The 72,089-nt window shown below is 39.6% G+C and overlaps 1 protein-coding gene across 3 annotated transcripts; it reads left to right on the plus strand.

The window, feature by feature from the left end:
* Nucleotides 1-19,452: 19,452 nt before the first annotated feature.
* On the plus strand, nucleotides 19,453-47,370 carry KCNA6 (potassium voltage-gated channel subfamily A member 6). Of its 3 annotated transcripts, XM_020994378.2 has the most exons (5): nucleotides 19,453-24,307; nucleotides 33,776-33,823; nucleotides 36,308-36,379; nucleotides 42,687-42,866; nucleotides 44,191-47,370. In XM_020994378.2, exon 1 carries the CDS (start codon nucleotides 19,453-19,455, stop codon nucleotides 21,079-21,081), a length of 1,629 nt encoding a protein of 542 aa, XP_020850037.1. In that variant the 3' UTR covers nucleotides 21,082-24,307; nucleotides 33,776-33,823; nucleotides 36,308-36,379; nucleotides 42,687-42,866; nucleotides 44,191-47,370. The 3 variants fall into 3 exon arrangements, with proteins under 3 accessions (XP_020850037.1, XP_020850038.1, XP_020850039.1); XM_020994379.2 differs by lacking the exon at nucleotides 33,776-33,823; XM_020994380.2 differs by lacking the exons at nucleotides 33,776-33,823; nucleotides 36,308-36,379.
* The last annotated feature ends 24,719 nt before the right edge of the window (nucleotides 47,371-72,089 follow it).

Here is a 72,089-nt window from a genome sequence, read left to right on the forward strand (position 1 = left end):
TATGCAGTACTGAACAAACCCCCTATTTACTGAACTAATATGATGTGTTAGGGTTTGGCAGCTGGTCTAGGAGTTATGAATTTAGACAGAAATTCAGGCTGTGGACAAACTTAACAGCATCTTTTTTCTTTTCTTCTTAACACTGTATTCTCTAAGTCTTGAAGCTCCTCAGTTAATGAGCAATTCTTATCTCTGTAGAGGGGTGAACCCCTGGGCTTTGGGAAATGAAAAGAAAAACGTGTTGTATAGTTTAGCCAAGGCCATGAGAAAAGTCACAACAACTTTGCAAAGTCAGACATAGGGAAAGCTAAGAAATAATTTTTGGGGCTTCAGCCTCCATGAGTCCTTTGGGTCACCCCCACAAGGTGTTCTCATACTTCGGGCTGCTGCCCACTTGGCTAGTGGATATCCATCTTCATGTGCAGACTGTAAGACTTGCAGTATCCTCCATCCTGAGGCCTCCTGAGACGTTGTTCATCTGTAAACAATATTATCAATAAACAGCATTTAGGATATGGAATTTTAGTATAACTTGTCATTTCCTCTCTAGCCTGCTGTTTACACAAAAATCACTTATTTAGAAAAGCATATACTGATGAATGGTAGTACATTAAACAGATAGGAGAGATTGATCAATTTTCCCCATTTAATGAAAAATCTTAAGAACTCAGAATAGAAATAGTTCAAATGTTAAAAGGGTAAAAAAGCTATAGCTCCTTTGAAAAGATAAGGGAGAGATTAATTTTTTTCATTTAACAAAAAATCTCAAGAACCCAGAATGGAAGCAATTTAGATAACAGGAGAAAAAAAGGTATAGCTCCTTGAAGAAGCAAGTTTGGGAGAAGCTAAGGTTTTCTAATTTGGCAAATTTGTAATATATAGTATCCAAAAATTACAGGATCTTAGAGTGAGATGGGACCAAGGAGGCCATATAATCCAACCCATATATAAGAATCTCTCTCTTCAACACTTTGTTACACCTGGAAGCTCTGTCTAGTGACTGAACTTGTAGAAACTTTTCTAGTTTTCTTGGTGGAGATCCTCACACTCTGGTACCAATCCCAGGCACTTATAACTATCAAAAAAGATTGTTGAGGGGAGGGAGGCCTCCTGTTCACTCCTTGCTACACTCACTGGAGAACAGGGATAAGGACCCACAATCCTGACAAACAGGAATTTGTTTAAGGCTGAAGAGATCTATCCTATCTCTTCCCAACTCTCCCCGATAACATACAACCCTTTCTCCCATTCTGCAGCCTCCATACTCCAAACTGTCTGCCTTGCTACTCAAAAAGTAATCAAATTTGTTGAAAATGAAAGGCAATTTAGAATCATGTGGTTAAGGCATTGTTAATTTCCTGATATAATACCCATTCCCACTCAGGTGAGGTAAGAGAGGGATAGCTCTGTTTTGTGTGCTCCATATACAGAAGGAGCCATGACTCCTGTCTGAGAGAATGCCAAATATGACACTGTGTACCTATGAAGGGGACCTGAACTGATTTTAGAGAGATTCTAGGAGAGGATTGGAGGAAGGTGAGGCATGAGCTTTTAAATGGTAGACTAGAGCCCTGAAGCTCCAGCGGATGCAGATCCATTATTAAGACCCTTGACTTCCCAGCACTTGGAATTCTGGACACTGTTGAGTGGGCCTCGCAATGGTGAGATTTCCCTTTTGGTTTGCACTAAGGTGTTTTATATTGATCCCAGAAGTAGTTTTTTTTTTGTTTTTTTACTATCACATCTTTTTGCTAACATCCTTGACTTCTGCTAAATGGTTTTTGTTGTTGTTGTTTGTTTTGTTTTGTTTTTTGGCCAGGCATTTGGGATTAAGTGACTTACCCAGAGTCACACAGCTAGTAAGTGTTATGTGTGTGAGGCAGCATTTGAACTCAGGTCCTTCTGACTCCAGGGTCGGTGCTCTATCCACTGTGCCACCTAGCTGCCCGTCTGCTAACTGTATTGCTTGAATAAATGTTTTACTTGCTGTTCAATCTTCATGATGGTCTTTTGTGTAATGAGCGTTTGCTGGGAAAGGGCCAAAGGGGCTAAGTTGGTAGATATAAACTCATGGCTACCTTTTTCTTTTTGACAGTGGGCAGGAAAACAACTTTCCTTCTGAACCCCTTAATTGTATCCTTAAATTAGAGATATTTCTAGCAAGTGGAAATAATTGTAGCCCAGTATACATCCTGGAGACTAGAACAGAGATTGTCCAGTCTTTGTCATCCTGCTTCTAAGCTGCACCTCCTTAGTTAGGCAGTTGGAGAAGTCTAACCCTTCTATTATTCCCCCTAAAAGCAGAAAGACAGTGCCCTTGGAGATAGGCAAGACAAGATAGGATCTCAGATTGTATATATATATTTAAATTGCCTCACATACATATTTATCTTATACTGGCTGACATTGCCACCTATGCCAGCAATGGGCAGAAATATCAGTCTTCAGCTTTCCTGGGGACTTGCAACCCTCCCATTCTGTACACAGAAGGAAGTGTGGGTTCATGCGCAGGCCAGAGACCGCTTAATCTGAGAGACATACACAGAAACTCTCAAGCGATCTGCCAAGGTGATCAGAGGCATTTTGTGTTAAATTAACATTCCTCATTTGGCAACGCCACTTCCCAGTTACTGTTTCCAAAACGTGTTCAATGATAAAGAGTTGCTTCCCCATACACTATAGAAAACTAGACACAGGTTCTTTTCTCCTATTCCTGACTGTCTACAAGCATCTTTATATTATTTTTGACTCTGCAGAATCAAAGGCTCTCACTGTTCACTGCTAGGTTGGCACTGGCAAGCTCAGAAAGGAGAGTTGCAACAATATTTTCATTATTTGCTCTTGGATTCAGACTTGTGGACATTTGGCATTGCATACTCATTCCAGGCAGAGGATTGGCGCAGACGACATAACTGAGGAAGAAATTTTTTTTTTCCTGAAGCCAAATGTTGGGGGGAAAAATCCATTTGACTATTTCTTTCCCTGAAATAGTAGGAACAAGAGAGGAAAAAAAAATACCCCAAACCAAAGACCTTGTAAAGAAATGAGGTTTCTTTTAATTAAAAAAAAATATATATGTTTTGGCTTTAAATTATATCATATCACTAAGGTTTTTGTTAATATAAATTAATTTGTAGGCTAGATGTGTATATGGATTCTAAAGCTATAATCAGAGATTTCCTGAAGCAATTTATAAAGAGTAAAGATCTAATTAAATACATGATTCAGATATACTACGGGCCACAGTAGATATTCTGGAGCCTGTCTCAAGGGACAAGCTGGGAAAAGAATCGTTGGTTTACACTGTGGATTTGTATTTGCCTTCGAGACTTGGTGTGGGGGAGGGCACGTAGTACTCTATTTTTGCCTGTTGGATGCCCACATAGCAAATGCATCCTGAGTTCCCCTCAGGCACACATTCTCATGGCAACCCAAACACAGAGATTCAAGAGAGCTCCTCTGGAATGAATGATAACAAAAACAATAATAAAGATGACATTTAAAGATTGCTAAATGTTCTATACACAGTATCTTATTTAAGCCTCACAAGAACTCTGTGAGGGAGGTAACTAGAGTTATTATTCTTCCCATTTTATGCATAAGGAAACTGAAGCTTAGATAGGTACTGACCTGCCCATAGACATAAAGCTAAGTGTCAGAGGTGATTTTAAGTATGTATGTATGTATATGTATATAAGCATATATACACCTCTATGTCTATACACATATAGATATATGTATGTGTGTATACACACACTAATCACCTCTCTCTTCCCACATATGTATATATACATATATATATACACATACATATATATATACATATGTATACACACACACACACACACACACATATATATACAGACAGCTGTATCAAATTTCTCATGTCACTTTTCCTTCTCTCCATCCTTCATCCCATTCTCACCATCACTGTAGTTCACAGTGTCTTGGCTGCTTCTTATGGCATCCATATTCTCTTATAATCTGACAAGTAAAAAATATGTAAAGTTGAGATGTAGGACTGGGAGGAAGAAGGAAAATGGAATTTTAAAAAGTGCCGTTCTGGATGTGTGTGTGTGTGTGTGTGTGTGTGTGTGTGTGTGTGTGTGTGTTGGAGGGGGAATGGGTGTTGAAGTCCCAGGTACTAAAAATGAATTCTACAATTTTCCTAGGAGTTGAGGTCAACCTCACTGGCCTAAAGTTTACAAACTCTATTCTTTTCATGTTTTAAAAAAATTGGAATGTTTATCTTTTTCTAATTCTGTGGCACCTGGGATATGGCAGCGGAGTGCCCTAGAGACAAGTGAAGTCCTCTACCACTGTTATATCATGCCTCTATGACAGGCTTGTGATGTCTCTTCAAACTCTTCATTTCTTCTTTTTTTTCTTTCTAGGCCATTTGCAGCACAGGCATACCTCTTTTTACTATGCTTCACTTTATGGCACTTCACAGATGCTGCAATTTTTACGCATCAAAGGTTTGTATGAAGCATGTCTTACGGACACCATTTTCCCTTTCTTTTTCTATTTTTTTAGCTGGGCAATGCAGTTAAGTGACTTGCCCAGGGTCACACAGCTAGTAAGTGTTACTATATGTCTGAGGCCGGATTTGAACTCAGGTCCTCCTGAATCCAGGGCCAGTTCTCTATGCACTGTGTCACCTAGCTGCCCCGACTATTTATTGTTTATTGACTGTACCATGGAGCCTCTTTTAAAATGGATGAATGGATTAAAAAGGCATTCAGGACTCATTATGTGCAAAACACAATATTAAGTTCTAGGGATCCAAATGGGAATGTAGAGACAGTTCCCTGCTTTTGTTTTTGGTCTTTTTTTTTTGCTAGGCAATGGGGTTAAGTGACTTGCCCAGGGTCACACAGCCAGCAAGTGTTATGTGTCTGAGGTCGGATTTGAACTCAGGTCCTCCTGAATCCAGGGTCAGTGCTCTATCCACTATGCCGTCTAGCTGCCCCAGACAGTTCCCTGTTTTTAAGGGACTCATGTACTCATGGAGGAGATGACATATATGAGATTCCACCTGCAAATCTGATGGTTCTTAGGGTACAGCAACAAATGAGATGCTAAGGTATCTTCTTTAATGTTATTTCCTTTGATAAAACCATGTACTTTTAAAAATGTTAAACCATTTGACAATGCCAAGGACTTTGGTTCATATATTTAGAACTAGAAGGGACTTAGAGGTCAGCTAGTTGAGAGAGAGGGAGGGAGGGAGGAGAGAGAGAGAGAGAGAGAGAGAGAGAGAGAGAGAGAGAGAGAGAGAGAGAGAGAGAGAGAGAGAGTGGGAGAGGGAGAGGGAGAGGGAGAGGAAGAGGGAGAGAGTCTTGAAAGAAGCCAGGGATTCAAACAAGTGGAGATCAGCTGGGAAAGCCTCCTAGGCAGCAGGGACAATAAGTATAAAGACAAGAAATTGGAGGTGTGACTACCACGTATGATAAACAATAAATAGGCCAGTATGAATGGAATAAAACTTGTATGGAAAAGGAATAAAGTATAAGAAGACTGGATAGGGAGGAAGGGGCTAGGTTTTTGAAGAGCTTTAAGTGGCAAACACTGGACTTTATATCTGATCTTGGAAGTGATACAGAGCCACTGGAGTTATTGAGAGGGAGAAGGCACTAACACAAACTGATGTGCTTTAGGAAAAATTGCTTTGGCAGCTACGTGGAGGATGGATTGTAATGGGGGAAAACTTGAACCAGGGAGAACAATTAGGATAAGGCTATTGCAGTAATCTGGGAAAGAGGCAATGAGGGCTTAAACTAGGGTTATGATTGTGTGGAGTGCAAAAGAGGGAATATTCATATGGAAATTATGAATGTAGAAATGACAGAATTTGGCAAGACACTGGATCTGTGGGGTGTGAGAGAGAGAGGAGTCAAGTGTAATGCCAAGGTTTCAAGCCAGGGTAACTGGCAGAATGGTGGTGTTCTTAACATTAATGAGGAAGTTTGAAAGAGTAGAGGTTTGAGGGGAGGGAAGATAAAGAATTCTATTTTTGACAGGCTGAGTTTGAGATGCTTATATTCAAGATGTTCAAAAGATAGTTGGTGCTGTGGGGCTCAGAAGAAAGACCAGAACTGCATGTATGTATATGTACATGTGTGCGTGTATAAAGTGTATATGCATATATATATATAATATATGCATGTGCATTTATAGTGTACAAGTACATGTATATATGCATATGTGTATGTATATGTGTATACATATGATTTGGGAATATGATGCATAAAGATAATAATTGAAGCCAATTTTTTTATCCCATTGGATGAGATCACTAAGTGAGATAGTATAGAAAGAGAAGAAAGCCCAGAATACAGCCTTCTGGGACCACCATGGTTAGGGGATTTGACATGGATAAAGATCCAGTAAAGGATATTGAAGAGGAATGATCAGACAGGTGGAAGGAGAGAGCAGTTCTATGAAAACCTAGAGAAGAGAGTACTCAGGAGGAGATCGATAGTGTCAAATGCTGTAAAGTAGACAAGAAGAATGGAGATTGAGAAAAGAATGTTGGATCTGGCAATTAAGTCACCATTAGTAACTTTAAAGAGGATAGTCTCAGTTGAAGGATAAAAAGGACAGTTTCAGTTGAAGATGGAAGGTTCCAGAATTTGATACCTACATTTCTGGATGAAATTAACTTGGGATTCTTCCACATTAGCTTCTTCTATGTGTGCATAATCTTCTCTCTGTCTTCTGTTTTCAATGTCTACAGGTAAATTTATTGTATAATTTCCTGAAATATGACACCCAGCCTATTTATTATATTTGACTCAGAGACAAATAGTTACCAGGTTGTTAGTTGAAGCCCTGGCCTCTAGCCATGTTACTTTCATTTGCAAGGCTGCCAAATATTCTAGTTTTTATTCTTTGGTTTTGATTATTTTAGCCATCTTTGCTTTCCTTTGATCAAGACCATTCTATTGTCTATACATTTTACCTCTTAAAAAAGAAACTCCTGTGAATTTTCCGGATTCTTGTTCATCTTTAATCTCTTGTTTTTGCTTTTTTTTCTTTCACTGAGTTTATTTTTTCTCTTTGTAGTTAGGTCTTTCCTAATTTTTTTTTTTACCATTGAGCAAGTCTAAATAGTCTTATATTGCATCCTTTATGGCATATTATTTTTAGGATTTTAAAAAACCCACAACAATTTATCTTTTTTGTTGACTACATTTTTTGTTTATTCATTTGTTTGGTCAATCTTTTTTTTCTGTGTGGATTTTCTTTCTATGGTTTTAAAAAAAATTTCTTGTATCGTTTTTGGCACATTTATTATTCTTTGTAAAGTGGCATAGAGGTTTTTGGATTAACAAACAACCATTCACGTTGTCACATTGTGTGACCCCAGAAAAGTCATTTAACCTCTGTTTACCTCAGTTTCTTAATTTACAAAATTTAGATAATAATAGTACTTACCTTTCAGGGTTGTTGTAAGAATTAAATGAGATCATATTTATAAAAAACACTTAGCACAGTGCCTCAAGCATAGTAGGCTCTTTATAAAGGCTGATTCACTTCCCCATATTGTCCCTCCTTTGTAAAGTACTTCGTAAATTTTAAAATGCTACAAAACATCAGTTATTATAATGAGTAGTAAAGCAACAGAAATATTAGAAGCTATAGCAGCAGCAGTAAGTAGGAGTAGTATTTAGGAGTATAGCACCATAAAATGAAGTATTGAAAATCAAACCACTTTGTTTCTAGGATTAAAGGCCAGGTATGGGAATAAGCCAGGACACATTGGTAGCATCTGCCACTACTTGCTGACCCTTCCCAAAAGACAGAAAATACATAAAGCATGCCCTTCATTCACACATCTCTAGTCAGTAAGTTACTGGGAACTGTTTGATGGAAAATCAACACACTCTTCAGCTAGTTAGATTAGTTGATCCTAATCATGCTTTTTGTATGTAATATTAATATAAATCTTAGCAGAACTAAAGAAGTTTCTTAAGTAATTTTTTAAAAAAGGCAATGATATCTTTTTGGGCAGTTTTGGTCTAGGGCTCAAGGATTCCTAAATATGCTGATTGCCTGGATAATACAAATTATTCAGACTAGAATATTCTGGAAAAAAAAAGAGTTTCTATTAGTTTCTGCTTGGAAAGTTCTTTTTATAAATCCAGTATATATATTCATTGCCAATGTGAACCAACATTGGTTGTTGGTACCAAAACAACCACCACCAAAACCTTGTGGTTCCACTCAATGATTACTGGATTGAAGTCAGAATATGGCATAATGAAAATAAACACTGGATTGGAGTTAAAGATCTGAATGCAAATCCTGGATCTTCTACCAGTTACCTATGTGTTCTTTGCTTTCTTGGGCCTCAATTTTTTTCCCCAACTGTAAGGTGAGGGGATTGGAACAAATGATACCTAATTTACCTTTCATTTCTAAATCCTATTATCATTTTCCTGAGCCTCCATATTCCATCTCCTAGGAATGACATCTTCCACCTGCCTTATTTTCTCCCAGAGGGAAAACTCCGGACAGCATCCAAGAATGCCAATATGCGTATATAGGTGATTAAATTTTAGAAGACAGAAAACACACCTAATAGGGACTAATTAGAATTCCAAGCCAAAAAATAAGATACATTTTACCTATAAAGAGGAAACCAGATAAATTTTAATTTCCTTTTGTCTCATAGTCAGAGACTCTTTTCCCTCATGGCCTATGCCAGACTGTAGTAAGCTGTCACACAATTGGATCAAAAAACCTTAATACTGAAACTGGTATTTTTCATTTAAGTTATGACCTCACTGTCCTTTGTCTCTTAGTTTTGGGGAAAACCATAAATTACCTTAGGAAGAAGAGCATCAGTTTGAGAGCTGAATGGAAGGGTAATTTCCTCCACCCAATAGAATAGGTGGAGCTCTTTAGGAATCATATTCCTGGCCCTGAGATTGAGACCTGAATACCTGCCCCCACCTCTTTCCCTTTAAGCAGTATTCAAGCCCTAGCCAATATGGGCTCAGTTTCTTCATTTTCCCTCATACTTCAAGTTTTGCCAGTGGTGATAAGCTTTTAAGCTCAGAATAGGACCTTTCATTCAATTATCATTCAACACACATTTATTGAGCACTCCTTATCAGTAAAACACTGTAGTAAGACTCTATCTTATTCTACATCACATTCCTTGGTGTTCAGGAGAAAGATAGTCATGAAATCCTACGATATCAGATCATTTTGCATGGGAGCAGAAATACTAAAGCTGGTCATTACCAGCATTTTTCACCACTTTGACTGGGCTAGTTCTTTTCCTTTGAAGGTATTGTAATTATCCTAAGTCGTGATTGGCTCAGGGGACTAAGGATGGGGCCACTGATGTAGCTTCCCGGTCATCTGAGTATAAAAAAGCCACAAGGAACTCCATCTCAGCCTTGAAGCTTTGGCTGTCAGACTTAGTAGCATAACTAGTGCTAGGAAGCTGTGCTCTACTGAATCAACCCAGTGTTCTGGATGAAGGTTCTTGTTGAGTATCTTTTCTTTCTTATGGCTAAATCAGTTGTCTTTTGTTGACTGCTAAATGTCCCACAATTGTCACTTCTTTCCAATCTTAACCTCAGCTACCAGGAGTAAGCCATGCCTTTCCTACAAATGTATCTGGGTGCCCTTGCATAAATTGAGTTTAAAACAGTGAGAACTAGAGCATAGGCTTCAGAGGAATAGGAGGGCCAATGAAACCAAGACTAATGGATTTGTTGTTGTTCAGTTATTATAGTCCTGTCTGACTCTTGGTGACCCCTTTTAGGGTTTTCTTGGCAAAGATACTGAGGTGGTTTGTTATTTCCTTCTCCAGCTCATTTTACACATGAGGAACTGAGGCAAATGGGTTAAGTGACTTGCACAGGGTCACACAGTTAATAAGTGTCTGAGGCCATATTTGAACTCAGAAAGATGAGTCTTCTTGACTCTAGGCCCAACACTCCATCCATTGTGCCACCTAGCTGCCCTAGTGGGTTTACTCTATGATGATTATCATTGTCTCCCTACTCCCCTTCTAATTATCTTCGCTTTTTATGGGCTATCATAATCCTCCAACTTCCTGTTGCCCAGCTTTTCTTGATAGTCTCATAGATATGGATGTCATAAAGCCATCACCTAGATGTTAATGGAGAGAAGAGGAAGACAGCATGATTTAAATAAAAGACACTGCATTTGGAAAAAAGAGTTTCAGTCATATCTGACCACATTTGGACTTTTCTTGGTCAAGAAACTGGTTTGCCAGTATACTTGGCCAAGATAGTGGCTTGCCATTTCCTTCTCCAGCTCATTTTACGGATGAGGAACTGAGGCAAACAGGGTTAAGTGACTTGCCCAGGGTCACATAGCCAGTAAGTATCTGAGGCCAGATTTGAACTCAGGAAGGCGAGTCTTCTTGACTCCAGGCTCAGAGCTCTATGTACTATGGCACCACTTCTGCTGCTGGGATAAGGAAGCAAGAGGTTCAAATCTCACTTTTTCTATTTACAAACTGTATAGCCTTAGAATCACTCCAACTCTCTGGGCTTCAGTTTCCTCATCTGTAAAATGTAGAAGTTGAATTAGATGATGTCTAAGGATCCTTCCTGCTTTGAATGCTATGGCTGTTCTAGAAGGCTATTCTAGAATGGTTTTCACTCATTAAGAAGTTGAAGTTTTACAGTGAAATCCAAGCTCTCCAAAGAAGAAATAGAACACTATTTTCTCCTACTCTCTTTCCTTCACCCCATCACCATGTCTTGGATTGATTTGGCCCAGTTCACAGCAAGTCAGAGAGAGAAAGAGAGAAGAGAAGAGAAGAAAAAAAGAAGAGAAAGTCAGAGACAGAAACAATAGACAGAAAAAGAGAGACATACATGGGCAGATGCAGAGATAGAGAGATAGAGACAGAAATAGAGAGACAGAGACAGGGAGAGAGATACAGACAGAGATGTAAAGAAAGGCACAGAAAGAGACAGAGAGTCTGAACAGATACTGGAATTCTAACCCCTAGCTTTATGCTCTCAGCACTCCCCCCTCCCCCTTTCGAGGTGTCCAATTTGCCTCTGTCAATTATGCCTGGGAGGAAATGAGCATCCACTCAGGCATTTCTTGCCTTCCTGAATTACTTAGGGAGTAGTGAGAAGTGGGCATGAATATTTTATTTAAAAAGCCATAAGAAATCCCACATTTTGCTCCTTTGTGTAAATTAGAAACTGTAGTTAAAAAAAGAAAGAGCTGTTACCATCATTGGGCCAGAGCACTCATGCTATTTAGGCCTCACTAGTTAGTTTTATCAGTAAAGCAAGAGAATCAGAACCTTAAATCACAGCTGTTACTCCACAGGGCAGGAAACATCAGCTCAGAGGCAGAGCTATATCTGTCTTTGCTGCACTCCGTGTAGAAACATTTGGCTTTTTGCTCAGAGGTTGTCTATGGGAGGATGGCCTGCATCTTCCCTTTGTGGCATGTGGAAACCTTTTTCCTTCCCAATGCCATCTTGCAGTTTCTCCCACACTTACATCCCAGGCCTGCTCCCTTTCTCCTGAGGGTTCCCTATCAATCATAGGTGTCTCAGGGAGTGCTCCTGGAGGTTTCCTCTTTCTCCTTCCTATATTCTGAGCACACCCTTCCCTTCCACTACTCACACCTTACCCCTGGGCCCTCCCTTGGCTGTTCTCCCTTTCTTGACTCCCTTACCAGATTTCACAGTGGAGTGGCCTAGGGAATTTTTCACAAAAGTCTCTTGATTGAGGTATCTGTCAAGTGACCTTTTCCTTCAGCATAGTAAGAACATTTTCAGGATTCTATCACGTGAGGATCATGCCTTGATGAGAACATGTTAGAGCTCTTCAGTGTCTACAGTAGAGATCTGCCTAAAATGCAGTGGCTAGAGTGTTGGACCTGAAGCCAAGAAGACCTGGGTTCCAATCCTTCTCAAATACTTTCTAGTTGTGTGACTCTGGGCACAAAGTTGCTTAACTTCTTTACATTCTTCATCTGCAAAATGGGAATAATAATAGTACCAACTTCAGAGGCTTGTGTGAGGATCATATAAGAAGGTAACTGTAGAAAGCTTTGTAAATTACAAAGAGCTAAATGCTAGCTGTGATTATTTAAAAGGCTTGTTACATGGAATAGAGATTGGACTTCCTCTGTTTGACCCCAAAAGGCAGATACCAGGAATAATGGGTAACAAATATAATCTAGATGTCAGGAAAAACATATGTATAATCTATATCTGATTGCTTACTGTCCCAGAGAGGGGAGAGGGGAGGGAAGGAAAGATACAATTTGGAACTCAAAACTTAAAAAAACCCCAAATGTTAAAAATTGTTTTTCATGTAATTGGGGGTGGGGGGAATGAAATATTATATATTAGATGTCAGGAAAAATTTCCTAACAATTAGAGTGCTCCCAAAGTGGAATGGGCTGCCTTGAAGGGTGGTAAATTTCCCTTCACTAAAGGTCTTCAAGCAAAGGCTTGTGGACCAGTTTCTGTATTTCTGTTTGAGTGCCAAATGGATCAGATGGCAACAGAGGTCTCTTTTCACATGGAGATTCTACTGTAGGAGGGCTTGGTTTGGAGTGAGGGGATGGACCTGTGTGAGTCATCTAGGAAGCTTAGAGTGAGGCCTCCTGGCAACTTCCTGGAACACACATGCACAATACTGAAAGACTTGGGGCTTGGGATGCTGGAGTCCTCCCTTTTATCCACCAGAAAGCAGAAGAGGGAAGAGGATACCTTAAAACAGAATTGACTACTGAGCCACAAAGTGCCACTCACTTAGCAATCTTTAAAGGAGAGACAGTTTTTGTTCCTCTCTCTGGGATATATGGTGTGGGACACTCTTTCTGGAACTTACTGTGTTTAGGGGTAAAGTTGGAGAATGGAATAAGCATTTATTAAGCACTCACTATATGTTAAATACTTTATAGATATTATCTCATTTGATTCTCCCAACAGCTCTGTGAAGCATGTGCTATTATTATCTCCATTTTACAGTTGAGGAAACTGAGGCAGACTGAGGTTAAGTGGCTTGCTCAGGGTCATATAACTAGGTAGGAAGTGTGTGAGGCTGAATTTGAAATCATGTCTCCAGGCTCCCTATTCACCTAACAGCTTGTTCCTTGCCCCCCAGAATTTATAGTAGCTATTCACATAAGAAGATAAGAACATACATTGATTCAGTGATCCTCAGCCTGGGCCTTAGAACTCTTGATACATCTTCTGCTTTGTATTTCTTTTTCTGAACACAGGGGACTGAATAGTGGTCATGAGAGATGAACTTTTCAAGAGTTGGAGTTAGGAGATGAGGAATTTCTGGGTTCTGCTGGCTAGGACGTAGGAAGCTACTCCAAATTCTTCCCACAGGAGAAGACCCACTGATCAAAGAATGGCTTCTCGGAAGACCTGGACCTTGAAGGAGTCATTTGGACAGTGCAGAGGTGAGGTGAAGGTAAAATGCTGATTCAATAGTCCCACTAATGAATAAATAAGTGAGTGATAAAGCACTTACTAAATGTTTACAGAGGCAGCTAGGTATGCCATGGATAGAGTGCTGGGTCTGGAGTCAGGAAGATCTGAGTTCAAGTCTGGCCTCACACATTTACTAGCTCTATGACCCTGGGGAAGTCTCTTAACTTTGTTTGCCTCAGTTTCCTCATCTGTAAAATGAGCTGGAGAAGGAAATGGCAAACCACTCCAGTATCTTTGCCAAGAAAACCCCAAATGGAGTTGCAAAGAGTTGGCCACCACTAAAAAAGACTGACCAACAACAATAAATGGGTAATATGTGCCAACCACTGTGTTAAGTGTTAGGGATACAAAGATGAAAGTAAAGATAGTCCCTTGCCCTCAAGCTACTTACATTCTAATAAATAATGATAGCTCAAAGAGTAAGGGAGTCATCACCAGGAACTCCTTTCAGATGGCTTTAAACTCTTCTGAAAAATAAACAAACAAATTCTACTTGGAGTTAAGAAGCAAAAGAAGCTGCAAGGAGGGGTGCTGATGCTGCTGAGATGGTTCACTGGGTGAAGCAGGACAAAAAGGACATTTGTTCATGGGTAAATGGGTTAAGATTCTTTAATATCAGTATATGCATTATCTTGATTTATGCATAAAGTGTCTGTATGCACATGTGTACCTCCATATTTATGTGTGCATGTGAAAGGCAGCATGGCGTAGTAGACAGAGAGCTGGCCTCTGAATCAGAAAGGCTTCCCTTCAAGTCTTGACTCTGACACATACTGATTGTATGACCCTGGGCAAGTCACCAACTCAGCATCCTAGGCAACTCTCTAAAAGTATATGTTGCTGAACAGTTGTAGATCCTAATTTGAAGGCTAGAATACGAGAGGGAGAATTGTAAAAAAAAAAAAATCAGTCTGGAAAAATAAGTTGAGAGCAGGGTGAAAAAAATTTTCAATTCCAAAATGAAGAGTTTGTAATTTCTTTTAGACGCAATAGGAAGCCACCATTTTCTTGAGCAGGTGAGTGATATGGTCAGACTTGCTTTAGGAATACTATGTTGACTCCTGTGTAGAGGCTAGGTTGGAGAGGGGAGAGACTGGAGGCAAAGAGACCAAACAGGAGGTTATTTCAGTAGTCCAGATGAAGGGTGAGGGGATGAGAGCCTGAATTAGCGTGTATCAGATCAGGCTCAACTTGGAATATCCTGAAGACAGATTTCAAGCTTAGACCCAGCCACAGGCATCATTATCATCTCAGTATTTGTTATCCTTATTTCTATCATCATCTTCATCTTTTTTTCCCCTAGAAACACTGTCTCAGTTCCAAACTAGTAAAAGCAATGGTGGGAGGATAGCCCAGGAGAATGAATCTCCAGAGAGAGCCAAGAATAAGTCTCTACAAATCTGTTAAACCACAATGTTATTGTCTGGACATAGTTGTGTCCGGACCAGAGTCTTTATACTATCAGAATTGGGAGATGTATTGTGAAGATAGATCAGGGTACTGAAAGAGAGAGAAGAATTGAAGATAACCTTAAGGTTATCATCTTGGGTGATTGGAAAGATTGTAGTACTTTAGACTGAAATGTGGAAGTTAGGAAGAGAACTGAGTTTGGAGTGGGGAGAGGATATGAATTATGCTTTAGGCACGTTGAATTCATAATACCTGTTGGGTAACCAGGCAGAGATATCCAGCAGGCAGCTGGCAATGGAGTACTGGAGCTTCAGGAAGAGATACTAGCTGGACATGTGGATTTAGGAGTCATCTGCATAAAGATGATAGTTGAATCTATGGGAGTTGATGAGAAGAGAGGAGGAGAGAGAAGGGATGGGAAGGGGAAGGGGAGAGGAGAGAGGATAAAAGAAAAGAAGGGAAGACAAAGTCCTAGAATTAAAGGCTAGAATATGAGTGATTATGGGAAGGAGCAACCAGACAAATAGAAGAACTAGCAGAAAACAGTATCATGAATACCCAGAAGAGAATACTTGTGAGGAGGTATTGGTCAACAGTAACAAATGCTGCAGACAGGCAAAAGAAATGGGTGAAGTCAGAGAAAAGGCCATCGTGTTTAGCTTAAGAGATCAATGTTAACCCTGGTGAGAGAGATTTCAGTTGAATTGTGGGATTGGAAGCCAGATTTTGAATTGGAACATTGCTCAACTTTTCCTCTTCTTTCTCTTCTTCCTCTGTATGCTTTTCTTCCTCCTCCTTTGTAGTAATATACACTTTTTCTTCCTTTCACTGAGGTGCTAAAAAAGAACTTGGGGGAGGTGGGAAGGAGAGGTAATCTCTTCAACCCTTAACACATCCTTAGGAATGATGACAAAGACTTGGCTCTGTCACTTACACCCTCTGCTATCCAAAGGCAATCATTTCACCTCTCCATATCTCTGTTTTACTCATCTGTGAAATGAGGAGTTTGAAATTAGAAGAGAGCCTGTGTGGTGTCATAGATGGCATATGAGATCTGGAATCAAGAGAACCTGGATTCATATCTTGCCTTCCTCACTCACTAGCTGGGTCATCATAAGCAAGTCATTTAAACTTTTTGAACTTAAATTTCTTCATCTGTAAAATGAGAATAATAGTTATAGTACCTATGACCAAAAATTGTAGTGAAGATCAAATGATATAATATATGTAAAGCATTTTGCACAACTTAAAGTGCTATGTAAATGTCAGTAATTTTATTATCTCCAAATCTAAAAAAATGCTGCATGTGTAACACACAAATAGTAGGTATTATATTTTCTCTTCTAGGAGAACTGTTTACCCCATGGCTTCCAAATACTGCTTTTAAAGAATTCCTGAACAGTGAGTGAGCAGTCTTATGAATAAAACATAATACTGATTTTTAAAAAATGGATACATAAATGAATAATTTATTATGAGTTGTGGAAAAAAATGAATACTGGCCAAACAAATTTGCCAGCCAAGGGATGCTTCCTTATCTTTGTGCATCAATAGAGAAGGTGACCATGGATGCAAAGAGTATGTTCTTTGTTCCCTTTTTTATTTACAGTAATATTGTTTTAAGAACAACTTTGAATGAATAAGTCATTTTGTCTATTATAAATGCTCAAATTAACTACAAAGGACCTATGAAGGAAGACACATCCACAGAAAGAACTGATAAATAGAAGTACGTATAGAATGATTTTATATATATATATTTGTGTCTAATGGTAGCCATCTCTAGGTTGGGTGGGGAGGGAAGAAGAAAAGAAAAAAAGAAATTTACATGATAACTTTATTATATATTTAAAAGGAATAGCAAGTTGTACATAATAGATTTCATGTGTGTCTTTTTAATTATATTACAAAAATGCTTGTTTTATTCCATAAATTAAAAATAAAAAAAGGGAAATGGATCTGCTTCAGGACTTTCTTATGTGAAATCTCTATTGTTTAATTAGTCACATATGGAGGAAAATGACCAATAAATTTGGCATCTATTCTTTACTGAGACATACAAAGTAAAGGGATTAGAAAACGTATGGGGAGTGAAAAGGGAAGAAATGATGGGCTGGTGTAGTAATGCAGTCTTGGTGAGAGACAAGTTGGTTGTGGTTATTATGAGTTCTAATCTTACTTCCTTCCTATGTCCAATTAACACCTAATCTAATTTCCCTGTCATTTCCTGTCATTCAGCTCCTCTCAACTCTTTGGTAGGAAGGAGCACAGAGGTATGTTGCTAAGAACTCCTTTGCTTTTAAAACACTTTGCCAACACATAGGGCTCTTATATGTAATTGATGGTTACAAAACACCTTTCTTCGTTATTAGCAATCATAAATGTTGAACATTCAAAATGCACCAGACAAATTCACTGTTTGGCACTTTATAGACATTAACTTATCAACAGCCCAAGAGGCCACACTGAAGCACCAGGAAGTGAAGACCACTTGACCACCCAAAGAGAGAGCCAGCAGAAGCCAGATATCCTGAAAAATGTTCCAAATAAGTACAGCAAAGCACTTTACATATTTTATCTCATTTCATCCCCCAAATAACTGTAGGTACAATGGGTTATTATTTATAAGTTAGGAAAATGAAGTTAAGTGACTTGGCCAAGGTTACACAGCTACTGTAGCAAATGACAGGGGCAGGACTCAAGGCCAGGTTCTCTTTACTCCAATTGCAGAACTTGCTTCCATTTCATTCTTGTGACAAAAGACAACAGGCATGCAATCCTTTTCAGAAAGTTTTGGAAGACAGTTCCTACCTCCTCCCTGCCAGTCTGAGGAAGGTACAACAGGTCTTTGTCATTGTTCAGTTGTGTCTGACTCTTCCTGACCCAATCTGAGGTTTTCTTGGCAAAGGTAATGGAGCAGTTTGCCATTTCCTTCTAATCCTTGTTAACAACAGGTAACTCATTGCAAATTTATACTGCTTTTAAAGAACCTCAGTACAGCTAGGTGGTGCAGTGAATAGGACACTGAACCAGGAGTCAGGAGCACCTGAATCCATTTACTAACCATGTGACCTGGGCAAGTTACTTAACCCTCTTTGCCTCAGTTTCCTCATCTGTAAAATGAACTGGAGAAGGAAATGGCAAACCACTCCAATATCTTTGCCAAGAAAACTCCAAATGGGGTTAGGAAGAGTCGTACACGACTGAAAAAAAAATGACTACAGAAACTTAAAGGAGCGTTGCCTACAAACAAATTGCATCTTTGTCCTGCTTGCCAAGCTTCCCCACCTGGCTTGGCTCTCCCTTCAGGCGGTGAGTCCAGTTGTTACTTCAGAAGTATTCCAAATCAGAGTGCATTACGAAACAGGTGTTTATTTTCCAGGATCTATTCTATCTTTGGAGAGAGAGTGGGAAATCATTATTGGCTGTTTTTTTTTTCCTTCACAGGAGCAGCTACCCATATGTGGGTGACAATTTCTAAGCCTTCTCAGAACTGATTCAAGGCAAACCTTTGGTGGAAGATGTCCCATCTCCATCTATTCTTCTGAGCAAACTGCCTGTAGCTTAGGCCCTCCCTGCCCAGCAGTGGGGTATTCAGATGCCCCTGCCGTCTTTTTCAATGCTGCCATTTCGGATTCTACGAATCACGCTGGGGTGATTTTGTAAAGAAGGAAAAAAGAGGTTGTAGATTGAGGGGTAGAGAGGTGTGATATTGGGTGTTTATCTGAAGAGTAAGGAGAAGGGGGCGTGTCAGGTTACGTGAGAATATTGGCTCAGGAAGGAGGTGTGTCTGTATGTCCTTGTGTCCTTCTACTCAGCCCTAACTAGTGGGCAGTCCTTGGCTGGTTTAGGGGTGTGCTGTGGGAGTGGGATGGGAGGGGGCAGAAGGCGGGGCCTAACGCGTCACTTCGGGAGTGTAGTGAGAGAGGAACGGCAGAGCCATGCTGCAGCAGCTGCAGTGACAGCAGAGGAAGCTAGAGCATTGGGGAGTACGGTCCCGGAGATCCGAAGCTCCAGAGAAGGGTTTTTCGCTTCGGACAGACTGGTCCATTCGGAGCCCATGGGAAGAGCGCAAAGAGAGGCTACGTCGTTAGCAGCGACCTCAGCCAGACGCGAGTCGTGCTCTAGGCTACGGGCGGAGGCAGAAGCCACAGCAGCTGGAGAGGGAGGCGCATCTTGCGCTTCTGGACCGAGCATCAGTGTGGATCCTGGAGCAACGCCCATTGGGCGCTGGGAGGTGTTAAATCAACCCGAGAGAGAGACCCAAGAGTCCTACCGCCCAGATCTAAGAAATCCTAAAACGCGAAGCCAGGTATTTGATCTGGGCATCCAATTCCAGACATCGCGGGGTGTGGATCCAGGTACCTCTACTAGTGCATCCCCACATATGCTTCCCATCTTACAGGAACTGAAGCGCATAGACAGCTAGGTCAAGATCAAAGAGAAAGGGGATCAGGGGCCGCACCCCTAGGAAGAAGCAGGGAGCTCCACTCAACCACATCTGGTAAGCCAAACCCACATACGGGCGGTGGGCGCCCTGTGGAAGGGCGCACAACGTAGTAGGCGGTATGCGGGAGGAGACAACCTTGGCGCAGGCGGCTCACGGGGAGGTCCGGGGACCCGAGGAAGAGCAACAGGGTGGGGGAGACTTCCCCGGGGCTGCTGGAGGTGGCGGTGGCTGCTGCAGCAGTGAGCGCCTGGTGATCAACATCTCGGGGCTGCGATTTGAGACACAATTGCGCACCCTGTCTCTGTTTCCTGACACACTTTTGGGAGACCCCGGTCGCCGCGTCCGCTTCTTTGACCCCTTGCGCAACGAATACTTCTTTGATCGCAACCAGCCCAGCTTCGACGCCATCCTGTACTACTACCAGTCTGGGGGCCGGCTGCGGAGGCCCGTCAATGTGCCTCTGGATATCTTCCTGGAGGAAATCCGCTTCTACCAGCTGGGTGAGGAGGCCCTGGAGGCTTTCCGGGAGGATGAGGGCTGCCTTCCAGAGGGTGGTGAGCACCAGAAGCCCTTGCCTTCTCAGCCCTTCAAACGTCAGGTGTGGCTCCTCTTTGAATATCCTGAGAGCTCAGGCCCAGCTAGAGGCATCGCCATTGTCTCCGTACTGGTCATTCTCATCTCTATAGTCATCTTTTGCCTGGAAACCCTGCCCCAGTTCCGGCCAGACCCCAGAAGTAGAAGTGATGGTGGGAGGGTAAATTCAGGTGGCCCAGCCCCCAGAGGGAGTCAGGAAGAAGACGAGGGAGACCACTCAGTATACAAGCTGTTAAATCCCAGTGTCATTGTCCAGGGAGGAGTTGTATCAGGACCTGGACCATCATCCCAACTGATCCCACTTGGGGGTCCTCCAGTGTCTGGCTCTTTCTTCACAGACCCCTTTTTTCTGGTAGAGACTCTCTGCATAGTGTGGTTCACCTTTGAGCTGCTGGTTCGTTTCTCTGCCTGCCCTAGCAAGCCAGCCTTCTTTCGCAACATCATGAACATCATAGATTTAGTGGCCATCTTCCCCTACTTTATCACCTTGGGCACAGAGTTGGTGCAACAACAGGAACAGCAGCCTGGAAGCACTGGAGGAGGCGGCAGCCAGAATGGGCAGCAGGCGATGTCCCTGGCAATCCTACGAGTCATCCGCCTGGTCCGCGTGTTCCGCATCTTCAAACTGTCCCGACACTCTAAAGGTCTCCAAATCCTGGGCAAGACATTGCAGGCCTCTATGAGGGAGCTTGGGCTCCTCATCTTCTTCCTCTTCATTGGAGTTATCCTCTTCTCCAGTGCTGTCTACTTTGCTGAGGCTGATGATGATGATTCGCTGTTTTCCAGCATCCCTGATGCCTTCTGGTGGGCGGTGGTCACCATGACCACAGTTGGCTATGGGGACATGTACCCCATGACTGTAGGGGGCAAGATTGTGGGATCTCTCTGTGCCATTGCAGGCGTCCTCACCATTGCCCTACCTGTGCCGGTCATTGTCTCCAACTTCAACTATTTTTACCACCGTGAAACAGAGCAAGAGGAACAAGGCCAATATACACATGTCACATGTGGGCAGCCTATACCAGATCTGAAAGGAGTGGGTGGGGGACTTGGCAAACCAGATTTCTCTGAGATTGCTCCAGAACGGAGACCCAGCTACCTTTCCACCCCACACAGGGTTTATGCAGAAAAAAGGATGCTAACAGAAGTTTGATTATTGCGAGGGAGAAGTTGGGGGTTGAGGGGAGCAGAGTAATAACTGAGTAGTTTTATAGTCACCCCCTATCTAGAACCAAGATCTTCATCATTCCCTCTAACTGGAGTGACCAGATGGCTGAACTGTGAAACCCTATTGCCTGGACCTCTGACTCTAGTGACCACAAGGATGTCTCTTGATATTTAAGATACATGATACAGTTCCAGGGGTGTCATCTGATCATTCTTACTTTCCTAACAACTATATGGAATATCTTCTCTCATGATACTACCTGAAGACTGATTTTCCATGCTTTGTCTGTAATCTCAAAAGAACTAGAACTCCTGGGACCACTTTGGCACTCCCAACCTTAGTTTTCATCTGCTGAATATCCATCCAAAGGTGGAGAGTCAGGAACAACTCGCTCAATCTACTATTTTTATATGGTGCCCTTTGTCATCTACCTACTCAGAAGACCCTGCCTTTAGCATCATGGATCTAAAACATTCTAATCATCTCTAAGTTTAGCTAGGATTGACAGATTTCAGGATCTAACCTGACCATTTAGAAGATATATAGGGAAATCTAAAAACAATAGGATGATGTGTGTGTGTGTGTGTGTGTGTGTGTGTGTGTTTTGATACAAACATGAACCTGTCTTTTGTTTATGTTTAGTGCAACCCTTGATCCAGGTTTCTCCACTTCCAGGAGGACTGGTTCTCAAAGCCGAGTATTAGTTATATGCAAGTGCCTTCCCATGCAAAGGGAATGGTGACCAGGGAATCACCAAGTTCAGAGAAGCACCGAAATGGAGTCACATATAACCCTTAGTTCAGTTCTGTTGCCTCTGAAGGGCTGTAATATCTGGGTGCACAGTACAGTTTTCTCTGTTGCCCTCACTGCTACACAGTAGCGGTTTTCACTAGCTAGTCTGGCCTAAAATGCTTCCAAGCCTTCCACAGCTGCCACATAGATTCACATGTTCTCCCTCTAACCTGGACATTTAAACTTGGGGATGCCTCTGATGTTATGCTACAGCAAACATCTGGCTTAAGCCCCTATATTGGCAGATGTAAGCATATTGCAAAGTGGCCCAAGAAAAGATTTCTGAGCCTCAACACTGTTTTCTCTTTTCACGGGCAATAGGAAATACCTATGTTAAGAAATTAGCAATTATTCTTTATGGGCCGTCCTATTGTTAGAATCTTTTTGTTCAGTTAGATGAGCGTTTATGAATCTTGCTCCTCTGAGCTATGTCTTTTATAGAGCTAGATCATGTAGAAAGAGTACTGAATTTGGCATCCGAGATCCTGGATTCAAAACCTCCTGCCACTTAGTACTTAGACGATCTTGGTTAAAACTTTGCTTCAGTTTTCTCATCTATAAAATGAGGCATTGGACTTGATGATTCCTATGGCCCCTTCCTGCTCTAAATCTGTGACTCCGTAGCTGTCATTCATTTCTCTTTTAAGATTATGGTCCTCCATGCATCTGGGAACTCTCTTTTTGTTTTTATATATGGTGAGGTGTTAGTCACATCTGTTCTGTGTGAATTTCAGAATCCTGAAAGAGTATTAGCCAGGTTTTGATTTTTTTTTTTGAGGTTTGAGATTGCTTGGCAGAGACTTCTTTTTCCTCTAGGTGTGTCTAATGATGGACGTCCTTTTAAGGACAATTTTAATGAGTTTCACCCTAGACTAGAAGTTGACAGATTCACATCTTAGTTCTGTTCTAACTTCCTTGGGTGACTTGGGGCAAATCACTTTCCTTCTCTGTACCTCAGTTTCCCCATCTCTTAAATGGGAAGTATAATCCTTCCCTCTCCCTACCTCATGAGACATCTCAATGAACTTTTCTGGTCAGATTGGAGATGATGCTATGCAAGCATATGATTTTATTAGCAGACATTGGCACCTTAATCTTTGCCTTCTCTCTCAATCTTAGCCAAGGAACAATTCCCTCTTCTCCCCTTCCTGTATGAGTCCCTAGATTCAGATCTAAAGCTAAAGGCAAGAAGAATGTCAAAAAGAAGCATATTTGGGTCCTCAAACTTCTTAAATCCCTCCTCAGGAGGAGAAAAAGGGATTATCTGGTCTTAACCAGTATCTTTCAAGGATAAAGGACAGCTATAGCTCCCCTAAGTTTGAACTACAGCTGGGGTAAAGCAGTTTTATGATTCAGGAACATGCCATCTAGATAAGAGTTGTTTTTCTGAAGCCCTTCAGTCACGTCTGCTGGCCAGTTAGAGAGGGGAGCATTAAAGACATGGGGACAAAGGAATAGCCCTGACCATGGATAAATGTGTGAGTGTATGTATATATAATCCTACTCATAATCTATTACAAAACATTTCCTTTTCAAGACAGTGCACATGTGAAGTTAAGGGTTTGTGGAAAACTGCTATTTCAAGGGATTCCTGTTGTCATAACAACCTTTCAGCCTGTTTTCATATCTTCTGACTGGGAGAGCAAAGGGAAACAGCGCAGTCCTGGTTTCCCAAATAGAGAGACTTTGATGTATTCTTTTAGGTGCTACTAGTGGCCAGGGCAGGGCGTATGAGTTGGTCAATCCCTGACGTGGATCGAATGAATCATCAAACTTCCTTTGGTCCTTCTTTCATCCTACTTTGCCTGCCCTGGCCTCCCAGCTTCCTCAGTCACTTCTGCTTACCCTTCACTCACCCGTATGCTTATTACTTGTTTAAGAAACCATTGCTAACATGGACTCCAGGAAAACACAGGAAGGCCCTGGAGGGGAGCCTTACTTGGAAAGGAGAAGCTTTCTGACAGGATGATGTCTCTTTCCACTCAGAAGATGGCTGTTCTCAGGCCTCATAGATAGAAACAAGTAAATGCTCCTTCTCTTCAGAGAACTTCCCAGCTGCTAAAGGGAATTCTTTATAAATATGACACTAAAGAAAAGTTTCATAGACTAAAACCTTTGGAGGCTGTGACTCAAGCCTAGTTTCTGTGAGGTTTATTTCATGTATTTATTCTTCTGAAACTTTTGTCTGCTTCCTGGGCCTTTGTTGCTACAGCTGTTGCTGTGGTAGTTGGACAACTCCATTGGGAAGACTGTGATGCTCAAGCCATCTGGGTCCCTGAGCATGGACCCAGCCAATGCCCCAAAGGAAATTCTGGGGACTTCCAACAAGAGGCATTGAGACATCTCTGCAGAGAGACTTGAGCTCTTCCTGTTTCATCCCACAGGAGAGGAGGGAGTGAGAGCTGCTGTTTCATTTAAGGTAGGTGTTACCATAACAAAAACAATCTGGTTCTTTAGGTAACATTTGAATCCCTGAGGGAGAGAAGGCTGTGCTTAATGTAATTCCATATTCTTGGGCAGCATCTGTCTTTTATAGCTGGGATCAGCTGTAGCATTTCTGCTGAGACACTAGGTTTTCTCTCTTGGGAAATGTGAAGGGGTTTGCTGGGGAATATCCTATGATATACTTCTTATGGTCTAAAGACAGTCAGTATACCATTTTTCTATGTACAAAATTGCCTTCTGGTTATACTAGAATGGTAGACAAGGGGAGAGAGAGAGAGAGAGAGAGAGAGAGAGAGAGAGAGAGAGAGAGAGAGAGAGAGAGAGAGAGAAATGGAGACATTGAAAGACAACACACCAGAGACAGAGACAGAGGAAAAACAAAGAGAGACTGAATTGATCTGTTGCATAAAAGACATTGTGCTAGGTACTATGGAAGAAACATACACGTATTTATATTTCTATATAAAATATATATGCATCTACATAAAACAAATACAATATATATTATATTGTACCTCTCTTGCTCCATCCCCCCAACATTCCTTCAAGCCTTGTTCTTTTGCTTAATCATATTGAACAAAGCCTTGTTATAGGCAGTGCTTTCTGTCCCCCATATCCCTCATATAATTGCTAGGTCAGATTCTCAAGGCTTGATGAGCAGCCTGATGATATATGGTTGAGAGAATGGATGCCCTATCCTCTCACTGATTTGATTTTATGTATTGCTCAGAAGAAGGAAAATGTAGTCCATACCTCCTTTGTGATGGGTAATTTAAAGGAAAGGATGAAACACATTTTATTTTTAAAATCATAGGCTCTCCTTTTTATACCAGATTATTTACCATGACATATCTAGTTAGTGCCAAAGTGAGAACTAGATCCCATATCTGTCAGGTATTTTTCTGGATAAAGCCTAGGGAATTTGGATATTCGGGTCCATTGGCCTAGTCCTAGCTCTATCTACCACTGACACACTATGCATACAATTTCAGGCTTTCCCTCAGATACCTCCTCCCTGCATGACTATCCTCAGAGGATTCTCTGTGTCAGAAAACCTTCAGGTTTTACATTTTAGAGGTGTGGTTGGGGAGGAATAATGGCTCAACTTCACTGAAATGTGACTATAAGTATTCATAGAGCCCATATAGGTTGATCCTTGAAGATTATACACACACACACACACACACACACACATATACATACACATATACACATGGATATATGCACACATATATCCATGTGTATATACACATATATACACGTGTATGTTTATGAAGATATTTATATATGTATATAAACATATATATGTATATTTGTATATATACATATAAAATTATAAGAATAGAGCCAGGTGATGCTACTGTAAGAGCTGGAGAGACCCACTGAGTTTTAGACATGCTGTAAATAAGAGATAAATCAAGGAAGAATAAGATTGCTATCTTGAGTGGATAGGATGATAATAGATGAGAGAACAAAAAGAGAACTACTTTATTTGTGTTTTGCTTCTTATTTCTCTACCAATGACACTCTTTAGATTGGGAAATATAAAATGAAATTAAATAACAAAAACTAAAATCCAAGATGAGTGAGGTAACAGAAAGCCACCTAGCTGTCTTCAAGACAGTCACCAGAACAGAACAAACTACACCCTGAGTACTGAACTAACTTATAAATGGAACAGCTGAGCCACTGTTAGGAATCTTTTATAGAGACTGTTGAGAAGAGTTGAGTTGCTGTTGGACCAGAGATGAGCAAATACCTCTTTTTTCAAAAAATGTCTTTCATAAGATAGATTCTCCAGTCTATGTGTTTTAGCTTGGTTCTATGTAGAATTCGATTGCTAATGAAGTAGTGGAAGACATAATTAAAGGGTTTGTGAGCACTTAGGTGAACAGTGATCACTATGAAAACAATGTGGGTCCATTAAAAAGATAATATCAATCTAATTTACTATTTCAACAGTTATTAGACTGGAAGGCATGCCATAAACATTGTGTTTCCAGATGTCAGCAAGATACTTGACAAAGTATCTCATGATATCTTCACAGACAATATGGAGAGAAGTGGGATGGATAATATGGTCAGGTGGACTTGGAATGTTAAATGGCTGAACCCAAAGAATGATTGTAATGATTAATGACAACTTGTCATATTTGAGGAGGGTAGGCAAAAAGGTCACCATAATTTAATAAGTCAACAAGCGTTTATTAATTTCTTACACTGAGGATAATTACTGCCTGTGTGTTGTCAAGGGTTGAAGATGTAGAGAAATACTATGGAGAACCTGACAAAATCCTCCACACCATTTCAGCATATTTTTTGATACTTGGTGATTTCAATATGAAAGTGGGCATAGGGAAGTCTCAGTTTCTTCATTACTAAAAGGAAGAGTTTGAGCTAGTTAGGATATCTCTAGCTCTGGGTTAATGATCCTAAGTTTCAATAGGATGTTTTCCAGTAAACTATTGCTGCTGAAGAATGGGAAATGACATACGCATTGACCTTAATTATCATTATTTCCTATAAATGTTTAACTAATGTAAGACAAGCACCACATTGAGGGACCCCTCCCCTCTAATAAATAAATATTCCAGCAAATGCTTGATCTCTTTGCTAAGTGGAAGGAGATGCCAGCTAAAGGCAGTACTGCTTTAGAATTCCAACACATTGTGAAACATTACAGAAGAGGACCTCAGAAGATTTTGAGTAGTGAGTTGCCTCATAAGACAGAGAAAAGCATTGTCTACTAAAGGCTTGGAATGACACTCAGATCATTCTAAGAGTACTCAAAGATAAAACTGACAGCGCAACAAATGGAGAGAAAATAGGAAAAAAAATTGTCAAAATTTGGAGGCCAGAAAAACCAGAGCAAAATTTGACCGCATAATAAAAGCAATATGAGCAGAACAAAAGAGGCAGTAGTTCTAGTTCTGCTGACCTCTGTCCTGGTCTGATCACATCTAGAATATTATGTTTAGTTCTGGGCACCAGAAGGAAGGACTTTGTTTAATCTAGAGCACATTAAATGAAAAGATGACCTGAATTGTGAAGTTTCTGGATCCTGTATCATAGAGGGTTTTTTTTTTATTCATAGAGGATGTTTTATAAGAACTGGAAATATTTAGCCTGGAGAAGATAAGACTTAGGGGGAAATAAATAGGTGTATTCAAAAAACTGAAGCATTATCATTGTTGTTGTTCAGTCATCTCCAACTTTTTATGACCCCATTTGGGGTTTTCTTGGCAAAGATACCGAAGTAATTTGCCATTTCCTTCTCCAGCTTATTTTACAGATGGGGAAGCTGATGTAAACAGGGTTAACTGACTTGCCTAGGGTCACACAGCTAGTAAATCCCTAAGGCCAGATTTGAACTCATGAAAAAGAGTCTTACTGACTCCAGGCCTGGCACTCTATCCACTGCACCACCTAGTTGCCCTTTATTATTATGGCATTATTATATGGGATGATTTTTGCACTTGCTTTCCTTGGGCCCATATGTCAGGACTTGGAATAATGGTTGAAAGTTGCAGAGAGGTAGATTTAAACTCTATGTAAGAAGTTTGCCAACAATTAGACCTGCCACTAAATGGAATGAACACATAAGGTGTTGAGTTCTCCATTACTAGAGATTTTCTAGTGAATGCTAGGTGACCACTTCTCAGTGTTATTGTAAAAGGGACTTTTGACCAGATTTGGGTTGGACCAGGTAAACTGTGAAATAAATCTCTTCTAACTTTGAGATTCTATAAGTCTATCTGCCACTGACAGAGGTAGGTATAAAGGACCTACATTTGGGATCTGATCCCCTTTTCTCTGGTATGTTACAACTTTCAGAAGACTCTGGGGTCAGGGAGTAGATGATACCTAAGAGTGATTTCCTAAGGCCTCATCTAGGACAATGGGTGACTGCCATTACAGGCTAAGAGAGAGTAAGGGGAAAGTCACTATCACGGATGTGGTCTGTTCCCTGGAGTAGAGAAGAGCAGGGAGTTTGTTCAGTGAAGTGCTTAGAGGTAAGTAAGACTTTAGTGTGTACCATGGAACACCAGAGTTCCTGTCATCGAAGTAAATGGGTGAACAGTGATTGAACTTTCTCTAGCCTTTAGAGTCAAGGGGACTATCTGTCTTCCCCCATGGTGGACTGATGTGGGTGACTACCACCTTTCTCTGTGTCTAGTGACAGTCTGAACTTTTGCATTGAGCACTTAATTTTTATTTCACCCAACTATGGGAGATGGAAGAATTGAGATGATTGTGATTTCTGAGATACATGTCCATTGATTGCATTTTATTGCCTTTTAATATAATTCAAGTGCTTACTAACATGATCCTTTGTATAGAGATGTGATTGCCCCAGCATGCTATGGAGGGGAAGTGAATTGTAAGTGGGAGGCCATGCTAGTGAGTAAATAAATCATACTCTTAGACTAAATGAGGCCCCAGGTCGTGACACTGCAATGTGGGTTGATTGACAGCCATGTTGTCCTTGGGTCTGATAGAGGACTTCACACACCCAACTGCTGCAATGTGATTGACACCTTTGCCCATGGAGAAGTCAGAAGGAAGAGTTGGTTTTGCAGAAAACATGATTAGCTCTGGTTTGATTATGTTTAATTTGATGTTCTTGTGAGGCACCCAAATGCCATGCAAGAAGTTGAAAATTCAGGTTTGGAACTTGGGAAAGAGGTGAAGACTAGAGATATAAATTTCAGAGTAATATGGCACATTGGGATAAGTGCTGGGCTTCAATTCCAGTCTTGCCTCTTACTTTTTGGTCTTTGGCAAGTCACCCCACACCTTTGGGCTCCGGTTTCCTCATCTTTAAAATGAGAGGACTAGATTAGGTAATTTCTAAAGTTCACCTGTCAGTTATAATACTGTGATCCACATAGAGGTGATAGTTGAGAGGCAGCATGATTTAGTGGGAAGATGACTGTATTTGGACTTAGAGACCATGGATCTGAATCCTGGTCCTGCTATTTGCTGCCTTTTTGATCTTGGACAAATCTGGGTCTCAGTTTCTTCATCTATAGGATGTAGTGGTTGGATTAGATGATTTTAAAAGTTCCTCCCTGGTCTAAATCCCATGAAGTTCATAGGGAAAGAAGATGGAGAGAGAAGAGAAGATGGTTAAGACAGAACTCTAGGAACACACACTTTAAGGGGCCAAGAACAGGAAGAAGAATGATTAAAGGACAGGAGAACTTTTTTGGGGAGACGTAGTTTTGTGCAACTGGAGAGCAATGTGAGAAAATGAAAGATAGAACAGCCACGAAATCAATAAGAGGCAGGAAAATATTAAATTAGCATTAATATGGCACTTTCAGGTTTGCAAAAGTATTAGACATGTCTCTATATAAATATATCCTATTTGTTAATACATTTCATATTAATATTAATATAGCCCACATATTAATATAGTTCATTTTTATATATTCATATATCCCATATATTAATATATTATATATTCATATCGATATGTCTCTATCTATCCCATATGTTCCTTATAACAACCTAGTGAGGTAAATGTTATTATTAATATCCATAGGAGGCAGCTAGGTGGAGAGAAAGTTGGGCCTGGAGTCAGGAAGACTTGTGTTCAAATTCAGCATCAGGCATTTACTAGCTGTGTGGCTCTGGGCAAGTCACTTAACCTTTTTTACCTCAATTTTCTCAACTGTAAAATGAGGATAAATAATAGCACTGGGTTGTTTTGAGGATCAAATGAGATAATACTTGTAAAAAAAAAAGTGCTTAGCAGGGCAGCTAGATGGCTCTGTGGGCACAGCACAGGAAAGCTTGAGTTCAAATGTGACCTCAGATGTTTAACTAGCTGTGTGAACCTGGGCAAGTCACTTAACCCTGATTGCCTCTAAAAAAAAAAGTGCTTGGTACAATACCTGGCACATAATAAGTTCTATATAAATGCTATTCCCTTCCCTTCCTCATTTTATGAATGAGGAAACTAAGACTGAGAGAGATTAAGTGACTTGACCAGTAAGTGAGGCAGAATTCAGTATTCCTGCTCCCAAGTCCTCTACAACCATACCACATAACTCCCTCAATAAAAATAGCTCCTCAGAGGCAGGGCCTGAGAAATTGCTCTTCCTTGACTTGGAGAAATCTAAGGGAAAATTTAACAGTGGCTTGAGAGTCATAAAGGATAATTCTATAGAAGGTGACCTGAACAGCAAATAACTACCTTGGAAGAAATAAAACTATTTTATCTTCATTCAAGAGACTTTTAGCAGGCGTTGCTGCTACTTGAGACAATTTCTATATTGTTTCAAACCTTTTCTAAAAAACCTCTAGTGAAAGAGTTATAATATAAACTCTCTTGATAATCATTTTTTTAGGGCAGCTAGGTGGTGTAATGGATAAAGTGCTGGGCCTAGAGTCAGGATGACTCATCTTCCTGAGTTCAAAATCTGGCCTTAGATACTTATTAGCTGTGTAATCCTGGGCAAGTCACTTAACCCCGTTTGCCTCAGTTTCCTCATCTGTAAAATGATCTGGAAAAGGAAATGCAAACCACTCCAGTATCTCTGCTGAGAAAATCCCAAATGGGCTCATGAAGCAAAAAGACTGAACAATAAACCCTTGCCATCAGGAAATGTTCACATTCTAGATTTTAAATTTAACTGATCATTCTTCTTTCATGAGAAGTTTAGTAATAAGAAGGTGAAGAGCAAAGGAAAGAAGAAAAAGGCCTGTATAGCCTCAAGAAGAAATAATCAATTCCATTGTTGATTTTTTCAGTGAGGTACAGTTAACTCATCATGACTCATTTCTCACCCTATCTGCTGAACGCTCTATAGAAATCACAGTATGTCTCAACACTGAAGTTACACCCCAATACAACTTCCCCAGAGCCGCCAGTTCATTCTCTCCCAAGCTACTGTTTTCCATTACAAATTCTTCTGATCTCCAAACTTTCTCAATTGAACCACACTAAGGATTCTCTCACATATTTCTCCTGACTTGTTCCCTTCTCCCCACATCCTTCTCCTCCCCAACCCCAGTAACTTGAGGCATTCTAAACTATCTTCTGGGAGGACAGATCTGTGCGACCAAAATATCCCCAAGACAATGAGGGTCCAGGTGACATCCCTGAACAGTCTGTCTCATTAATTTTACAACTCTGGCTGTTAGAGGTCTCAGTTTCCTCATCTGTAAAACAAAGAAGTTGGATTAGATAATATATAATATTACTTCTCGCTCTAACTATGGTCCTATGATCCTTTGGACCAGCAAGTGGGGATATCAAGAAGGAGAGAAGGAAACACACAGGGGGTGGGATGGGGGAAGAGACAGAGACAGAGAAAAAGAGAGACAGAGACAAAAAAAGACAAAGAGAGATAGAGATAGACAGAAACAGAGACAAAGAGAGACAGATAAAGATAGAGAGACAGAGACAGAGAAACAGAAAAAGAGAGAGATACAGACAGAGAGGCAGAGACAGAGAAACAGAGACATAGAGAGAGTGCGTAGTTGTTCACAAGACCATTTTCTCACCCCTCCCACCCCAATCCAAGCTAGTTATAATACTCTCTCATCCAAATCCAAGACTTTTTGCTATTGTCCTCCCCACCTCCCACCCCCCACTCCCCTTTTGTACATACCCCTGTTTGCTTGAACAGTCTGTCTTGGACAAAATACCAGTGACTGCAGGTTTGCAGTTTCTGTATGGCAGAATCTTACAGTGGTTCTCATTGCAGATTCTCTGTGCCTGGGGTGATTGGTAGGTAGAGAGGGAGGCGGGGTTTTCCCCAAATAGGCAATACAGGCAGCAGAATTCCACCTTGGGAATAAGACCTTTTAAAAAGGCCTTATGGTGTTCTCTCCATTAGTGGCATTCCCCTCCATTTTCTTCCTCTATTTAGAGGCACTGTGGCAAAGTGGATGGAATGCTGGGCTTCCAGTCAGGAGAACCAGATTTCAAATCTGGCTTCAGGCATGTATGATTTGTATGACCCTGAGTAAGTCACTAAACCTCCCTAAGCCTCAGTATTCTCATTTGTAAAATGGAGATAATAGTAGTACCTACCTCATAAGGTTATTGTGATGATTGAATGGAAAAATAAATATATGTGAAGTATTTTGCTAACCTTAAAAGCATTATATGAATGCCAGTTATTACTTCTTAGTAACTGAGATGATGTAACTTTCTATATTGCTGCAACTGATACACTTTCCTTCTCTCTTGTTGGTATGGTCTGATGTGTAAAATTAAATTTAGCCTGGTATCCTGGGGGACATTCTGACCTGACAGGTTTGACTTGTAGAGAAGGGATGTTCCACAGTAGTAAAACGAACCCTACCATCAGACTTCCACAGTAATTATTTTGCAAAATAAGTCGTTTGGTCTTGCTGTGGGGAATTGATCAAATCTTTCCTTCAAGGTCAAAAGGAATTGTGGTGCTGAAATGCAGAGCAGGCACTGGTAACAGTGAGGTTTCCTATGAACCATTAGGACTTGTGATACAAAAGCTTTCAAAAACAGGGTAGATTTTCATGTGGTTTTTCAACATGATGTGCTCTTTAATATGCTAATAAGTAAGAAAATATATAGATATCACATTTAACCAAAAACAAGACAAGATGAAGTATGTGTATGATCTTGGGCAAACTATTTAACTTTTGGGGGCCTCAGTGTTCTCATCTGTAAAATAAGGAGCTTGGATGATTTGACCTCTAGAGCCACTTTCAGCTTTATAGCATGGAAAATGGAGTCAGGATGTAAAAGATCTTGGAAGGCCACAATGTTGGCCCCAAATAATAAAGATAAATGCAAAATGTTGTGTTCCTACTTTTGTGAATCTGTGACTTTCTCTGGGCCTGGATTGTAAAAAATTGAGGGGTGTAGGAAGGTATAAGGAGATATAGAAAAACAGAGTGTCTCCATGGGGGAGGAGGAAGTACGCCATGTGTACAAATAAAGAAATAATAAAATATATACAATGTAAATACAAAGTAATTGGGCAGGGAACAACACCAATGGCTGAGGAAATCAGGATAGGCCAAGCCTTCTAAAAAGATGGACATGAAGAGAGAACATTTTCCAAGTATACTAGCCAGCCTGTATGAAGTCACAGAGGTGGGAGATAGAATGTCATATATGGGGAAACAGCCAGTAGACCATTTTGACTTGAATGTAGAACAATTTCAGTCATTTTTTTTAGTCGTATCAGACTCTTTGTAACCACATTTGGAGTTTTTTTCTTTTGCCAGAAATAATGGAGTGGTTTGCTGTTTCCTTCTCTAGCTCATTTTACAGATGGGAAAACTGAGGCAGACAGAGTTAAATGACTTGCCCAGCTTCACACAGCTAAGTATTGTAGACCAATTATGTTCCATCAAATACATTACAGGCTACTTTGGTGGATAATTGGACATTTATCTGTGGTCTTTTCAGTAACTTATACTTTTTGCCCTCTTTTAGGACATCTGGGGATAGAGGCCTTCAGCCCTGTGCTGGCTTGATATGATGGTAATTCTGTCAATTAGCTTTGAGGCAATTACTCTTTTTTGGTTGCTTCCTCCATACACTGAATGGCTTCATGTTTGAAGCTATATCGTAGCTGCCATACATAAGCATAAATGAGGGGATTTCCATGGAACTCCCTACTTTCAAGGCCAAGTTCAAATCCTCCCCATTTTTTAGGAATCAGCTGAAGTTCCATGTTTCCCATAAAGCCTTCACCACTGGCACACAGTGATCTATCTCAACTAGAGATGAAACTCACTGGAAGTGAAACTCTCTTCATGAATAGGCAAAAGCTTTTCCTTTTTAAAATACATTTTTACTGATATTAAAAATATTTTTTTTGGAGGTAATCAGGTTTAAGTGACTTGCCAGGGTCACCCAGCTAGTAAATATCTGATGCCAGATTTGAGCTCAGATCCTCTTGACTCTAGGGCCAGTGCTCTATCTACTTGCCACTTAGCGGCCCCAATTGCTTTAGGTTTTATATCATCTAAATTTCCTCCTTTATCTCCCTGTAGCCCCCTCCCCATCCACCCCAGTCATCCCAGGGCATATTTTTCTACCCTTCATTCCTTTCCCTTCCTCTCCCCTCTCTTTTCCTTTCCTTTCTTTTATCAGCAGGGAAGCTTTGATCTGCTATATTTCTAACCTGGGCTGGTTCACTCCCCCTTAGGCAGCCTTCTACTATTTCTACTCTCAATATCTAGGCATCTAGGTGGTACAGTGGATAGAGTGCTACACCTGAAGTCAGGAAAACTTGAGTTCAAATCCTGTCTCAGATATTTGCTAGCTGTCTGACTCTGCACAAATTACCTAACCTCTATCTTGCCTCAGTTTTCTCATCTGTAAAATGGGGATGGTAATAATAATTACTTCCCAGTATTGTTGTAAGGAGAAAATGAGATAACATTTACAAAGCACTTTGGAAACCTTAAAGTGCTACATAAGCTAGCTGTTATCATATTGGTGCCAGATGGTGCAGACATCCCACTGACATTAGCCTATTGCAGCTCAGAACTTCAGAGCTTAAATGATTCACTGCCAAATTACAGGCGTGCACCACTACACCTGATAATACATGCTTTTCCTACACATATTCCATGAATCTCATGAAATTGAGATCTTTTCACTTTGGTGATAATGCATCTTGACATATTGTACCCAACAATTCACAGGTCTTTCTTTAAAACAGGAATGTAGATTTATTAAGCATACAGTATTTTTTTTTTAAAGTGTGCATACATACATACATACATATACAGAGAGAAAGAGAGACAGACAGAAGAACAGACAGAGACAAAGAGACAGAAAAAGAGAGGCAGAGAGAGAGAATATGAGGAAATTTTTAGCTCACATTATTCTTCTAAGTGAGAGCTTAGCTCAAATCAGATAATTTGCATTAAGAAATTAGCTTTAACTTCCAATAGTAAGTCACACACACCACAATCAGAAGAAACATGCATGGAAGGAAAACAGGTGAATGCAGAGAGGGGTAGGATTCATCAGCAGGAAAAGATATGTATGTGAACATAAATGTAGAATTATGGGACAGCAGAGGAGGCTGTGACTTGCAGTCACACACATGTTAGTACTGCTGGAAAAATAGGACAGAGCAATAGAAACTTTTCCCAGGGTCCTTTTGGACCATTCTTACTGTGGTACATTTTGGAACTCTTGTTAGGCAGAAGAAAAAAAAAAGAGTTTCTAAGCCTCTCAGCCCTCAAGGAAAGAACTCTCAATAAAGAGCAAGTACCTTCTGAGCCCTTCTCTAGTCAGAGTAAAGAAAGTAAAAATAAATAAAGCTGCTCTTTCCAAAAAAAGAAGCAGAAATAAGTGAAAATTCGAGAGAAGAGAGGGAAAGGGCTGCTTCTCCTCTCTTCAGTATGCACATATCTCTCTATCTATGAATCATCTACCTATCTACATATTATCTGTCATTTATGTATCATTTATCTATCACCTGTCATTTATCTACTGATGTATCATCCATCCATCTATCATCTCTGTATCTCTGTATCATCTCTGTATCTCTGTACCGTCTATGTGTGTCTATGTATCTATGTACCATCTATGTATCTGTCCATGTATCTGTGTATCTTTTATCATCTATCTGTGTATCTGTCTGTCTTCATCACATCTTTATCATCTATTTATCTTTTCAAATTCAAGATACACAAGATATTTGTGACCTCTTACCATCTTGTAGTTAGAATGCATACAGAACTCTTCCTTTTCTATCTTCCTATCTCTATTTCAGTCTGTCTAGTTTTGCAGACTTTACATGAACGACTCATATAGCTGCACAGAAGATCTTCATGGAACATTTAGTTCTCTTCCTCAAAAAAACAGTCTAATTTACTATGGGATTAGGAGGGAGGGGAACACCTCTGGGAACCCACTGTGAGTTGTATTCTGCTAAGTTCTGGTCTAGGAATTACAGACTAATGTTGCATTGTTTTTCTGGTTCTACTTTCTTTTTATTTCTAGGTAAAATTTGGTTACAGAATGATCAGTTTCTGCTGTCTAAGAAGTCTAATAATTAATCTTGTGGTATACCAGGTAAGGGGCTGCCCCTTTCAAGGAAGGCAAAACAATGGGGGCTTCAGAAAAAGTTCAGCCAACACTTTCCTGGGGCTCTTTTCCAATCCTTCTCTATTACCTTGTGACAGACAGTCAGAAGTATTCATAAGTATTGCTTCAGTATTTCTTTTATGAGCGTAGAATCTCATCTAAGACTACCTCCCTCAACTCATGCCCACAAATTGGATCTCCAGGGGTTCATTACTCCCAGGCTCCATGTACTCTGTAGGTCTACACTACGAAAATGATAACTCTCCAGACACACCAGTGGTTTACCTTTAGAAGTTAGCTAGTAAACACAATTAGCTCAAAGCAAAGGCATTTGCTGTCTTTAGAATGGTAAAGCAACATTCTCCCCTTAAACCTGGGACTCCCTTTCCTACAACTGCACCCAGTGTCAGTAGGAAGGATGGGCACACACTTAGAGGAGACATACACATAGGGAACAAGTTTGGACTAGGCCTCTGGCATGGGAGGGTCCCAGTGTCCTATCCCTTGTCATGGTGTTCTTATGTTGCTCCCCCTGGGAGATCCCTCAGTTGGGTTCCCTGGGCCTGTTAGTCTCTGTAACTCAAATACATTGGCCAAGGTTGGCTTTCTTCTCAACTTGTAAAGCAAACACTACTCAAATACCTTGACTCCGGGGGCCTATTCCTTAGTGGGTGTGGTGTCTCCAACTTGCCATTATGACCAATTAGGTAGTGGTGGTGTGGGGGAGAAATATCTTTTCTTTCCACTTCTCCAAGGTTTGGTTCTTTCCCCTTGGCTATCTTTTTTTTCCACTGTCGCCAGGGGTGGAGCTTCTTGTAGCTCCTGCTTCCTCGACTGCTGTTGCTTAGAGAGTAGATCTTTATTTTTAAAAGGCTACCAGGGATTTGGCCAATCATTAACTAGCCAATGCTAGCTGCCTTCTACTTCCATCAATTTTGATGGAGACCTTTATACCTCCTATAGGGTTAACGAAGTATATGTAACCCCTTCTTTAAACTTCTTACAAGACCTTAATATTTCCTAGGTCTGCTACCTTCCTCTAATCTTTGGTGATTACATCATATGAGCTAGGGGAAATAATTTGATTAGGGGTAGCCTAATCAACCTTACCCTACCCACTACCCTACCCACCTCCAGTAACACTCCAATAAGCAGCCTACAACAGGCACCAGGGCAACCTTAACAGGGTAGACAAGGTAGGCAACTGCATAGGATGCAATGGGCAGGATGAGCTCAACAAAAAACCAGCTTTTCTTATTACTCTAAAAGCACAGATATATTTAATGCCAGAAAACTCCATTTCCATTGCATATAGCTATTTATTTTGTGATATAAGAAGTTATATATTGATAAATACACTACCACTAATAACTGACATCTTACGAAAATTTTTACATTTGTTAAAACAACAAAATCCTCACAATACTCCTGTGGGGTAACACTGCCAGCATTATTATCTCCCTTTTCTAGAGTGAGGAAGTGAGAATGAAAGAGGCTGAGTGGCTTTTTTGGACTCTTGGAGACGTTAAATATCTGAGGCAGAGGATGAATTCTGCTCCTAGTGACTCTACCATCCAGCACTCTATCCGTTACACCATATTGCTTCTACAATTTTCAAGTGTAGGGAGGAGTAGTTTTTAAATCTTGTTTTGGCTGTACAGGAATTATGCATACAGGTCTACAAAATTTCTTTTAGACTTTGAGTCTTACCTATACATAAATGCTTGTCTTTTCTTCCTCTGAGTTCCTAGGATAATTATTTTCTATACTATTTGGTATAGAATATATGCTACCTTGTATTCAAATAAAAAAAAATACTGATTACCTACTATGATCTAGGTGCCAAGTTTAGATACATAGATAATATCATATTGCTCTTTCCTGGCTTTCCTACCCACCTAGGTACTCCTTCTCAGTCTCCTTTGCTGGATCATTATCTGTGTCCCATTTCACATGGGCTTTGCAGTTTTAATAGTTGATAATAGAATCTCTAAGAATGAGCCTCAGACTGGTACCTGAACAGTAATACCCTCTACAGTTTCACCAAATGGTCATTTAGCCTTTTCTTGAAATAAAATAATGGAAATTTCACTATCTCCAGAGGTAATCTACTTCATTTTTGGACAATTCTAATTATTAGAAGGGCAGGTAGGTGAGTGCAGGCTCTGGAGTCAGGAAGACTCATCTTCATGAGTTCAAATCTGGTCTCAGACATTTACTAGCTGGGTAACCCTGGGCAAGTCACTTAACCCTGTTTGCCTCAGTTTCCTTGTTTTTAAAATGAGCTGGAGGAGGAAATGACAAATCATTCCAGTATCTTTGCCAACAAAATCCCAAATGGAGTCACGAAAAGTTAAGCATGGCTGAAATGACCCAACAACAATGATTGTTAGGAAGCTTTCTTGTTAATCTCGTTGAATAAGGTTCAGTATCCCAGAGTGTGGTACAAGGAGTTGGTAGCAATTCGCCTTATGTGCTGCTTATATTGCCATGGGGAAGATCTCAAGGGACATGTGATTCAGGGCAGGGCCCTAGTCATAGTCCCAGACTTTGAGTTCTACCTTGTGAAGTATGGGAGTCTGCCCTAACCAGCTGATTATTCTAAAGAACTGCTATGTCTGGGAGGAGGAGCCTCACAAAAAGGAACGCAGCATAAGAAGAGAGCTAATGGAGAGAAAGTAAACAAGCAGAATAAGGAATTATCAGCTAATTCCATTTTAGATTGTATATATAGAGGCCCAGCATCCAGAAGAAGGAAGATTTTAGTCCCGTTGTACACTTCCATGGCCCCTCCATATCCTGGTATTCATGTCTTCAAAGAGAAGCTCAATGACCATTTACTTGTCAGGAATTTGTAGAGGGAATTTTAATTAAGATAAAAACAGGACTCAATCTTCTTTGAAGTTCTTTCAACTTCGTAGGACATGGAGTGTGAACTTGAAGGGTCCTTGGAGGCAATTGGGTCTATTTCCCTCATTTTATAGGTGAGGGAAGTGAGGAAATACAGGCACAGTGACTTACCTAGGGTTTCATTGTTGATAAGTGTTGAACGCAATTCTTCTTGCCCCCAAATCAAGCACTCTATCCACCATACCACTTAGGTGGCACCTCAAAATATAAGGCACTCATTGTTACCAGGCCATGTCTCATCTAAGTATAGACTGAAGAGAGCCTGAGAGATCAGAAGAGAGCTCCTGAGATCAGATAAAATAGGGCATGGCAGTGGGGTATTGGCAGAGACTGAGATATGTGATTTAGAAAGGGTTTTATGATATAAAAATGCACATGATCATAAATTTAGAGATCAGAAGCCATCAATCCAACACCCTCATTTTACAGAGAAGGGGACTTGCCCAAGGTTAGTTAGGTAGTAAGTGACAAAAGGGGCATTTAAACTCAGGCCCTCTGGTTCCAAATCCAGTTCCATTCTGCTCATCTTAGGGAATTTATAGCCTAAAAACGGGAGAGAACACAAATGCATGAACACTACTATAAATTCATGCAATCAGCTCTCCAGAGAAGCTGGAGTAGTTATGAAATATTTTAAAAAATCAAATGATCCCCAAATCACTTTATTTTTGCTTTGGCATACATCAGATTTGGAGATTCTGGGGAGTAAGTTGTCCTTTCTAAAGATGTTTTCCTAGAGCCAATCCAAACACATAATCATATCAGGCTGGGGATTATGCAGTTACTCAACCCACTGTATGGCTAATGCCTATTGTGTAGGGGATACAAATTATAAGACACAATCTCTATACCCTAGGAGTTTGGTAACCAGCTGAGGAAAGAAAAAATTCTCTCTCTCTCTCCTGCCCCCCTCTTTCTCTCCTTTTCTCTCCCTCTCTCTGTCTCCACTCTCTCTCTCTCTCTCTCTCTCTCTCTCTCTCTCTCTCTCTCTCTCGCCCCCCACCCACAAGATAACAATTAAGTGCTGAAGTGAGCATTACAAATGCAATAGGAATTCAGAGAAGAGAGGGATCAGTGTGAGCAGACAGTTTGAGATGACTTCAGGAGAACGTAGGACTTTTATGTAGGTCCTGAGGGATGGAAGGGGTTTCAGAGGGGAGGGGAGGAAAGGGAAAAGGAGAGGAGAATAAGGAGAATATGGATGAGTAGTAGAAAATAGTATTGAATAGGTAGAATTATGGAATCAGTGGATTATGGAATTATGGATTCAACAGTGTACATTTATTAAGAACTATATTCCAGGCACTGTGCTAGGCACTGGGGATACAAATAAAGACAAAAACATGATCCTTGCCCTCATGGAGCTCACATTCTAGTGCTGGAGGCAACAGGTGAATAATAATGTACATATAAGATTTTTATATGTATATATATATGTATGTATACAAATATATTATATATATGTATACAAATATATTATATATATGTTTGTGTATATATGCACATATATAGACATATATTTCATAAATGAGAGATAATCTTAGAGAGAAGGCACTAGCAATGAGAGGAGGAAGGCAGCCAGAAAAGGTCTCTTGTAGAAAGTAACATTTGAAGGGTCTTAAAGGAGCTCAGGGAGACCAGGAAGTGAAGGAGAGGAGGGAGAGCATTCTGGTTATGGGGGAGGCCCTTGAAAAAGTACAGAGTTGGTAGATGAAATGTGTGAGAAGAACAGCAGGGAGGCTTTGCCAGACCATAAGAACATAGAGTAGAGTAAGGTCTAAAAAGACTGGAATGGTAGGAAGAGACCAAGTCGTGAAGGGCTTTAAATGTCAAATAGACGATTTTATATTTGATCCTGGAGGCAATAAGGAGTACAATGAGTAAGTTGGGTCCAAGAGTTGATCAATGTTATAAGAAGATCACTTTAGCAGCTGAATGGAGGATGAGTTAGAATGAGACAAAGAAGGGGAATGGAATATCTTTATATAGTAGTTGCTATGTGCCAGGCACTGGTCTAAGTGCTTTACAGATATCTCATTTGATCCTCACAGTAATCTTGTTATTAGGTACTTTTATTATCCCCATTTTGCAGTTGAGAAAACTGAAGCAAACAGGTTAAATGATTTGCTCACAGTCCCATAGCTAGAAAGTGTCTGAGGCCAGATTTAAATTCAGGTCTTCCTGATTCCAGACCCAGAGCTCTATGCATTGGGCCCCCTAGACCAATGGGCAGGTTATTGCAATAATGCAGGCATGAAGTGATGAAGGACTCCATGTGAGCTGCAGCTATAGGAGAGATATTGTGAGTAAGACCTGGCAACTGATAGCAATCTAGAATTGCGGTCAAACCTTGAAGAATTGTTGTGAGAACCAAATGAGATATTTTAAAGTGCTTAGCAGAGTGCTTGACATGAAGTAGGTGCTATATAAATGCTTATTCCCTTCCCCTCTGCCTTATAGGTGGGGTGAATGCAAATGAATATGACAGCTGACACTTAGGTTGTGATCCCTGATGACTAGAAGGGTGGCAGTGCCCATAGCGTAACAAGGAAGCTTGGAAAAGGGGAGGTTTGGGATCCAAAGATAATGAGTTATGTTTGGACATGTTGAGCTAGGTATGTCTGAGACATCTAGTAGCAATTGGTGAATGAGACTGGAGGTGAGAAGAGAAGGTTAGGCCTGGATAGATAGATCTGAGAGTCATCTGCATAGAGAGGATAATTGAAACTGTGGGAACTGATGACATCACCAAGTGAACAGAATAGGGGGAGAAAAGGACCCAGTAGCATCTTGGGAACATTCATGGTGAGTGGATGTGACCTGGATGAAGATCCAGCAAAGGAGACTAAGATGGAACCATGAGACAGATGGGAGAACCAGGAGGAAGTGTCACAAAAACCTGGAGAGAAGAGAGCAGAGAGAAGAGGGCAAATAATAATGTCAAAGGCTGAAGAGAGAACAAGCAGTATGAGGATTGTGAAAAGACCATTCAATCTGGCAAGTATGGCATCATCGGTAACTTTGGAGAGAGCAGTTCAGTTGAATTATGAGGTTGGATGCTAGATGGCAGGGGGTTGAGAACCGAGTGAGAGGAGGAGGACCTTGAAAAAGCAAGCAGAGGAATTTAGATTTAATTTGATAAGAATAGGGAACCACCAGAGAACCTGAGCAGGAGCATGACCCAACAAAAACAACATTTGAGGAAGATTAATCTGATAGTGTTATGCAGGGTAGATTAGAGAAGGGAGCTTAGAAATAAGGAAAGCAGTTAGGCTGCCATTACAATACATAGGACAGGTAGTGTGAAAAGGGGCCATGGTTCATAGAATGCTTGCATCTCCCTGCTGACTCTAACTAACCTTTCTCTTGTATTTATGCTTCCCAGGCAAGCTAAGTGTGTAGAGCATGACCCCAAGGAAGGAAACACTCACATTTGTATAGCAGCTCCTGAGAAGAGGCAAGAAGATGTTGGATGACCAAGTTGATTCTTGGGCTGACTCCAGTTGCACGTTTCTCCTGTGGTTTTCTATAAACACTATCTAGTCTGCAAGAAAGAGACATGATGGTGAGGGGAAGAAATGTGTTGCACAGGGGAGGGGTGTGAAGACTGCTGTATATGGAAAGGAACCAAGGAGTAGGAAAGATAGAGGATCATAGCAATAGAGCTGAAAGTCACCTCAAAAGTTATTTTGTAATTCCTCCCCCTCCACCACTTTATAGATGAGGAAACTGAGGCTGAGAGAGATAAGGTGGCTTGACCAAAATCACGGTCATAATTCAAACTCAGGTTCTTTGACTTCAAATCCTTCCACTGTGCTGCGCAGTCTCAGGGCTGAGGAGTTCTTAGAAAATGCAGGACTTGGGGCAGCTAGGTGGTGCAGTGGATAGAGCTCTGGCCTTGGAGTCAAGAGCACCTAAATTCAAATCCTATCTCAGACACTTAACACTTACTAGCTGTGTGACCCCAGGCAAGTCATTTAACCCCAATCACTTCACCAAAAAAAAAAATAATTCAGGAGTTTGTACAGATCTATACAGTTAAAGGATATTGTGGTGATTAAAAAGGTTCAAGAGACATAGTTTCTGGGTAATTTAATCATTTTATATAAGGCCAGCACATTATTAATAAAAAGATGGTCATTTGGCCATCTTTCTTAGACCAAAGACAATCATGGTGGAGGGGAGGGGGGAAGAGAAAGGGGAGGTGTGGGGGAGGTGTCACAGTTTATATACCCTTGGAAGAGTAGGTGTTCCTAAGGGGCTGAGAGTGACAACATGTCACTCTTAGATAGAGAGATTTACTCTATACTCAGATTACCCCCAGCCTTGGGCAATCCATTCAAAGAATGTATGTCCCACAACAAGCCTAAGCGGAACTCAATGGCTACTCCGCTTGGGTGGGGTCTGAACAAGAAAGTTAGTCCAATCTCATTATTAGCAATGTCTTTCAAGAGACTGAACTTTTAAAAATCAGAACTTTAGAAAAAGAGAACTCTATATCCCCCAAATAATTGGTTATTAATAATCATTTCTCTCAATATTTGTGAATATTAGCCAATAAAAAATATATTGGCAAAACCCTGCAATCTTTAGATTAGTATAGAAAGAAGATATATTTACAGATAAGTTTTATAGATGGGGTAAAACAGTGGTCTCTACAGAGCAAGTTGGGTAGATATTCTTTGGTGCCAGGCCACTGGGTAGTTTTCAGGGTTTGCTGGCTTTTGCTGCTCCCTGCTGCCTGGAATAAATAAAGCAATTTATACCATAGATCAACCACCAGGTCAAATGCCTGATGCCTTCTGGAGTAATGCAACCCTATATATGCTGAAGAGATCGACACATGAAGCTTTAGATTTAGGTTAACAGGTCCTCTGCTTTCTCTTCAGATATCTGTTGTGCATGACGATTAGGATCCAGAAGAAGGAAGAAGTCCGGTGCCATGGGATGGATGTATCTCCAGTTTTTACTTCTCTACCTCCTAAAGCATCCCAAAGAGGAAGAGACTCCAGACCTCACACTAACACGTGTTTCAGTGTCTCCCAGCCTGTTTACAGTAAGGTCATCCAGGTTTGCAAACCAAATGACTCTTACTCCATTGGACAAGACTGTTACTTCTATGTTCAACCGTTGATTATTTGCACTCAAGAAGGGAGGATGTAGGATGAGTAATCGCTAGCAGCAAATGAGATGAAAGTCATTTCCATTGGACTTTGGATGTTTTTATTGCGGTAAATTTGCCTTCCAAATTAGGTTTGCTGTACTATAATGTATATTGATTTATATTCCCTGAGCATTTTATAAACTTTGTGACAATGGAAAAGGCAATTTAGAGGCTCCATGCACCTCAATTTCCTCATCTATAAAAAAGGCTAATGATGTTTATACTACCTACCTCACTATATTGTTGTGAGGAAAACTAACAGTATTTGCAGAGGTGGAGGACTGGGTATGGAACATTGTGGGACACCCTGTCAGACCAAAAGCACCCTGCTTGATGCTTTGGTCAAATTTGAAATACCGCTTTTTTTTTTATCCATCATTCTTTGTTATAAGGGATAACTCACTGAGGGGGGGGATAGATATAATTAGAAATGAAGGTATTGTAAAAATAAGCAATATCAATAAAAAGAAAAATAACAGAATAAGAAAGTGGTCCCGAAGTATGCTAGATGGCAAGCAAAAGGGTGTCTGAGATTTATTATTGTCAGTCAGTCATTTTTCAGTCATTTCTGACTCTTCATGACCCCTTGTGTGGTTTTCTTGGCAAAGACACCAGAGTATTTTGTCATTTTCTTCTCTAGCTCATTTTACAGATGAGGATGAGGCAGAGTTAAGTGATTTGTCCAGGGTCACACAGCTAATAAGTATCTGAGTCCAGATTTGAGCTCATGAAGATGAATCTTCCTAACTCCAGGTTTGGTGCTCTATCCACTGAGCAATAAGTCTGAGATTAATTACTAGATTATAACCTAGTCAAAGAAGGGACAACCACTTTTGTATCCCCGTATGCATCTAATAGTAGATCATATAGAGCACTCAAAGATTTACAAAGTACTTTATATATGCTATCTTGGGGACAGCTAGGTGGAGCAGTGGATAAAGCACTGGCCCTGAAGTTAGGAGGACCTGAGTTCAAATTTGACCTCAGACACTAACTAGCTGAGTGACCCTGGGCAAGTCACTTAACCCCAACTGCCTCCAAAAGACCAGAAACAACAAACCATTATCTTGACTGATCTTTCTAACCACCCTTTGAATGGCATTTTACAGATGAAGACACTGAGGCTTAGAGAGATGGAATGACTTACCCATGGTCACATAGCTAATTAGTGTGCCTGTGGCAGGATCTGAACTTAGATCTTGTCCACCACTGCATAGGTGCTTTTTAATGCCAAGCAGAGTATCAGACACAAGCATTAAATAAAAATTCAACTAAGTAATCAATTCAATACTGAAATTGAATAGCTTTAATTTGCTATAGCTTATCCACAAGGCAGACAATTTATATGTGGCTAATTGAGAGTTCATTACTTATCTTTCTATTTATGAAAACTATTATTATGCATCTCTCAACTTTTTCTTCTTGCTAGATAAAACCAACTTCTCTGAAAACCAATTTCCCAAAATGGGTTTCATTTTATAGTGTATGTATGAGTGAATATGTGTAAAACATATAAATATATAAAATGGGGTACATATATATATATCATGTGATACTAGCTGACATTTATATACTACTTTCAGGTTAGTAAAGCACTTTACAAATATTATCTTGTTCTGTCCTCACAACAACCCTGGGAGGTAAGTACTATTATGATCTCCATTTTGCAGAAGAGGAAACTGAGGAAGCTAAGTGACTTACTCAGATTTACGTAGCTATAAGTGTCTGAGACTGGATTTGAACTCGAATTCCTGACTGCAGGTCCAGTTCTGTATCCAGGCATGATGAAAGCAGTATAGCTGACATAGGAGATGACATAGGTCTGGGCACTACAGTTCCTGCACGAGCCACTGGAAATCCAGATAGTAGAAGGCAGGTCTGGTAGTTTCTGGTAGTAGTATATGTTTCCATCTGGTTACACAGTGTCTCTTCTGTCTCTGACTTCTCCCCATTTCACAATAAACACAATAGAATTTAACTCCTCTTCCCATGCTCCTCGTACTCTATTACTTCTTTTATTCAATTTATCAATGAGTAGAGTTTTTCTTGTGGTGTCTTTCTTAGCTCTTCTGGCTCCCTAATTCCATATGCCAAACAGAATGCTTCTGAATTTCCATCATTAGTTCTCCTCTTTCACTTCTTTTCTTTTCATCTTCTTCTGTTGTTTTCATTCATCCACCACCTCCAAAGTAGAGAAAGATGGTTTCTAGCTAATGGAGAGAAGGCAGAGTTACTTTACTTCTGTTCCGTAAAGAAATCTTCCCCCATCCATTGAATTAAGTAGTCAAAAGACAAGGGAGTGTAGAAAGGTAATGAAGCGTCTTCATCCAGTAATTTTGCTTTTCCCACTTTAGATAGCCAGCATACGAGTCTGTCACTAAGTCTTGTCCTTGCATCACCGTCTCTGGGAAGGACAAACCAAAACGGAAGTGAGAGGCAGTGATATGACAGGGAATATAAGGGGTAAGAAAAAAGAGAGAGATAGCATATGTGGCTTCCTGCAGCAACAACAGAGGTCAAAAATTGGGGTAAGAGATGAAGAAAAATACAATGATGATTGCTTCTATTTCCGTATTACTTTAAGGCTTACAAAGCATTTTATTCACGACAATCCTGAAGGGGTAGGTAGTACAAATATTATTGTCTTTATTTTTCAGCTGAGAAAACTGATATTCTGAAAGGCAGTTTCTTGTCCATGATTATAGTGCCTGATGCCAGGACTTAACACAAAATATGTAATTGCAGTCAGGCAGATTTATCATAACTCCAAACAGGGCCACAAAAAGGTCTTTTCCAATCTGGTTGGTTGAAAAATGAAAGAAACAAACACAGAGGGGGTGATCAGCAGGCAAATGTAACCCATAAGGTGGATTGATGTTTTTGGCAATAAAGCTCTCTGACTTATTTTTGCCCCTACTCAGATTTAGATTTCTCTAATTAGCTTGCTCCTACTGTAGTCTGTGACTCAACTGCCGGCAAACCAAAGACTAAGAATGAAACACTGAAACATAAAACACTGATTCAGAGCAGAAATGAATAGTAAAGCAACAGAAAATAATCAAAGATTGTTCCAATCACACTAGAAAAATCACCAAACTATATTTATTTTTTAACCCGGTGATACCACTGGTAGGCACATAACTCTAGGCAGCTTAAAAAGAAAGTAGAAGGAATGACCCCATGTATACAAAAAAATAGAAACTTTCTTTTTTTTTTTGTAATAGCAAAGAAATGGAGAAAAAGTGGGTGTCCATCTGTTGAAGAATAGTTGAATAAATTGTGGTATATGATAGTAGATTTAGACCTAGAAGGGACCTTGAAGGTTATCCCATTTTCTTCATTTTACAGATGAAGAAACTGAGGCCTTGATGGGTTGTTACTTGACCTAGGTCAAATAGTTACCAAGTGGCAGAGCTGGGATTTGCATCAGGTCTTCTCACATCAAATCCAGCACTGTTAGGCTGTTTGCATAGAATATTATCACACTCCCTTCGCCTAAACCCACTCTTACACCGCCCCTCTCCACCAAACCACTCTAGAACTCTAGTCAATCCAGAATTTACAAGAATGAAAGAAGTCAAATCAATAAGCAGTTATTGTTGCCTAGGTTCTAGACTTTGTTCTGGGGATATTGTTGTTGTTGTCTTTTGTTTTCGAAGAGGACCAATGACATTTGTATGCAAAAAGACAGATAGTCTCTGCCCTCAAAGAGTGTATAGTCTAATGGGGGAAGACGGTATATGAAAGGAAGCTGAAAAGTTGGGGGCATGGTGGCCAAGTCCAGAGAGTCAGAAGCAGAGTCAACGGAGAAATGAAGGCTAGCTGGCAAAATGGCTGTTCTGGGAAGATCTCTCCAATAGGAGAAGGGAGTCATGGGGCAGAAGGATGTTCTACAGTGAGAAGAAGGGTTGCAGGGGTGAGAGGATGAGAAGGTCGTTGAAGAAAGATGAGGAGGTCTGGAGACTCGGAGAACAAATAAAAGCAGGAAACAGAAGAAGAAAAGCATGCCTCTCAACTCTTACCAGAGAAATGGTAGATTGTAAGTGCAGAATGAGGCATACATTAGCAGACATGACCACTATGTTGATCATTTTGCTTCACTACACTTCGTTACAAGAGAGAGTTTTTATAGAGGTGGAGGAAGTCATCATGAATTCATAGCGGTATTTTTTAAAAGCATCAATTAAACATTTATTAAAATTAAAGTAATCATAGCCTGCATTTTCTGTGAGAACTGTATAGCATACTCTTTCCCTTCTGCCAAGATAATTTGGTTTTCAAATGCTTCTAAAAAGTTTTGATTTTAAAAAGGAAGGCATTGGCAAGATCTCTGTATCTAGCTTCTAGAGTGAGAGTTTGGGAATTGACGTCAGTTCTCCCATCTGTGCCTAAACCTTAGCCAGTCTTGTCACCTCTGTGTAGCCAGAATGTCTCAACCTTGATTTATGGGGCCCTCAGGAATAATCCTAGATCCCTGGGTCCCTTTATGTCTATATTGACCGTATAGCTCTGACTCTCTCTTACCAATCAATAGCTGTGTTCTGAGACTCATCAGAAATGGAGTCCTAGTTGTTCAATGAATGTTTGTGCTCCGGGCCCATACATCCTCAGAAATATAGTAGTTTCCCTAAAGGACAAGCCTATTACAGAATTATTATTTTGCATATCTAGGTGGTGCATGGGAATGTGCTGGGCAAAGTTAACCTGAGGTTAAAAATTTGCACTGTAGAAATTCAGGTGGAAAAAGAAGATGACTTTCATACCTGGAAAATGGAGAGCTGACTACATCTTACAAAGTATCTCCAACAGTATTCTTTTTCTATTAAGGAATGCCCCAATATGTGATTAATTTTTGTAAATTTTGTAAATTTTGAGAAATATGGAAATTTCTTCCTATTCTCATATAGTAATTGCAAGAGATCTATCATCTATCATTTTTTAAAAGTTCTTTTCAGGTCCTTAACTTCCTTCTTTTGGTTGGATTTGTCCAGGACATAAGGGAGGTACATTGAGGTCTCCCATTATTATAGTTTTCTATCTGTTTTTCTCTGTAATTTGCTGAACTTTTCCATTACATATTCAGATTCTATGCTATTTAGTATGTATATATTAAATATTGCTATTGACTATCTATGGTACTTTTAAGCATAATATAGTTTCTTTTTGTATATCTTTTTATTATACCTATATTTACTATAGCCTTTTCTGAAATTATGATTGTTACATCTAATCTGAAGTCTGCTACCTCTGATTTTTTCATTTCCCCTGAAGCATAATAAATTTTATTCCAATTCTTCATTTTAATGATAGGTGAATCTTAATATTTTAAGTGTGTTTCTTACAAACAGTATATTGTTAGATTCTGTTTTCTATTCCATTCTATTAGTCTCTCCATTTAATGGATAAATTTATCCCATTTTCATTCATAGTTGTGGTTAATAATTGTGCATTTCACTCAGTCCTTTCCTCTTATACATTTTCCTCTCTTTGCTCCCACCATATTTGCAAATAAGAAGGTGATAGAAGAAGAGTTTGCCTAACACCTGTGATCTAGGATTGAAACAGCCTCTTTCTACACTGTTGCCCCTCTTCTCCCCTTTGTTGTCTTTTTTGATGATCAACAGTTTCAGTCATGTCTGACTCTTTGTGATCCCATTTTGGTTTTTTTTTTTTGGCAAAGATACAAAAGTGGTTTGCTCTTTCCTTCTCTAGCTCGTTTTATGGATGAGGAACAGGGTTAAGTGACTTTCCTAGGGTCACACAGCTATTGAATGTCTGAGGCCAGATTTGAACTCATGAAGATAATTTTTCCTGACTCCAGACTAGGCATTCTGTCCATTATGCCCTCTAGCTGCCCTCTCTTCCCCTTACCCCACCCCAATCAGAGATTTTTACTCTTTCTGCTTTTCTTTTTAATTCTCATTCTTTTATCTATCTCCTTTCTCCTTGCCTCTCCTATTTCCATTTTTGAGTTTAATGTATTTCTATATTACTATGTTTATGTGTATGTGTTTTTGGGGAGGGGTATATGTAATTGTCTTCAATCTTCCTTTGTCCAGTTGAGATGAAAGGTAAAGTTCACGGGATGCTGTTCCCTTCACATCTTCCTCCGTGTTTAAATATTCCTCATCTTATTAACTTCCATTATGTGACAGTGATTTCCCTTGCTTTTTCCCCCTTTTTTTTCCTTCCTAGTATAGACCTCTCTCCCTCCCATTTCTGTCTCCCAAGATCATAAAAATAGAACAGAACCTCCCACAGGACCTCTGGATGACATATTTTCCTTACTCTATGGCACTTGAAGATGTTAGAGTTCTGAGAAGACATTTGTTTCTTATCCCTCCATTAGCATGTAAGCAATTGTCTCCACATAGTCCTGTTCAGTTGAACAGATGTGTCCACCTTTTTGCATTTCTCTTGCCTCTTGCATTTCCGTTTCAAAATGTCCACTTATTTCTTCTGGCTTTTTCATTAGGTGTGCTTGGAAATCCTCTATTTCATTAAAGGTTATTTTTTCCCCTCTATATTACATTTGGTTTTGCCAGATAGGTTATTGTTGATTGTAAGGCTTTATGGTTTGCCTTGGGAAATATCATATTCCAAATTCTCCTCTTTTTTTTTATAGTGGCACCTGCCAAATCTTGTATGATCTTTATTGTATCTCTTTGGTATTTGATGTCTTTCAAAAGAAAAATCAGGCAAGAATTACTGCTTGTAATTTTTTTCTTTGACATGTGGGCTCTGCATTTTGGCTATGATATTCCTGGGAATTTTCATTTTGGGTTTACTTCTGGAAGCGGCTGGTAGATTTTATTTTCATTTTGCCTTCTGGTTTTAAGAGTTTTGGGTAGTTTTCACATATGATTTCTGGAAACATAATATCCAAGCTTTTGTGTGTGTGTGTGTGTGTTGTGTGTGTGTGTGTGGTTACAATTTTCAAATAGTCTATTAAAGCTAGATTAAGAAAATAATTAAGACAGGTTAAGGGTTAAGTCTCCCTAACCTGTTTTTTTATATTATATTTCTTACATTTTCTTCCATTTTTTCCCTTCAAACTTATGATTTTGTTTTATTATTTCTTACTGAAACATTTGAGGTGTTTTCTGTTCAGATCATTCTAATTTTCAGGGCACTCAATTTTAGGATTATTACCATCTGTTCTAGGTATCACTCCTTGCAATTCTTTCCTCCCTAGCTATTGCATTTTATATCTTTTCTTTCATTTCTTCCAGGTACTCTTGTAGTCCTTGGGGCAAGAACTTTTTTCTCTGAAGGTTTACTTAGGCTAGTTGTGATGGGGTTGGGATCTGGGCCCCAACCCACAAGGCCAAACCTCTGGTGTTCACTTGAAGTTATAATCCCATCAACTGGCCTTTCATTGTGGCTACACTCATTCTCCCAATTCTGTTACCTTTAACCTAGCCTTCCTTTGTTTTACCTTCCCACGTATGGCCCATGGCCGTTTCCCACCCTTAATCCTAGCTAGGCTTCATTCTTCCTTGCCTTAGAGGTCCAGGTCCCAGGAGTTCTGTTCAGCCCAGTTTACTGCCACTCCTAGGTTGCTCCCACAGTCTTTCTGTATATAAGGTCCACCTTGTCTCCATTAATATGCTTAGATTTTTATAATCTAGCCACAGCTCAGATTCTTAAAATCTAGCCACTGGTCAGATTCTTATAACCTAGCCAATAGCTTACTGATGTTCAGCCTCCTTAAGAGTCTGCCCAATATGACGGATGTTCTAATAAACCTTGTCTTTGGCTGAAAGAAGGCTTAGGTCGAATTTTTTCAGGCAGGATCCACATATTGTGATTTTGGGGTCCCAGCACCCTTAACCCTCTATACCACATCAGTTGTGGTGTTACTCTCTTCTTTGGCATTTACTTCTAGAGAATCTGTAATTCCAAGATATTTCTTTATAATATTTGATGGGGGGTTTTTTTTGGGCTGGGGTGTCTGCTCATAAGGGCAGACTCAGTGTCTGGGTTGGAGTGTACTGTTCCTGGGACAAACTTTGATCTCATGCTTCTGGATGGCATAGGCAGGCCCTGCCTGCTTTTTAGCATGGTGACCAAGGCCAGAATGCACCCTCTACAGGAATTACCCGGTCCTGTCTCCTGTTACTGTTTGTGTCTGTATTCCTTGGGTGTTGGTCGGACTGGGGCTGTATGGATGTTAGTCAGGGCCTTTCTTGTGCTATTGCCACACTGCTGAAGCCTTTTCCTGATGCTGTAGGGACTCATGGGTACTCTCTTTCTGGGCTTTACCTGCAGTCTTTTTCCTTTTTCTTGCTTGCATCCCCTTCCTCACTATTACCACAGGGCTATGACCTATCTTTATTTGGGTTCTGCCTGGGATGTTTCTCTCACTGCTAGGTTACAGAACTGCTCCTTATCCCCCACCCCCACATGTTGGGCTCTTCACTTGGAACTCGGGACCCACCTCTTCCTGGACTCTCCTACCACAATGCTGTTTTGTGTTGTGCCTTGTATATTTGAGGGTTGGGACTGCAGGTGGTTCTTCCGTGTAGCCTTGGGCCAGGTAGAAGAGTCTACAGCCAAATTTTTTTTCTTCTTTTTTTAACTGGTGCATTTTCAAGCTTTGCTTGAGTGTTTGTGGGACATCTGGAGTTCTCTAGGTCCTAACACATCACCATCTGCAGAGAAAACCTTGTTCAACCCTTTGTAATAACAGTTAGACAGGGCATGCTTGAAACAGGGAGATGTATGCTTTGCAAAGGCATTCTCTGCTGCGATGGGGAAAGTTTAGTACAGTATTCAAGCTGAATAGTTATTCTCTGTGGCAAGCATGGTCCTCCAGGTTTTGTATACTTGTGTTTGTGAATGACGTTTTGCTAGTTACATCAAAATATGGAATGTTGCAGGGCCTAATGGAAGAAATCTTCATCCCTTGGAAGAGCTTGATCTAATTATCCGCACAGGAAAAATGAAATGGATAAAGAATGTCTCTTATCCAGTTTATGAATGTAGTTCAATTGACAGCTTAGAGAGCTTGTCCTTTAATGTGTGTGTGTGTGTGTGTATGTATGCATGTATGTAGTACATATAAAGGGCAATTGGGATAGTGGATAGGGTGCTGGACCTGGAGTCAGAAAGTCTCATCTTCCTGAGTTTAAATCTGGCCTCAGACATTTACTAGCTGTGTACCCCTGGGCAAATCACTTAACCCTGTTAGTCTCAGTTTTCCTCATCTATAAAATGAGCTGAAGAAGAAAATGGCAAACCACTCCAGTATCTTTGTCCAAAAACACCCTACAAGGAGTCATGAAAAGTTAGACATGACTGAAAATGAACAACAGTGTATACATACACGCAGATATATACATGTACACATACATATATACATACATACATCTATATGTGTGTGTGTGTGTGTGTGTGTGTGTGTATCTGTTGCAGACAGCCTGAAAGAGTAAACATGTTGGCCCAGAATTGAACCAGAGCAGGAAAGAATGTTGGATTCCTTTCAGAAAATTGCAAAGCATCTTTAGTGAAGCAATAGCCCATCTTTTTTTAAAAACCATACCAGTATTCCACCAGTGTCTCTACATGGTTACAGATCATGGAACGTTAGTCTTTGAAAAATAAAAAATTAACATCACACAGAGGGCAACAGAAAGAGGCATGTGGTGGGTGTGAGCAGGCTGCAATATATACATAAGGAGAGGGGGGACAGTGCAGTGGATAGAAAGTCAGAGTCTTGAGTGCACACTCACAGTGCGAACCTAGCCAAGTCCGTAAACTTCTTGGTGTCTTAGTCCCCTCACTGGGAATTCTCTATTGCCATGAAATCACTGGTCTGGTAAACAAAACAAAACACATACTAAATGAGCACCTTCAAAGAACTAAAATTAAAGCTGTCATCTGGGAAATGTGTGGTTGAAAAAGGTGGAATGGTCACATGGCAAGAACAAGGGATGAGAGCTTTTATGCAGTCTGAATGCTCCATTTTTATCCTTTCCCAGTGTCCCTTGGTGTCCCCCCACAACTCTCACTCACAAGCTGGTTCCTAGGAGGTGGATACCCCAGGTCTGAGGTGCTCTCTATGTCTATCTATACTCCCCAAACTTATAGTTCATGAGCCCCTAGCAATGTGTTTACTTTCAATAGTCAGCTAGAGCACACATTTAGTTCAAAGCAAAGATATTTACTGAAATAGCATGGTAAGAACAGTAACTACAAGACATCTGTTCCATAAACTTGAAGAATGGGTACACACAGAGAATTCACAAGTCCTGGGGCACATAGAGTAGACATACACAAGTCATGTAAAAGCACATCTATATCACTGCAGTTGCATTCATTGTCTTTCTTCTTTCCTGGTAGCCATCTTATTCCATTGGGTTTCCTGGGTCTGCCCTTCTCCACAGCTCAACTCACCCTTAATTATACTCTGTGTTGGCTTTTTTCCGTGTATGGTATCTACTACAAGGTAAGATAAGCAGCTACAAGACACCATTGTTGATGGTGGGTGGGAAGAGGAGACTGGAAACAGAAAAAATCCCTTCCCTCCTCTCACTCCTGGACTCCAAAAGGGATGCAAATCAAAAGGATAATAGATTAAAATCTAGAAGGTACTTTAACAGCCATCAAGTCCAAACTTCTAATTTTTACAAATGAAGAAACTAAGGCAGAGAGAAGTTAATTGAGTTGTCCAGTCACATACTAAGTGCCTGTGGCTGGAGCTCAACCCTTGTTTTCGTGACTCTAAGTCCAGTACCCTATCCTAGCTCCTGAGGTGTAAATGCTGACATTGAACATTTAACAATCAGCTCATAATGACTCCAGCACAACCCTGCTCCAGATGGCACTGTTGTTCCATTACCAGTCTTGCTGCTAGCCGTCCTCTGTTCCTCAGCTCACAAGGAATAAGATAACTGGGCCAACTTGCTTCTGAGTTCTTTGGTACATTTTTAGCTCTTTTGGAAAGACCTAGGATTGAAATGCCACCAAACCATTTAACCTCTTTCTTCTTTCTTTCCCTCAGATCCCGTAGACCTGACCTGAACATAAGAAGTCACAATTAAGGAATTGTGAAGAATACTCAACCTTACCTTCTTAACCAGAAGTCATTCCTAGCTAAGTTAGAAGAGCTGGGTGGTGTAGCAGATAGTGGGCTGGGCCAGGAGTCAGGAAGGCCAGAGTTCAAATCCTGCCTCAGATACCAGCTGTGTGACCCTTGTTTGCCTCAGTTTCCTCTTATGTAAAATGACCTGGAGAAGGAAACGGCAAGCCACTCCAGTATCTTTGCCAAGAAAACCCCAAATGGGGTCATGAAGACTTGGACACAGCTGAACAACAAACAGCAGGTTGGGACAATTTAATTCCAAACAACATTTCTCTATTTCCATACATCCTCTCCATACTCCCACATAGGCAGCATTTCCCACAGAGATTTCGGAGGGCTCAGAAAACACTTTTTCCATTCATCTATCTATTCCTCATCTGCCAGTTCTTCCTCACAATTCCTATGACCAGAGTCATATCATATGAATTTCCTCAAGACTCAAAGATCTCAGTAAATCACTAGAAACACATGTGGAGAGAGGGTTATAACCAGGGGGTGCTGGTAAATTTTTCTGTTTAACAATTGCTTCCAGAAATAAATAATATATATTACACATTTTGAAGTTTATTCTGCATTATTATGACTTTAAGTCTAGGCAATCAACATAACAATAAACCAATCCCTGATTTGTAGCATTTACTGAAATGTTAATATTCACACTGGAAATGCAGTCCAGCATGTCCTTGAATAATTGGTAGACCCTCAGGAAAACCTTGTCATGATGGTAAGGACTCACGTTCTTCTTATGCTGTCACTGGAGTGATTAAAATATCTACTCTGAACTGCTATTATGTCTGCTACACAGTCTAAGGAATGGAAGAAACACTGATCCGCTATGGCCATTAGAATATATTTACTACTGAAAGAGCTCTTGAAAGGATTCTGAACCATTCTTCAATATCTCACCCTAATGCTCCTTCTGAATATACAATACTGCTTCGTTATTCCTGTTTGTAGGGCTATAACTAATGTGGGGCTGCTGGGACTTTGTCTCAAGGCACCAACATGAAAGGGAGTGAACTCTTTCACCATGATGGTGGAAGGGAAGAGGAAAGAGACTCCGGATGATGTTATAAGATCCTCAGTGCAGATCACAACTCATCCATTCATTTCATCCTGTGTGACTCATCTGACCCCACCTGAAATGAAAAGGGAGTGGAGGACAGGGCCACAGCCCTGGACCATCACCAAAGTGATATGGGGATCAGGGACTGGCAATGTTGAGAAGGGGGCACCTGTATCTGGATTAGGTTATAAATGCCCTTATGGGCCTATGGTCAATGAAGAAGAGGAAAGTTGGGAGTTGACACAGCTTTGTGAGGGGGTGAACTGAAAGTGATGCTGAAATGAGTGTAGGACAGGTATGGTTGTGTTAGAGACAGATATTATGGGGTGGGTGGTATGTGGCCCACCTTAGGGATGTCATAACCCCCAAAGGGCCATGGCCCTCACTTTGGAGACTACTGTGATTTGTTCCATTCACAGAGCCAGGACGGGTCAGCTGGAGAACTTGAAACTAGGCCAGGGGTGGGAAACCTGTGGTCTCAAGGCCACATGTGGCCCTCTAGGTCCTCAAGTGCGGCCCTTTGACTGAATCCAAACTTCACAGAACAAATCCCCTTAATAAAAGGATTTGTTCTGTAAAACTTGGACTCAGTTGAAAGGCCGCACTTGAGGACTTAGAAGGCCACAGTTTACAATTCACCCCTGAACTAGGCCTTCCCAACTCTGAGGATACATTTTAATGACTACACTTGCCTCTTAATAAGTGTCCTTATTACTTACAGCATTCTGTATGTCCCAGGAGATATTTCAGTGATGCCTGCTGGTTAAAGTGAGCTATGAATGAATGTGATAGTACTTTTTTTTGTGAGTGGAGCACACTTTAAACACACTGTCAGCAGTTCAACTAAGGAAAATTTCATGGCATTTCAGACACAATACTATTGGTTATGTGTTTTTGGAAGAAGATGCTAAAACAAACCATTGGTTACAATGAGGAAGACTGCTTTGATTTTCTGTGACTAATATCATGTTTAGCAGGCAAAAAGATTTATCAGGTACTATATATATACATATATATGTATGTGTATATATATATACACATACATATATATGTTATATATGTATATAGACATACCTGAAATTATAGTACTATACCATTATACAGAAAACGAAATTCTGAACAAGCATAGACAACAATGAGTAGGCTATAAGCAACTTACTTATTTGTTCACTTATTCATTCATTTGTTTGTTTGTTTATAGAAAAAAGATGCTAATGCCTTGTATCATGGCACATGATTGTAGGCCCAGACACCTGGAATACAGAGGCTGGTGAACTGTTTAAACTTGGAAATTCTAAGTAATAGTAGGGTTACAGCAGGTTGAATGATTGCACTGACACTAACACGGCGATCCCCAGGGAGTAGAGGCGGCAAAGCTGCTTAAGATGGGGTAAACTGACTGAAGTTGGAAAAATGGAACTGGTCGGTCTCTTTGTGGAGCATCGATGGGATAGGGTCAGTGAATAGTCACTGCACTTTGATCCTGGGTGACAGGAATACCTAGTTAAAAAAAAAAGGACAGAAAAAAAAGAAACCAACAAAGTTCACTAGATACTAGATTTAGAATTGGATGAGAACTTAGAGGTCTTGTAGTCCAACTGCTTCATTTATTTGTTTTGATTTAGCTTTTTTTTGGGTCTAGATCCATGAGTTCAGTGATATAAGGAACTCTGAAGGAGGAACTCCCTCAACCATTGCACATTAGCAAGTACCTCGTGCAATGGGGATACACTTGAAGCTTTTCTTATGGAATAAATGACCAACAAAATTGATGGGCTAATGCGATCTAATCTAATGGGATTAAAAAGTAGGAGCAGAGAATCAAATCATCAAAACAGTAAACTAACAAGGCGAAATCACAGTAGAACTAAAAGAACTAAAGAACTAAGAGGATTATCAGAGCCTGCTAGGCACAGTCATATGCTAACAAAACTGAGAATGAAAAAGAAATGGAGGATTGCCTTGAAAAATGTAAAATAGCCAAGCTAATAGAAGGCCAAAGAGAGATCTTAAATAATAAAATATCAGAAAATGAAAGCAAACTAAATATAAAGGAACTATCAAAGAAAAAAATCCTCCTGGTTCTAATGGGCTTATGGGGAAATTACATAAAAGATAATTTTAAAGATAATATATAAAATATTCTCAAAAACTGAGAAAGAAAGCACTCTATTAAGCTCACATTACCCCATGAAGCAGATAAGGAGAATGGAGCAGTTTTTAAAGGTCTGGATCACGTCTGCTCAAATACACGTTGGTCTCCTTTTGAACTGGAGATGGAAACAAGTTAAAAGGCAAGACCTGGGGCCTCCTACCCTTCCACATAGCTTGTGCTATGCCTAGATACAGGAAGGCATCTGGACTCCATAGGTTAGTTAAGGTGGCAAATATAATATCCAAACCTAAATCAGGGAAAAATAAAGCAAAACAAATAATAATAATAAAAATAATAAAAATAATAAATAAAAATTAAAAAAATTAAAAAAATTAAAAAAAAATCTCAATGTCTTAAAGTTACTAGAGAACTCTGGGGGTGGGATGAAAATTCAGAGGTGTGCTAGAGCAAGCTCCAGAGAGCAGATTGTCAAATTTTCAGTGTGAGCATTTGCAACTTAAAAATTGGCAATCATTGCAAATCAGGACTTGACATTATTTTGCTGGTTGTCTAGACTTCAGAAAGTTATGGAGAAAATGTTAATAATACAGATTAAACTTAACAGTGCGGGGAAGTATTTTTGGAGAGCTGGCTGTTAAACATTTATCGGCATACGGCTGAGTAAAATGCCATCCACCTGGCCTTCAGGCAGTAAAGGGGCCAAAAAATAATTGCTTTATATAGACATTATCTCATCTGTTCCCCTCAACAGTCTTATCAAGTGGGTATCACTATTATCCCCATAGAGCAAATAGATTCAGGTTAAGTGATTTGCCCAGGGTTACACAGACAACTGGCAGAGATAGCATTCGAACTCAGATCCTTTGACTCCTAGTCCAGTGTTGTTTCCACTGCACTAGCTGCTGTTAATTTCTGGGTAGTTACGCTCCCAAGTAGCTGGAATAGTTTGTTCTCCCACTTCTTGGTAATGAGAGTGTAGCAGTAACTGAATGTGCAGCTTTGGAACTTTGGTATATTGGCTAATTACCATTCTTGCCAGCTCAGCCTTCTTATTGTATGTGGGAATGTTGTCTGCCCACCAGAGTAAATTCTCAGGAATCTTAGACTGAAGGGGAAAATTTATGAGAAAGAGCACGAATGAGCATAACTTTTCGATGTAACACATAGCCCAGAACCTTAATCTTTGGTTAACATGAACCAGGTTTGATCTTAGGGATAATCCTCAAAACTGTATCTCTCTTTGATTTGAATTGGTCCTACCCAGGATTGCCTTTGGGAAAGACCATATATAGGTCAACTATGTTTTACTGCTGAGTCTTCACAAATATGGGTGAAAAGGATCTCCAGCTCCCATAAAAGCTCTTAAGGTAGAGGTTCTTAAAAATATGTGTGTATGCACATATACACATACATATAAAGACACATACCCTCATACACGTGTACATATGTACATCATGTATATATATATATATATATATATATATATATATATGATAACTGTATTTTAATATAATTTATTTCCTCTGCAACACTACATATTATTTTATGGACTTAAAAACATTATTTGGAGTTTAAAAGTATTGTCAAATAAAAGATTGTCAAAAGAGTCCATGACACAAACTAGCAAAGATTAAGAACTGTTGACTTCAAGTAAAAATTCATGAAAAGGTTTCTGGAAGTCTTTATTCCACCCTATGAAATTGCAAAATCAACAATAAGGAATAATAGTGATGCATAAGCTATTAATAAAATTATCGTACCTTTCCATTGAGTCTCATCCTTTTCCAGTGGCTGAAAGTCTTTCAGACTCATAGCAAGACTTTGTGGTGTAGATTCTCCTCGGAAAGGGAACAAATATGAGATTACTAGGGAAGCAAATGACCAACATTCCAGTGGGTCCCACTTTCATCTTAGAGGTAGGAATCTAACCTTATGGTACTGTCGTCAGGCTCTTGGAATCCCCACAGAAGGAAATGAATTAGAGATTAAAATAGAATCAACCTTCTTTCACATCACTATTCAAATAGCTCACAATAGGAGAGGAGGGTAAAGTCTAGGTCTTTAGTTTGCTTCTTTTTGTATCCCTAACACTTAACATAGTGCCTGTCACATAGCAGGCAATTAATAGATGTTGACTGATTATGTCATGATTTAGACTCACCTATTTAGCTTCAGGGATACTTGTACAATCCTCTTCTCCCTCTAGATGGCTGACTCTGCCCAGGAACTTCCCTTGTTCTGCTGAAAAAGGTTAGCTCTTAGCTCTTGACCTTAGTGTTAACACACTGGCAACTGTTATATTGGTCGTGCCCTGGAACTCCCCTCCTCTCTCTAGAAGGTTGAGTCCTGGATAGAACTCTCAAACTCCAGACTTGAACACTGCCTATCTACTCATTATACCATACTGACTCTCCAAGTGTCCTTTATGCTCTGAATATTCCACGTGAAGACATTGCTAGCCTGGAGATATTTCCAGGATGTCTGCTGAAGTCAAAAACCCATTTTGAATGAATGGGGAAAATGCTTTGTGTGTGAGCACATTTGCACATAGGGGAAGGAGTCCATTCAGTGGCTCACATACTACCGTTATAAGATTGATTTGCTCAGCCATAGTAAAAACAATAGATTTTGGGGAGAGGGTATTATTGTTTTTTAGCAGCTATAATATTTAACATTTATGTAGTATTTTAAGGTTTGCAAATATTATCTCATTTACAAATATCTCACTTTACAAATACTACCTCATTTTATCCTCATGAGAACCTTGGGATTGAGAGAAATGATTATTAATAACCAATGATTTGGGGAGACTCAAATTTCCCCTTTTTTCTATTATCCTTATTTCAAGACCTCAGTCTTTGAAGGTTGAACTAACCTTCTCCTCTATCTGACCCCATCCAACCTTACAAGAAATCTCCAGTCTAAGGTGAATTCCATTCAATTAAGCTTGGACAGAGAAAGATCTTTTTGTCTAGATTGCCCAAGGCTGGGGGTAGTTTGGGTATAGGGAGAGTCTCTATCCAAGAGTGACATCATGTGAAATGTGACATGATGTCATCTCAGCCCCTCATTGGAGTGAGTTTGTTTCTCTTTGTAAATTCCACCTTTCATTAAGTATTAACCAATCAGAGTTGATTGTCACCCTCAGGAACACTCCTCTTCCAAAAGAGCATGTAAGCTGCGAGCCTGCCGCCAGGATTGTCTTTGGTTTAAGAGAGAGACAGCCAAATGACTATCCTTTTATTAAAATGCTAGCATTATTAATAAAATGATTAAATTACCCAAGATGATGTACTAAAGGAAGGGACTTGCCTGAGCTCTCAAATTTCCCTCCAAACAACTTTAAAATAACACCTCAAAATGAATTCTAGAGTGGCAAAACCATTAAAAGGACAGAATAAAACAATTTTCCAGTCCAAGATAACTTAAAAGGTCCACAGGTAATGTCTGTCTCATTGGGGTGAGACTGGAGTGCAATCCAGTGCAGGCCAATCCCCAGCAAACCAGCAGCAGGCCTTCAGGGTGTCTTCTGGAGCTCTTAGCCCACAGATGATAAGGGGGTTGTACAACCGATCCTTTGTTGGCACTGGGTACAGGATTCTGTTGTGTTGCCTATACACAGTACCAAGTCCCAGTCCCAGGGCAAGGAGGAACACTAGCACGCTAGAGTGTAGGGGAACTGGGACACTGGTCACAATTCTAGGCCAGAAAAGACTGCATGTTGTTGCTTACAGGCCAGCACATAGACCAAGAGAGCAGTGATTGCATCTTTCCTGAGATCATACTGTTTTGGAAGAACTGAAAACTTACACCCCTCTAGAACTATCTCTGAAAACAGAAGCACAAAAAAACCTGAAGCATGGGTCAGTGCCCCCTCTACCCAGAGAGGGGCCCAAATTTAACATAAAGTTAAAAGTCAAGAAATAGTCTGGAAAAATGAACAAGGAACCTGACCATAGAAAGTTATTATGGTGACAAAGCAGATGAAAACACAAACTCAGAAGAAGACAATAAAGTCAAAACAGATATATCCAAAAGCCCAAAGAAAAACATGAATTGGTCTCAGCCCCAAAAATAATTTCTGGAAGAGCTCAAAAATATTTTAAAAAATCTAATAAGAGAGGTAGAGGAAAGAGAGAGAGCAATTTCTGTGGTTCAGCGGATGAACACTGGGATTGGAATCAGAAAGACTCATCTTCATGAGCTCAAATCCAGCCTCAGACACTTACTATCTACATGACCCTAGGCAAGTCACTTAATCTTGTTTACCTCAGTTCCTCATCTGTAAAATGAGTTGGAGAAGGAAATGGCAAATCATTCCAGTATCTTGCCAAGGAAACCCCAAAATGGGATCATGGAGAGTCAAACACAACTGAAACAACTGAGCAATAACAACAACAAAAAGAAAAAAATTGGGAAAAGAAATGAGGGTAATGCAAGATCATAAAGAAAAAAGAGCCAACAGCTTGGTAAAGGAGGCACAAGAGAGACTGAAGAAAATAACACCTTAAAAACCAGAATGGGCCAAATGGAAAAAGATGTAAAAAAATTCACTGAAAGAAAGAACTTTTTAAAAAATGGAATTGGCCAAATAGAAAAAGAGGTACAAAAACTCACAGAAGAAAATAATTCCTTAAAAATTAGAATTGGGCAAACAGAAGCTAATGATTCCATGAAACATCAAGAAAAAAATAAAACAAAATAAAAAAAAATAGATGAAAATGTGAAATATCTCATTAGAAAAACAACTAACCTAGAAAATAGATCAAGGACAGATAATTTTAAAATTATTGGACTACCTGAAAGCTACAATCAAAAAAAGATCCTGGACATCATCTTTCAAGAAATTATCTTATTTTCATTTCTTTCTTTTTGGCTAGGCAATGGGGTTAAGTGACTTGCCCAAGGTCACACAGCTAGTAAGTGTTATGTGTCTCAGGCCAAATTTGAACTCAGATCCTCCTGAATCCAGGGCCTGTGCTCTATCCACTGTGCCACCTAGCTGCCCCCTTTAAAGAAATTCTCAAGGAAAATTGCTCTGATATCCTAGAACTAGAGAGTAAAATAGAAGTTGAAAGAACTCACCTGAAAGACATCCCAAAATGAAAACTCCTAGGAATATTATAGCCAAATTCTAGAGCTTCTAGGTTAAGGAGAAAATATTGCAAGCAGCCAGAATGAAACAATTCAAATATCATAAAGCCAATGAAAATAACACATGATTTAGCAGCTTCTATATTAAAGAATTAGAGGGCTTGGAATATATTTTGAAAGGCAAAGGAACTAGGATTACAATCAAGAATCACTTATCCAGGACTTCTGCTTTCAGGAGCCAAGATGGTGGAGTAAAAAGGTAGTCCCTCTCACCCACTCCATCAACTTCTGAAAACCCAGAAAATATCACCCCAGGAAAAAAAAAAAACCCTTGAACAGCTGAACTAGAAGAAAGATGGGGAACAGCAGTGCAACAGCCCCACAAATGGGTCTCCCAGTGCCTCAGCAAAAATAAAGGAAGCAGCACTACAAAGGGCCCCAGGCAGATAAGTACCCTCCAGCATTCATCTGAAAGGAGCTGAAGAAAGCAACCTAGAATCTTCCTAAAGTCCCAGTCTTGCTGATTCCAACCCAATACCAGGTAAGCTGTCAGAACTCTACAGCCTCCAACTGTCAACCAGGAGGAGATCCTGAAGCCCAGGTGGTAGAGCAGGCAAACACCAACTCCTGGACCTCCGAGTGCCTCAGTGAGGGCAGGGGGAACCAGTGGAAAGCAGCTCAGAAAATCACTCAGCACTCTACCACAAAGGAATCTCTCAGTGCATTAGCAGAAATGAGGGAGGTAGCATTGCAAGGGGCCCCAGGCAGATAAACACCCTGCAGCACCCATTTAAAGGAACTGAAGAAAGCTAAAGAAAAGGAAAAGCAGGCAACCTAGAATTGTCTGAAAGTTCCAGCCTTGCTGATTCCAGCCCAACATGAGGTAAGCTGCCAAAACCCTACAGCCTCCAATTGCCAACATAAGAGGCCCCAGCACACAAAGCCAGTGACCAAGACCTAGGCTCCCAACACAAGAAGCTTGGGTCAGTGCCCTCTGTTCCCCAGCAGGAGAGCTCAATCTCTTTAAAGGCCAGGGAATAAAGAAACCATGAGTAAAAAGAAACGTACCACAGATTCATATTATGAGAAGAGTAAAGATTAAGACAGAAATTCTGAGGAGGACATTGTCAACCAACCCATATCTGTAACATCAAAAGGGAATATGAACTGGTCTGAAGCCCAAAAAGCCTTCTTAGAAGAGCTCAAGAAGGATTTTAAAAGTCTAATGAGAGAGGTAGAAGAGTCCTTAAAAAACACAATTGGCAAACTGGAAAAAAAGTACACTGAAGAAAACAAATCCCTTAAAAATACAATTGGCCAATTGAAGAAGGAAGTACAAAAACTAACAGAAGAAAACAATCTGTTAAAAACTAGAATTGGACAAATGGAAACTAATGACTCTATGAGAGAGCAAGAATCAGTCAAACAGAAACAAAAAAATGAAAAAATAGGTGAAAACATAAAATGCCTCATAGGTAAAACAGCCGACCTGGAAAATAGATCCAAGACAGCTAATTTAAAAATCACTGGACTACCTGAAAATCATGATGAAAAAAAGAGCCTGGACAGTATCTGTCAGGAAATCATAAAGGAAAACTGCTCAGAAGTCCTAGAACCAGAAGGTAAAATAACCATAGAAAGAATACACCACTTACCACCTGAAAGAGATCCCAAATTGACAACACCAAAGAATATAATAGCAAAATTCCAAAATTACCAGATGAAAGAGAAGGTGCTGCAAGCAGCCAGAAAGAAACAATTTAAATATCATGGAACCACAGTCAGGATTACACAGGACCTTGCAGCTTCTACATTAAAAGACCGCAGAGTGTGGGACATGACATTCTATAAGGCAAAGGAGCTTGGATTGCAGCCAAGGATCAACTACCCTGCAAAAATGAGCATGATTTTTCAAGGGAGAAGATGGATATTCAATGAGATAGGGGACTTCCAAACCTTCCTCATAAAAAGACCAGAGCTCAACAAAAAATTTGATCTTCAAGTACAAGATTCAAGAAAGACATAAAAAGGTAAATGGACAGAAAGATACAAAATGTTTAATAAGGGGACTGTTTACATCCCTACAAGGGAAGATGACACTTGCAACTCTTGAGAACTGTATTGTTATTATACCATGTTAAAGGAGTATACATAAAAGGGTGGATATTAGTTGACTTTGATGTAATAAAAAAAATCTAATCAAGTGGGTTAAGTGTATCCAAGTAAGTAGATTAGTCTGATCTTAGAAAATGTACTGAGAAAGGAAGAGGCAGACAAGGGTAAATTACATTACATTAAAAGACAGAAAATCCTATTACAGCAGAGGGAAAGAAGGGGAGGGGGTAAGCATTATTTGAACCTTGCTCTCATCAGGTTTGGCTCAAGAAGGGAATAACATAATCAGTTAGGTATGGAAATCTAACTTGCCCTATGGTCAGTAGGAGGGAAAAGGGGAAAGAAAAGGGAGGGGTATAGAAGGGAGGGAAGAAGCAGTAAGGGCAAAGGGGAAGAAAAGGGAAAGGGATAATAGAAGGGAGGAGAGACTGAAGGAGGCGGTGGTCAAAAGCAATGCACTAGTAGGGGGGAGAAAGGAGAAAGGAGAAAGAAAAGCATAAATGGGGAAAAAAGAATGGAGAAAAAAACGCAGATAGTAATCATAACTGTCAAAGTTGAATCGCTATCTTTTTTTTCTCTTCTGTTGAGTTTTGTTTCCCCTTTCTGATGGTTCCTCCTATTGGTTTTAATTTTCACTTATAACTTCAGTAATGTGAAAATAAGCGTAATAGGAATGTAAATTATAACCTATATCAGATTGCGCACTGTCTCTGGGGAGGGTAGTGGGGAGGAAGGGGGAGAAAAATGTTAAACTCAAAAGCATATGGAAGTGATTGTTGAAAAATCCAAGCAAATTAATAAAATTTAAAACAAAGAACTCATTTGGGGAATTGTGTTAAGTTCTGAACACCAGTTTAGAAACGGCATAGATAAGCTGATGTATGTCTAGAAAGTAATTAGGATGTTGAGTAGACCATAAACCTATCTTAAGATCATCAGTTGTAGGAACTAGGACATTAAGCGTGTAGAAGAAAATATTTAGAAGGAACATAAGAGCTGCCCTCAAATATTAAAAAGATTATAATTTTTAATGATTTTTCCAATTATGTGTAAAAATCATTTTAACATATATTTTTAAATTTTGAATTGCAAATTCTTTCTCTCCTTCCCTCCTCTCCCAACTCATTGAGAAAGCAAGCAACTTGGTACAGGCTGTACCTGTGCAGTTCTACAAAGCGTATTTTCATATTAATCATGTTGTGATAGAAAAATATAGTCCAAAAACAAACAAGCAAAGAAAAAACAAGAAAAATAAAGAAAATTTAAAAAAAAGAATCACTTATCCAGCAAAATCTCAATAATCCTTTAGTGGAGAAAATAAGTGTTTAATGAAATAGAAGACTTTCAAGTATTCTTGAAGAAAGGACCAGAGCTGAATAGAAAATTTGCTTTCAAATACAAGACTCAAAAGAAGCATAAAAAGGTAAATAGGAAAGAGACATCATAAAGGGCTTAATAAGGTTAAACTGTTAACATTCCTACATTGGAAGGTGAAACTTGTAACTTCTAAGAACTTTACCATTATTATGGCAGTTAGAAGGAGTATATATAGACAGAGTTAACTAGGATGGGATGACATCTAAAAAATAGAATTAAAGGGTAAGAAAGAGGGATGCATTGGGAGAAAAGGGAAGGGAGGGGTAGAATTGTGTAAATTATCTCATATAAAAAAGACACTAAAGAGCTTTTTATATGGGAGGGGTACATGGGGTGGTGGTGGCAGGCAATGCTCGAATCTCACACTCATTTGATTTGGTTCAAAGAGAGAATAGCATACACACTCAGCTGGTTATAGACATCTATCTTACCCTATAAGAAAGTTGGAAGGGAAGGGGATAAGAGGTGGTGGTGGTGGTAGTGGCTTTAGAGAGGAGAGTGGATGGGAGGAGACATTGGTCAGAAATAAAATATTTTTGAGGAAGGACAGGGGAAAAGAGAGAGAGAAGGATAAACTGTGTGGAAAAAAATGTTTATAGCAAATTTTTCTGATAAAGACCTAATTTCTCAAATATATAGAAAACTGAGTCAAATTTATGAGAATACAAGTCATTCCCCAATTGATAAATGGTCAAAGGATATGAACAGGCAGTTTTCAGATGAAGAAATCAAAGCTATCTATAGTCATACCAAAAAATGCTCTAAATCATTATTGATTAGAGAAATGCAAATTACAATAACTCTGAAGTACCTATCACTCCTATCAGATCAACTGATATGATAAGAAAAGGAAATGACACATGTTGGAGAGGATATGGGAAAATTTTGGTGGAATTGTGAACCAATACAGCCATTCTGGAGAGCCATTTGGAATTATGCCCAAAGGGCTATAAAACTATACATACCCCTTGAACCAGCAATGCTACTACTAGATCTATCCCAAAGAGATCAGAAAAAAGAAAAGAACCTAAATACACAAAAATATTTGTAACAACTTCTTTCTTTTTTTTGTGGTGGCAAAGAATTAAAAAGTGAGGAGATGCTCATCAACGGGGGAATGGCTAAACAAATTGTGGTATATGATTGTGATGAAATACTATTGTGGTATAAGAAATGATGAGCAGGTTGGTTTTAGAAAATCCTGCAAAGACTTACATGAACTTTTGCAAAGTGAAGTGAACAGAACCAGGAAAACATTGTACACAGTAACAGAAATATTATACAATGATCAACTGTAAATGATAGCTATTCTCAGCAATGCAATGATAGAGACAATTGTAAAGGACTTATGATCAAAAATGCTCTCCACTCCCAGAGAAAGAACTGATGGAGTCTGAAATGTAGAACAAAGCGTACTTTTAAAAAATACTTTTTTTTGATCTGTGTTTTCTTTTACAACATGATTAATATGGCAATATGTTTTGCATGACTGCACATCTATAACATATCAAATTGCTTGCTTTCTCAATGAAAAGGCAGTGGGGGAGAGAATTTGGAATTCAAAATTTCAAAAAATAAATGTTAAAAATTGTTTTTACATGTAATCAGAAAAATATTAAAAAATTAAATGGATACATAAATATACACTGTATATAAGTATGCTATGTATTATATTATTATCTAAACATATTTTATAAGTAGAAATAAAAATACCTAGCTTAAACTAGGAAATAGAAAATCTGAACAAAGTAGTTCTAGGAAGAGAAATAGAATAAACCATAAATGAGTTACAAGTGAAAAAAATAAACTCTTGTCCAGATGGATGTACAAGTTAAGTCTAGTAAATATTTATAAAAAAAAATTACTCTTATGCTATGTAAACTGTTCCCAAAAATAGGGAAATACTTCACCAAACTCATATGAGAAAAATATGGTCCTGATACTCTGAACAGGGAGAGATTAAGCAATGCAAAATAAAACAAAACAAAAAAAGCTATAAAACAACAACACACGAATGTAATGGGAAATATTAAGTTAAATAGTAGCATAAAGGCTACAGAACTAGAATAAAATCATTCAATGTGAATAGTTTGTATTCATGCTAGTAAGACAATAATATTAAAAGTTAGGAGAGGTATAAGCATAATTAATCATATTAATTACACAAATAAGAAAATCAAATATCAATAGAACCTGGACTTGTGATTTCATTGCTGTAGGGAAGGCCTTAATGAAGAAATTCTGTCTATTCATGCAAATCAGCACTCTCTTTGAAATTAATAATCTTAAAAAGAGTTGCTAGTTCACTGAAAGATTAAATGACTAATCCAGAATAACAAAGCTAGTAGGTGTCAGAAATAAGACTTGAACCCACTGAGGCCAGCTACTTATCTACTACACCATGCTGCCTGTATATTATATCAATACGGTTTTAAAATATAAATTTATTTATGTTGAAAACACTTAAAGGCAGAGGAATAAAAATGATTTATGCTTGATATGATCAAAAGGTTCTCTCTGAAAATAAGAGCTAATGTTTTGTGTACCAGGAAAACAGTGCAGCAAGATTAAAGGTAAAGCAAGGATCTCCAAGAAAGAGCATCTAGATAGTATAGTGGGTACAGCACTAGGCTTGGAATCAGGAAGACTCACCTTCATGAGTTCACATTTAGCCTCAGACACATAATCTGTGCAAGTTACTCAATGCTGTTTGACTCATTTCCTCAACTGAATGATGAGCTGGAAAATTTTCCTGGAAAAGGAAATGGCAAATCACTCATGTATCTTTGCTAAGAAAACCCCAAATGGGGTCACAAAGAGTCGGACATGATTGAATAACAAAAAGGATGCCCATTGTCTCCATTATTATCTGCCATAGTACTTGAAATTCTAGCTATAGCAATAAGACAAAAAAGAGAGATTGAGGAAATATGTAGAGACAAAGAGGAGACCATTTTATCTCTCTTTGTAGCTTATTTAGAAAAGTCTTTGATTGGGAATTGATGGAAAAATTAATAGCTTCAGTAAAGTACCAGGATCCAAAATAACTTTATAAAAATAATAAACCTTTCTACATGTTACAAGAAAGAGTGGAGGAAGAAATAGAAAAAGACACTCCACTTTGGATAACTAACAAATATTTGGGAAATATTTGGGAAATAACATAAAAACACATGTAGGACTTATATAACCACACCAGAGAGTAATTTTCATAGAAACAAAACACCTAAATAATTGTAAAGATCTTCAAAGCTCATTCAATACAATAAAAATGATACTACATGAATTATACTACAGACATTGCAACAATAATCACCTTACCAAAGACATACTTTGTAGAATTAGATAACAAAATTCATTCTGTAGAATAAAAAATCGATAGTAATAACATCTAACATTTATATAACATTGTAAGGTTTGAAAAGTGCTTTACAAATATAATGATTGTTTCTGTTCTGGCTAGAAACTCTGAGGGTTTTTCCCCTCCCTGATTAATCCTTTTGTGAAGGCAAACTAGGATATTTTTTGCCTCAATTCTTAACTAGCCTTTAATGGGTGTTGCTTCAGACAAACTGAATCCTGGGAAAGATCTTAGATTAAAAGGGACGATGTTTCCTACTGCATCCTGGGCCATTGCTAGACATCTTGACCCGTGTCTTGCCACTGGATTGCAATGACTCTGGAGGAGAGAGCGAGGCTGACGATTTTGACAGCCCTGCCTCACTTAAATCCAATTCACTTGCAAGTTAAGATATCACCCTCCTGATGTCATCGGTCCTTTTTGAGGATGAATAATCAACAACAACAACCACCAAACAAATATAGCTAGTAGGCACCATAGTGCATAGCACATTGGTCCTGGAGTTGGGAAGACTTGAGTTTAAATCTGACCTCAGACACTGACCTAGAGTTGTTGTGATATTTATAAAGCACTTAGCACAGTGCCTGGCATATAGTAGGCATTATATAAATGCAAGTTATTGTTATTTTTTCATTTTATCTCCATAACAACTTTGGGAGGTAGGTGCTATTATTACCATTCCAACTTTACAGATGATGAAATTGAGGCAATTGAAACTGAGACAATTATAAATTAAGTGACTTGCCTAGGGTTGCCCAGCTAGCAAAATGTCTGAGGTAAAATTTGAACTCAGTTCAGGACCTGAGTTGTGCAAAGTTGCCACCCTCACTCCTGACTCCTGGTCCTGTGCTCTCTCTGCTGTGCTAACTAGCTGGGAATTAATAGTAATCAAAAGAAGGAAAGAGGAGTGCTTGATGCTCTTAGACCTCAGCCTTCAGGCATCAAAACAGTTATTACCCAAACTATCTGATATTGGATAAAAAATAAAAGTAGGGAAGGAAATAAACATTTACACAGTACCTACTAAGTTCCAGTTACCATGCTAAATGCTTTACAAATATTATCTCATTTGACCCACCCAACAACACTGTGAAGTGGGTGCTATAGTTATCTCCACTTTATAGTGGAGGAAACTGAAGAAAGCCAATGTTAAGTGACTTTCCCAGGGTCACACGGTTTGTGTCTGAGGTTGGATTTAAACCTAGGTCTTCCTGACTCCAGGCCAGGTACTCCTTCCATTGTACCACCTGGCTGCCTCAAAGAAAGTAGATCAATGGAATTGACTAGATAAATAAGACTTAAAAACAAATGAACACAGAATTTTAGTATTTGAAAAATTTAAGGGCCCAAACTATTAGGGTAGGAGCTGATTATTGGAGCTGATTATTCAATAAAAACTGCTTGAGAAA

This window comes from Phascolarctos cinereus, unplaced genomic scaffold (assembly GCF_003287225.1).
Source record: "Phascolarctos cinereus isolate Bilbo 61053 unplaced genomic scaffold, phaCin_HiC Scaffold_1;HRSCAF=81, whole genome shotgun sequence".
NCBI lineage: Eukaryota > Metazoa > Chordata > Mammalia > Diprotodontia > Phascolarctidae > Phascolarctos > Phascolarctos cinereus.

What these genes read in the sequence shown, in the direction of transcription:
- KCNA6 (XM_020994378.2), top strand. Translation starts at nt 19,453, where the DNA reads ATGCGGGAGGAGACAACCTTGGCGCAGGCGGCTCACGGGGAGGTCCGG.